Source organism: Chiloscyllium plagiosum, unplaced genomic scaffold (genome assembly GCF_037043375.1).
Source record: "Chiloscyllium plagiosum isolate Xiang-an unplaced genomic scaffold, Cpla_swu_hap1 HiC_scaffold_4, whole genome shotgun sequence".
Taxonomy (NCBI): domain Eukaryota; kingdom Metazoa; phylum Chordata; class Chondrichthyes; order Orectolobiformes; family Hemiscylliidae; genus Chiloscyllium; species Chiloscyllium plagiosum.
In genome coordinates, this window is record NW_028270142.1 from 109,532,595 (window position 1) to 109,604,683 (window position 72,089).

A 72,089-nucleotide genomic window follows, 5' to 3' on the forward strand; every position below is an offset into this window, starting at 1 on the left:
AATAATTGTTAGTTTAACTTTGTATGCATTATTTAGGAAGCTTACACATTGGGTTTGAATGTGCATTTTCAGGTAGGTTTCATTGTTCTGTTATCAAAAAGAAGACAAATATGGTTGGAGATCAAAGATCCTTGGTGAATTGTGATGTGCTGTTTAGCTTAATGGCATTGCTTAAGAAAAATTTGATCATATGCAATAAAAAGGGACTATTTAAGTACAGCTTTCTTTCCTGTTCCTCCATTGTATGTTGTGCTGCTTCCTCCTCAACCACCAGTCCATCAGGAATTGGTCAGCATGTAGTGTCCTTGAGACCCTGAGGGAAAAGGAGAGGAATGGATTCTGTTGGGTGGTTTCCTGAGCAAACTGTCAAAGTCATTTGGCAGACTGCCTCATCAGCAGAACTTTCCAACAAGCACTAAGACTTTGCTTGGCTGGTGGTGAGAAGGGCACTACCTGCGAGATCCTTCTTGTGCACCTAATCAGTCTGCACCACTGCACACTACACTTGAAGCAGCTGCAAGGTGGTTGAGACTGTCACACATCTCCTGCTGGAATGTGCCTTTGCAAAAGAAGTCTAGAGAAAGATGCAATGGTTTTGTCGAGGTTCATTCTGAGTAGCTCCATGACACAGGATGCTGTGCTCTATGGCTTTTTCTGCAGGATGCACACCGAGACAAACATCAAATGGACCTGGAGGACGATCAATTCAGAGAAGGACGTTCTTTGGTCTGTCCAAAACTGGTTGGTCTTCCAGTACAAGAAGTTGACCCCAACTGAATGTTGGAGACTGACATGTTCCAAGGTCCAGAACTACATGCTGAGGGATGCACTAAAGCTTAGGGCAGCTTCTGCCAAGGTGCAGTGGGGAAAGACCATTGTCTGAGGCCTTTCTGCTGAAGGTTGTAAGATATGTTTCTCATTATGGAAAGATTCTGCATTTGCAGTGTATTACCACAAGCCTTGATACCCACTTAGCTAAGTATTGAAGGGTATTCCAGATCACAGAAAGATTGCTTCATGATTCCAGAACTGTGCTATATAATATTCCTTGTGGCATGACTGTCCCTTTATGACTACTATCTACATCTGCATGAATGGTTTCCTGACCAGAGAAGGGAACCATGTCATGAGGGGAACAATCCTTGTCACTCACTAGGTACCTTTGGCTTGCTGTCATGGTTCAAATGCAAGTCTAACAGAAAACTGCTGCAGAACGAAAGAACTGTGGCTGCTACCATATGAACTGCTGCACCCTAAGAGATGCCTTGAATTAACATCTCATCTAATATATTTGACAATGCTGAAGTGTCAACTTAGATTTTGTACTCCAGTCTCTGGGTTTGGTTGACATCTCCAGGTTTGGTACAGCATTGCTAAGATATAGAGTAAAAACTCCTGCCCACTATTCTACCAAAAAGCCATGGTAATGTTCAGTGTGTGTTAGCTTAGAAATTAACAACACTGTCTCTGTACTTCCTCATCAAACATTGCCAATTCAGGTCAATGTGAATTAGATGTAGTGTAAAACTCCCACCTCTCTACCCCAACAGTTTCAACCTTAGAAGAGTACCTTATTTTACACCAAAGCAGTTTATATCGATTTCCTACACCTTTGTATTGTTTAAGACCATAAGACCACAATAAATAGGAACAGGAGTAGGCCATTTGGCCTCCGGTGCCTGCTCCACTATTCTAAAGGATCATGGCTGATCCAACACTACTCATATCCACCTTTCTCCACTTTCCCCATGACCCTTAATTCCCTTAATGATCAGGAATCTATCTATCTCAGGCTTACATATACACAAGGACTCTGCCTCCATAGCACCCTTTGGCAAGACGTTCCAAAGACTCACAACCCTCTGAGAGAAGGAACTCCTTAAATTGGCACTCCACAATTCTGAGATTACGCTGACTGGTGCTAGACTCTTCCGTGAGGGGAAACATCCTCTCAGCACTTAACCTTCAAGCCCTTAAGAATCCTGTATGTTTCAGTGAAACCTCTCTCATTCTCCTAAATTTCAATGGGTAGAGTCCCAACCTGTTAGCCTTCACTCATAAGTTAATCCCTCTAAACAAAGGATCTTCCTCGTGAACCTTGTTTGAATGGCCTCCAGTGAAATAATATATTTTCTTAAATAATGAAACCAAATATGTTCATAGTATTTCAGATGTGATCTCACAGTATCTTGAACAGTTGCAGTAAGACTTTCTTACTCGTACACTCCAATCCTCTTGAAATAAAGGCCAACATTCCATTGGTCTTCCTGATTATTTGATGCACTGTGTTCTAGCTTCCTATGTTTTACCACAAGTATTCCCAAATCCCTTTGTGTTGCAGCTTTCTGCAGTTTTTTTCTATTTAAGTACTATTATGTTCTTTTGTTCTCCCTTCCAAAGTGACCATATAACGCCACTTACCAACTTCCACCCACTTTTTTAACCAATCAATATCTCTCTGTAAACTGTTTGTATCCCTCTTACAACCTACCTTTTCAACTATATTTGTGAAATCTGTAAATTTGGCCACACTTGCTTCCTTCCCTCGAGTCATTAATACATATTGTAAACGGTTGCATTCCCAACACTGATCCCTGTAGGATCCCACTGGTTACAAGTTGCCGAGGTGAAAAATTAACATTTGTTTGAGAAGATTTGTACCTCAGGTTGATGATAAGTATGTAATTTAGTTCGCTGAGCAGGAAGGTTTGTTTTCAGGCGTTTCATCACCATACTGGGTAACATAAGACCATAAGACCATAAGACATAGGAGTAGAAGTAAGGCCATTCGGCCCATCGAGTCCACTCCGTCATTCAATCATGGCTGATGCGCATTTCAGCTCCACTTACCAGCGTTCTCCCCGTAGCCCTTAATTCCTCTAGACAACAAGAATCTATCAACCTCGGCTTTGAAGACATTTAGCGTCCCGGCTTCCACTGCACTCCGTGGCAATGAATTCCACAGGCCCACCACTCTCTGGCTGAAGAAATGTCTCCGCATTTCTGTTCTGAAATGACCCCCTCTAATTCTAAGGCTGTGTCCATGGGTCCTAGTCTCCTCGTCTAACGGAAACAATTTCCTAGCATCCACCTTTTCCAAGCCATGTATTATTTTGTACATCTCTATTAAGTCTCCCCTTAATCTTCTAAACTCCAACGAATACAATCCCAGTATCCTCAGCCGTTCCTCATATGTTAGACCTGTCATTCCAGGGATCATCCGTGTGAATCTCCGCTTGACACGTTCCAGTGCCAGTATGTCCTTCCTGAGGTGTGGGGACCAAAACTGGACACAGTACTCCAAATGGGGCCTAACCAGAGCTTTATAAAGTCTTAGTAGTACATCTCTGCTTTTATATTCCAACCCTCTTGAGATAAGAGACAACATTGCATTCGCTTTCTTAATCACGGACTCAACCTGCATGTTTACCTTTAGAGAATCCTCGACTAGCACTCCCAGATCCCTTTGTGCTTTGGCTTTATTAATTTTCTCACCATTTAGAAAGTAGTCTATGCTTTTATTCTTTTTGCCAAAGTGCAAGACCTCGCACTTGCTCACGTTAAATTCCATCAGCCACTTCCTGGACCACTCTCCCAACCTGTCTAGATCCTTCTGTAGCCTCCCCACTTCCTCAGTACTACCTGCCTGTCCACCTAACTTCGTATCATCGGCAAACTTCGCTAGAATGCCCCCGGTTCCCTCATCCAAATCATTAATATATAATGCGAACAACTGTGGCCCCAGCACCGAACCCTGCGGGACACCGCTCGTCACCGGCTGCCATTCTGAAAAAGAACCTTTTATCCCAACTCTCTGCCTTCTGTTAGACAGCCAATCCTCAATCCATCCCAGCAGCTCACCTCGAACACCATGGGCCCTCACCTTGCTCAGCAGCCTCCCGTGTGGCACCTTATCAAAGGCCTTTTGAAAGTCTAGATAGACCACATCCACTGGGTTTCCCTGGTCTAACCTACTTGTTACCTCTTCAAAAAATTCCAACAGGTTTGTCAGGCATGACCTCCCTTTATTAAATCCATGTTGACTTGTTCTAATCAGACTCTGCTCTTCCAAGAATTTAGAAACCTCATCCTTAATGATGGATTCTAGAATTTTACCAACAACCGAGGTTAAGCTGATTGACCTATAATTTTCCATCTTTTGCCTTGATCCTTTCTTGAACAAGAGGGTTACAACAGCCATCTTCCAATCATCCGGGACCTTTCCTGACTCCAGTGACTCTTGAAAGATCTCAACCAATGCCTCTGCTATTTCCTCAGCCACCTCTCTCAGAACTCTAGGGTGTATTCCATCGGGGCCAGGAGATTTATCAATTTTAAGACTTTTTAACTTTTCTAGCACTATCTCTTTCGTAATGGCAACCATACTCAACTCAGCCCCGTGACACCCTTTAATGTTTGGGATATTACTCATGTCTTCCACTGTGAAAACTGATGCAAAGTACTTGTTAAGTTCTCCTGCTATTTCCTTATCTCCCATCACTAGGCTTCCTGCATCAGTTTGAAGTGGCCCAATGTCTACTTTTGCCTGTCGTTTGTTTCTTATGTACTGAAAGAAACTTTTACTATTATTTCTAATATTACTGGCTAGCCTACCTTCATATTTGATCCTCTCATTTCTTATAACACTCTTTGTTATCCTCTGTTTGCTTTTGTATCCTTCCCAATCTTCTGATTTCCCACTGTTCTTAGCCACTTTATAGGATCTCTCTTTTTCTTTAATACATTTCCTGACTTCCTTTGTCAGCCAAGGTTGTCTAATCCCTCCCCGGTTAATCTTTCTTTTCTTGGGAATGAAACTCTGTACAGTGTCCTCAATTATACCTACAAACTCCTGCCATTTTTGCTCTACTGTCTTCCCGGTTAGCCTCTGCTTCCAGTCTATTTTAGTCAGTTCCTCTCTCATGCCCTCATAATTACCTTTATTCAACTGTAACACCATTACATCCGATTTTGCCTTCTCCCTTTCAAACTCCAGACTGAACTCTACCATATTATGGTCGCTACTTCCTAAGGGTTCCCTTACTTTAAGATCTTTTATAGAGTCTGGTTCATTGCAAAGCACTAGGTCCAGAATAGCCTGCTCTCTTGTGGGCTCCATGACAAGCTGTTCCAAAAAGCCATCTTGTAAGCATTCCATGAATTCCCTTTCTTTAGATCCACTAGCAACATTATTTACCCAGTCCACCTGCATATTGAAGTCTCCCATGATCAACCTCATCAGTGAGAGTCTCCAGTGAAGCGCTGGTGGTATGTCCCACCTCTCTATTTATAGGTTTTGGTTTCTTAAGGTGAATAATGTCATTTCCAGTTCTTGTTTTCAAGAGAAGGTAGATAGGATCTAAATCAATATGTTTATTGATGGAGTTCTGGTTAGAATGCCATGTCTCTATGAATTCTTATACGTGTCTTTGTTTCGCCTGTTCTAGGATGTGTGTGTTGTCCCAGTCAAAGTGGTGTGCTTCTTTGTCTATATGTATATAAACGAGTGATAGTGGGTCATGTCTTTTGGTGGTCAGTTGGTGTTTATGTATCCTGGTGGCAAGTTTCCTGCTAGTTTGTCCGATGTAGTGTTTTTTATAGTTCTTGCATGGTATCTTGTAAATTATGTTAGTTTTGCTGGTAGTATCTAATGGATCCTTGAAGTTGATTAGTTGCTGTTTAAGTGTGTTGGTAGGTTTGTGGGCTACCATGATGCCAAGGAGTCTGAGTAGTCTGGAAGTCATTTCTAATATGTCTTTGATGTATGGTAATGTGGCTATAGTTTTTGGTTGCGTTGTGTCTGCTTGTTTGGGTTTGTTTCTGAAGAATCAGTGGATTGTGTTTATTGGATATCCATTTTTCTTGAAAACATTCTATAGATAGTTTTCTTCTGCTTTTTGTAATTCTTGGGTGCTGCAGTGTGATGTAGCTCATTGAAATAATGTCTTGATGCAGCTCGGTTAATGGGTGTTGGGATGATTGCTTCTGAAGTTAAGTATTTGGTCTGTGTTTGTTGATTTTCTGCAGATGCTGGTTTGAAGCTCTCCATTAACTGTACGTTGAACAGTCACCTCTAGGAGTGGGAGTCTATTGTTGTTCTCCTCCTCTGTTGTGAATTTTATGCCTGTCAGGATATTGTTGATGGTATTGTATGTTTCCTCTAATTTGTTCTGTTTTATGATGACAAAGGTGTCATCTATGTAGCGGACCCAAAGTTTGGGTTGGCTAGATGGGAGGGCAGCTTGTTCAAGTCTCTGCATTACTGCTTCCGCTATGAGTCCTGAAACTGGTGATGCCATAGATGTTCTTGTTTGTAGGTTTTGTTCTTGAATGTGAAGTGGGTGGTGAGGCACAGGTCCACTAGCTTGAGGATGTTGTCTTTGCTGATGAAGTTGGTGCTGTCTGGTGTTTGTGGTCCTGGATTTCCTCGTGGTGATGCCAGTGTTTCTTTGGCCAGGTCAATGTTAATTGATGTGAATAGGGCTGTAACACCAAAGGAGACCATTATTTCATCCTCTTCTATCTTGATATCTTTGATGGTGTTCAGGAATTCTTGGAAGGATACTTTTCAGAATGGAAGTTTGTGACTAGTGGTGTTCCATAGGGATCAATCCTGGGACCTCTGCTGTTTGTGGTCTATAGAAATGATTTGAAGAAAATTGTAGCTGGTCTAATTAGTAAGTTTGCGGACGATACAAAGATTGATGGAGTTGGGGGTAGTGAGGAGGATTGTCAGAGGATACAGCAGGATATAGATCAGTTGGAGGCATGGGCAGAAAAATAGCAGATAGTTTAATCTGGACAAATATGAAGTGATGCATTTTAGAAGGTCAAGTACAGGGGAAATTATACAGCGAATGGCAGAATCCTTAGGAGTATTGATAAGGGATCTAGGTGTGCAGGTCCACAGATCCCTGAGGTGGCAGTGCAGTAGATAAATTGGAGAAAAGGCTGCCTTCATTGGAAGGATCCATGAGTATAAGGTTGGGCAAATTATGCTGCAACTTTATAGAACATTAGTTAGGTTCACTTGGAATATTGTGTACAGTTCTGGTCACCACAGTAGAAGAAGAATGTGAATGAATTGGAGAAGGTACAGAAAAGGTTTACCAGGACATTGCCTGATATGGGGGATTTTAGCTATGAAGAAAGCTTGGATAGACTGAGTTTGTTTTCACTGCAGTATACAAGGTTGATGAGTGACCTGATAGAAGTTTATAAGATTGTGAATAGCATGGATAAAGTGGAACGTATGAGGCTTTATTTCCCAGAGTGGAGGGGTCAATTACTAGGAATATGGATTAAAGGTGTAGGGGGAGAAATTTAAAAGAGATGCGAGAAGCAGATTTTTCATACAAAGGGCGTCAGTGGCTGAGGGTTGACTCAATAGAGGTTTATAAAATCATGAAAGGCATGGATACAGTAAATAGATAATGTCTTTTCCCTGGAATGCACTACCAGAGGAATAGTAGCATTCAGAAAACATCTGGACAAATAGGAAGGGAATAGAGGGATATAGATCCTATAAGTGAAGACAGTTTCAGTATAAAAGGGTAAAATGTGTCAGTATAGGCTTACAAGGCCGAAAGGCATGTTCCTGTGCTGTATTGTTCTTTGTTCTTTGTTGCTGTTCGTCTCCGTGGGTTTTCTCCCACAGTCAAAGGATGTGCAGGCTAAGTGGTTTGGCCATGTTAAATTGCCCATAGTGTCCAGGGATGTGTAAACTTGTTGGATTAGCCATGGTAAATGTGGGGTTACAGGGATTGGGTGGAGGGCTGGGTCTGTGTGGGATGTTCTTTGGAGGATCAGTGTGGACCTGATGGGCTGAATTGTTCCTTTCTGCACTGTAGGGATTCTATGATTCTAGGATTTAGGAAAGGGAATCTGCTACCTTTACCTGGTCTTGCATACATGTGACTTTGCAGCAATGTCGTTTACTTTTAAGTGCCCTCTGACCAATAAATTCTATCCTAGCCAGCAATGCCTATATCTGATAAACAACCTTAAAAAGCCTGAAAGGACAATATTCTAACCAATTGACACTACCAAACAATCTTTGCAGTTCTCTTGACAAAAGGAAAATTGATAATTGAATTTATTATAGATTCATAGAGTGATAGAGATGTACAGCACAGAAACAGACACTTTAGTCCAACTTGTCCATGCTGACCAGCTATCCAAAATTAATCTAGTCTCATTTGGCAGCACTTGGCCCATATCCCTCTAAGGAGAAAGTGAGGTCTGCAGATGCTGGAGATCAGAGCTGAAAATGTGTTGCTGGAAAAGCGCAGCAGGTCAGGCAGCATCCAGGGAACAGGAGAATCAACGTTTCGGACATAAGCCCTTCCTGAAGAAGGGCTTATGCCCGATACATCGATTCTCCTGTTCTCTGGATGCTGCCTGACCTGCTGCGCTTTTCCAGCAACACATTTTCAGCCCATATCCCTCTAAACTCTTCCTATTCATATACCCATCCAGATGCCTTTTAATGTTGTAATTGTACCAGCCTCCACTACTTCCTCTGGCAGCTCATTCCATACACGCACCACCCTTTGCGTGAAAAAGTTGCCCCTTAGGTCCCTTTTATATCTTTCCCCTCTCAACCTAAACTTATGCCCTCTCGTTCTGGATTCTTCCAACCCAGGGAAAAGACCTTATCTATTTACTGTATCCATGCCTTTCATGATATAATAAACCTTTCTAAGGTCACCCCTCAGCCTCTGACACTCCAGAGAAAAAAAGCCCCAGCCTCTCTCTTAGATTTAGATTACTTACAGTGTGGAAACAGGCCCTTCGGCCCAACAAGTCCACACCAACCCGCCGAAGCGCAACCCACCCATACCCCTACATTTACCCCTTACCTAACACTACGGGCAATTTAGCATGGCCAATTCACCTGACCTGCACATCTTTGGACTGTGGGAGGAAACTGGAGCACCCGGAGGAAACCCACGCAGACACGGGGAGAACGTGCAAACTCCACACAGTCAGTTGCCTGAGGCGGGAATTGAACCCGGGTCTCTGGCGCTGTGAGGCAGCAGTGCTAACCACTGTGCCACCGTGCCGCCCACTGTGCTCTCCCTGTGGCTCAAACCCGACAACCCTGGCAGCATCCTTGTAAATCTTTTCTGAACCCTTTCAAGTTTCACAATACCCTTCCTATAGGAGGGAGACCAGAATTGCACACAATATGCCAAAAGTGGTCTAACCAATTGAACTGATCATGCAGAACACTCTCACATGACTCACAAATTAAGACAATGGTCAAACAGCGGATTATTATTATTAGATACTGGGTTCAGAGCTGGTTCTGTTGGTAGCTTACAAAGGATGACAAGATTATTTAAACGATTGTTTATTGTTCTCTGTCCATCTCTGACGTGAGGCACACCATCTATTTTTAAATATATGTCAGCGGTTTGATTGAACTCTCTCCATCTTAATTGTATTCAAACCCATTCAGGCTAAGAAAGAACTTTGGCCACTGTCCAGCTCCACTATTTAATGTTATGGTGTAATTAATGTGTTCCTGATAAGCCTGAATGGCTCTACTACTGTTATTATAACCAGAGGCTGCTAAATGTGTCTGGATAAAATATTTAGAAACAGTTCACTGAATCGTGAAGCAGTAAACAGATGGTCATTCAATGGCAACAAATCAACAACAACTTGCATTCTTATAATACCTTTGACATTCTGTAATATTCTAAGACACTTGGACTTTGTGTGAGTTAGGGGACGTGCGCCCTAATTTCTAGCCGACATGCATCTGGTATTGCTATAAATGCAAGACCTTATAAAAGCTTAGTTTTGGAAAGTGTAATTTAATTTACGGGAAACAGGATGCATTTGGAAAAGGGGATGGGGTGAGTTATATTATACTCTACCAGACAACAAGCAAGATATCAATCACCATGGGGATAGGAAGCCCAGGTCAAGACTCACTGAACACAAAGTGGAAGCTCTTCTTGCTTTGTGCAGATCAAGAGACTCCCAGGTAATCTGATTTTTAAAAATTACCTGGGAAAAAAGACAGAGAGAAATGAGCAACGGGGAATTAAACTGTTCTCTGCTAGTTGCCAGGCTGGTGGAAGCTGGTTCTCCAGTTAAAGGGAAGGGACCTGTAGAAAATTACAGATAATGGAAGATTTATCTTATCAAGACCAGGAGAAGGTATCACTGGGGTTAGTCTTGCTGATGGAAGTTGGGTTGGGAAGACAAAGGGAAAGAATCTTTGACAGTCGTTGGATCTTATAACTTGGTGAAACAAGGAGAGTTGAGTCCATTGGTGACTTATTTGGACTGTTTCCTTTAAAGATTGCAATTCTGTGGAGCACGAACTGTAGAGCAGAAATGTCACCCATGTTTTTTGAGTACATTAAAGTGCAGACAAGACATGTATTTCCTGTAATTTGGGGTATTTGTTGCCTACTGCCATGTGCAGTAAAATCCTTAAGACTTTAAATCTTGTTCTGTGATTCTCTTCAGTTAGTCATTGGAAATTGAGTTTATTTTTCATCATGTATCAGTATATTTGGGGCTAATTTATTTAAATGAAGGTGCAAATTTAAACGATGACCCCTATACCTCCATGGAGTTTAATCTCCAGCCATACCTTCAGCAGAAGATGGGCACAACTATCAGATAAAAAGTGTAATGGCCAATTCTTATGGCTTTTCCTGGCTCTCTGCCTACCTGCCAGTGACTTTCCAGATCATGAACTGTCACAGAAAACTAACATAAACAGTCCCTTCTATTTTTTCCATCTAATACCTGCCAATAGCCATACTGTTTGTAGTTTCTCATGAAAATAAAATCTTAACTTAGGTCTGGGAGCAGTGGCTGTGAATTAATCTATGCTCTAGAATAGTATTTTGCATTGGAGACATTACAATAGTGAATAGATCTTCTGTATAAATGATCCTATTCAGTACATGTCATCGACTCAATTGAATAATGGGTCACAAATGCCACCTGGTGGGGAAAAAGATACAAAACAATTTAATTTTTAAATGAACTAAATGGATTTTGATAGAACTTAAAGCCTCCAAGTCAGTTCAGTGGAGTATACTAAGACAAGCCAAAGGATCGGTGACTAAAGAGGGCCAAAGGAGTAGATTTTAAGGAGAATCTTAAAAAGAGGATATTCAGTGAAAACATATCCACACATCAGGCCTAGATGACCTTATAGAGGTTTACAAAATCTTGAGGGGCATGGATAGGAAAAGTAGACAAAGTCTTTTCCCTGGGGTGGGGGAGTCCAGAACTAGAGGGCACAGGTTTAGGGTGAGAGGGGAAAGATATAAAAGAGACATAGGGAAAACGTTCTCACACAAAGGGTGGCATGTGTATGGAATGAGCTGCCAGAGGAAATGGTGGAGGCTGGTACAATTGCAACATTTAAAAGGCATCTGGATGGGTATATGAATAGGAAGGGCTTGGAGGGATATGGGCCGGGTCCTGGCAGGTGGGACTAGATTGGTTTGGGATATCTGGTCGGCATGGACGGGTTGGTCTGAAGGGTCTGTTTCCATGCTGTACATCTCTATGACTCTATGACCGAAAGAACAGCTGTCAGTGGAGGGAAGGAGGTGTTAGCAGATGAACAAAAGACCAGAGTTGTAAGAACCAGGAGTTCCGGGTTTTTAAAAAATTCATTCATGGAATGTGGACTTATTTCCTTGAGAAGGTGGTGGTGATCTGCCATCTTGAACCATTACAGTTTGACCCAGTAACAGTAAAGTGACAACGATATATTTTCAAGTTGGGAAGCTGAGTTGCTTCGAGGAAAACTTGCAGGTGGTGGTATTCCCATGTATCTGCAAGCCTTGTTCTTCTAGATGGGAGTGGTCTTGAGTTTGGAAGGCACTGTCAAAGGAATCTTGGTGATTTTTTTCAGTACATCTTTAAATAGTGCATGCTGCTGCTACAGTGTCAGTGGGAGAAGGAATTAATATTTGTGGATGTGGTGTCAATCAAGTGGGCTGTATTGTCCCAGATATTGTTAAGCAACTCGAATGTTGTTGAAACTGCACTCATTAGGCAAGTGGGGAGTATTCCATCACACTCCTAACTTCTATTTCAGTGGTAATGTACTTGTCGGAAAATATCTGATCGAAGGAAGAAGCATACAGATTGGTCAAGAAAAACAATAGGTCTGAGGATTGGGAGCAGTTCAGAATTCATCAAAGAAGGAATAAGAAATTGATTAAGATGGAGAAAATACAGTACAAAAGTAAGCTTTCAGGGAATATAAAGGCTAACACTATGAGTTTCTATAGGTACATGAAGAGAAAGAGATTAGTGAAGACAAATGTGGGTCCCTTTCAGACAGAAATGGGGGATTGTATAATAGGGGACAAAGAAATGGCTGAGCAACTGAATACATACTTTGATTCTCTCTTCACAAAACAAGACACAAATAAGATACCAAAAATGTTGGAGAATGAAAGATTTAATGATAGGAAAGAACAGAGGGAAATCAATATTAGTACAGAAATGGTGCTAGGAAAATTGAGGGGATTGAAGGTGGATAAATTCCCTGGGCCTGATAATCTACATCCCAGGATACTTAAGGAAGTGGCTCTAGAAATAGTGGATACATTGGTGGTCATCTTCCATGATTCCATAGACTCAAAGTTTGTGAGAAGATTTGTAGCTCGGGTGCTCGTTGCTGTGGTTCTGTTCGCCGAGCTGGAAGTTTTTGTTGCAAACGTTTCGTCCCCTGTCTAGGTGACATCCTCAGTGCTTGGGAGTCTCCTGTGAAGCGCTTCTGTGGTGTTTCCTCCGGCATTTATAGTGGCCTGTCCCTGCCGCTTCCGGTTGTCAGTTTCAGCTGTCCGCTGTAGTGGCCGGTATATTGGGTCCAGGTCCAGCGGACAGCTGAAACTGACAACCGGAAGCGGCAGGGACAGGCCACTATAAATGCCAGAGGAAACACCACCGAAGCGCTTCACAGGAGGCTCCCAAGCACTGAGGATGTCACTTAGACAGGGGACGAAACGTTTGCAACAAAAACTTCCAGCTCGGCGAACAGAACCACAGCATTCCATAGACTCTGGAAGAGTCATTGCAGATTGGAAGATAGCTAATGTTACTCCAGAGAGAACCCAGGGAATTATAGACCAGTAAGCTTAAATTCGGAAGTGGGGAACATTCTTGAACCCATTATCAAGGACTTCATAGTGGAGCTTTTAGAAAGCAGTGGCAGAATCAGACAGAGTTAGCATGTATTTATGGAGAGGAAATTATGCTTGACAAACCTGTTCGAATTCTATGAAGGTGTTGACAAGGGGGAGCCAGTTGATGTGGTAAATTTGGACTTTCAGGAAGTGTTTGACAGAGTCCCATATAAGACATTATATGCAAGATTAAAGTACATGGGATTGGGGAAGTGTATTGGGATGGATAGAAACTATTTGGCACAGAAGAAACAAAAAGGAAGGATGTTCTTGCTCTCGAGAGAGTCCAGCGAAGGTTTACCAGGCTGATTCCAGGGATGGTGGGACTGACGTATTGACTAGGTTAGGATTGTATTCACTAGAGTTCAGACAAGTGAGGGGGAATCTCAGAGACTTATAAAATTCTAACGACTAGACAGGATAGATGCAGGAAGGATGTTCCCGATGGTGGGTGCATCCAGAACCAGGGGTCATAGTCTGGGGATTTGGGGTGGAACATTTAGGATAGAGCTGAGGAGACATTTCTTCACCCAAAGAGTGGTGAGCCTGTAGAATTCATTACCACAGGGAGTAGTTGATGCCAAAACACTGAATGTATTCAAGAGGTGGCTAGATATAACACTTGGAATGAATGGGATCAAAGGTTATGGGGAGGAAACAGGATTAGGCTATTGAGTTGGACAATCAGCGACCTCATGGAATACAAGAACTAGCCATTTGGATACAGAACTGGCTCAAAGGTAGAAGACAGAGGGTGGTGGTGGAGGGTTGCTTTTCAGACTGGAGGTCTGTGACCAGTGGAGTGCCACAAGGATTGGTGCTGGGTTCACTGTTTTTCATCATTTATATAAATGATTTGGATGTGAACATAGGAGGTACATTTAGTAAGTTTGCAGATGATACCAAAATTGGAGCTGTAGTGGACAGTGAAGAAGGTTACCTCAGAGTACACCGGGATCTTGATCAGTTGGGTCAATGGGCTGAGGAGTGGCAGATGGAGTTTAATTTAGATAAATGTGAGGTGCTGTATTTTGGAAAAGCAAATGAGAGCAGGACTCATACACTTAATGCTAGGGATTCTGGATTAGTGGTGCTGGAAAAGCACAGCAGTTCAGGCAGTATCCGAGGAGCAGTAAAATCGACGTTTCGGGCAAAAGCCCTTCATCAGGAATACAGGCAGAGTGCCTGAAGGGTGGAGAGATAAATGAGAGGAGTGTGGGGATGGGGAGAAAGTAGGATAGAGTACAATAGGTGAGTCGGGATGGGGATGAAGGTGATAGGTCAGGGAGGAGGGTGGGGGAAGGTAGCAAAGAGTACAATGGGTGGTTGGGGGTGGGATGAAGGTGATAGGTCAGAGAGGAGGGTGGAGTGGATCAGCGGAAAGGAAGATAGGCAGGTAGGACAAGTCATGGGGACAGTGCTGAGCTAGAAGTTTGGAACTGGGGTGAGGTGGGGGAATGGGGAAATGAGGAAACTGTTGAAGTCCACATTGATGCCCTGGAGTTGAAGTGTTCCGAGGCGGAGGATGAGGCGTTCTTCCTCCAGGCGTCGGGTGGTGAGGGAGCAGCAGTGAAGGAGGCCCAGGACCTCCATGTCCCCGGCAGAGTGGGAGGGGGAGTTGAAATGTTGGGCCACAGGGCTGTGTGGCTGATTGGTGAGAGTGTTCCAAAGATGTTCCCTAAAGCGCTCTGCTAGGAGACGTCCAGTCTCCCCAACGTAGAGGAGACCGCATCGGGAGCAACGGATACAATAAATGATATTGGTGGATGTGCAGGTAAAACTTTGATGGATGTGGAAGGCTCCTTTGGGGCCTTAGATGGAGGTGAGGGAGGAGGTGTGGGCGCAGGTTTTGCAATTCCTGCGGTGGCAGGGGAAGGTGCCAGGACGGGAGGGTGGGTTGTAGGGGGGTGTGGACCTGACCAGGTAGTCCCGGAGGGAACGGTCTTTGCGGAAGGCGGAAAGGGGCGGGAAGGGCAATATATCCCTGGTGGTGGGGTCCGTTTGGAGGTGGCGAAAATGTCGGCAGATGATTTGGTTTATGCGAAGGTTGGTAGGGTGGAAGGTGAGCACCAGGGGCATTCTGTCCTTGTTACGGTTGGAGGGGTGTGGTCTGAGGGAGGAGGTGCGGGATGTGGACGAGATGCGTTGGAGGGCATCTTTAACCACATGGGAAGGGAAATTGAGGTCTCTAAAGAAGGAGGCCATCTGGTGTATTCTGTGGTGGACCTGGTTCTCCTGGGAGCAGATACGGCGGAGGCGGAGGAATTTGGAATACGGGATGGCATTTTTACAGGAGTAGGGTGGGAAGAGGTGTAATCCAGGTAGCTGTGGGAGTCGGTAGGTTTGTAAAAAATTGTCGGTGTCAAGTCAGTCATCATTAATGAAGATGGAGAGGTCCAGGAAGGGGAGGGAGGTGTCAGAGATGGTCCAGATAAATTTAAGGTCTGGGTGGAATGTGTTGGTGAAGTTGATGAATTGCTCAACCTCCTCGCAGGAGCATGAGATGGCGCCAATGCAGTCATCAATGTAGTGGAAGAAGAGGTGGGGAGTGGTGCTGGTGTAATTATGGAAGATGGACTGTTCTACATAGCCAACAAAGAGACACGCATAGCTGGGGCCCATACGCGTGCGTATGGCTACCCCTTTGGTCTGGAGGAAGTGGGAGGATTCGAAGGAGAAATTGTTAAGGGTGAGGACTAGTTCAGCCAAATGAATGAGAGTGTCGGTGGAATGGTACTGTTGGGGACGTCGGGAGAGGAAGAAACGGAGGGCTTGGGGGCCCTGATCATGGCGGATGGAGGTGTAGAGGGACTGGATATCCATGGTGAAGATGAGGCGTTGGGGGCCGGGCAGCAGAGAGCGGCGGGAGCTGGGCGGAAGTTCAGGCGGAGCGCAAAGCCGGTCGGGAAGGTAAGTGATTGCTATATAAAGAACTTCCCTCGACACCAACGGTCTTTTCACAGCAGAGAGCGGCGGGAGCTGGGCGGAAGTTCAGGCGGAGCGCAAAGCCGGTCGGGAAGGTAAGTGATTGCTATTAGAGGGGGTGTGTTCTAAACCCCAGGTCCTACAAAAGTAGGGTCTCCCTCCCTCCCTCCTCCTCTAACCTAAATTAAGAGTCTACAGACTTGCCACAAAAAGAGGGTCTAAGGAAGTTTGGATCGAAGAGTGAGGCTTCAGCTCAGGAGTCTTTGTCAAGGAGGTTGAGTGAAGTGATTACGCCACAGTTGAAGAGGGTGAAGACATGACTGCCAAGCTGGTTCAGTGCGCTACGTGCTTGATGTGGGAGGTCACCGACTCTGGTGTGTCAGGCTCGTGTATGTGTGGAAAGTGTGTGCACATTCAGCTATTGACCAAGCATATTGCAGCGCTGATGAAAGAACTCGAGGACCTGAGGCTCATCCGAGAGAACGAGATCTTTCTGGACAAGACCTTCAGCGAGGTTATTACACCAATCATGCCAGAATAGAGCAGAAGAGAGCAGACGATGAGGAAGGCAGAGAGGAGACAGGTGCAAGAGACCCCGGGAGAAGTACCTGTCAAGAACAAGTTGAAGCTTTTGGAAACAGTAGAGACTGATGACACTGCCAGTTCACAAGGCAATCTGGCAGTGACAAGTCTGTCAATCAAAAGTTGGCGCAGAGGCAGAGTGGAAGAGCCGGACATCGCACAGAACCGTGGTAATAGGGGATTCCATCGTGAGAGGAACTGACCGGGGTTTTTGTGGCAGCAGACGGGATTTAAGGATGGTGTGTTGCCTTCCAGGTGCCAGGGTGAAAGACATCGTGGACAGAGTGCAGGAAATCCTCAAGGACGAGGGTGAAGAGCCAGAGGTGGTGGTACATGTCGGCACAAATGATGTCGGGAAGAAGAGAGGGAACATACTACAGTGGGACTTTGGAGAACTAGGAAGAAGGCTGAAAAGCAGGACGTCCAAGGTGGTTATCTTCCGTTTGCTTCCAGTTCCTCAGGCTGGTGTGGCCAGAAACAGGGAGATAATGGACTTGAACATGTGGTTGGGAACTGGTGCAGGAAGCAAGGATTTAAGTTCTTGGATCACTGTGGTATATTTTGTGGTAAGCATAAATTCTACAAGAGAGACGGTTTACACCTTAATAGGTTAGGGACCAGCATTCTGGCAGGCAGGTTTTCTACTGCAACACCGCTACATTTAAACTAAGTAGCGGGGGGAGGGGACAAACTGGATGTTTAAAAAGGAAATTGAAGGGAAAGTTAGAACAAGAGAAGTCAAGAAAGACAACTGTATCAATGAGGCAGAAAACTCGGAAAGGGATCATGCTGTAAGGTTGAGTGAAATAGGGATTGATGGGAAGGGTGAGTGCAGTAACAAATTAAAAATACTATACATGAATGCACGAAGCATTAGACATAAGACGGATGAGCTTGAGGCTCTTTTGGAAATTGGCAGTTACGATATTGTGGGGATAACTGAGACGTGGCTTCAACTGGACAGGGCCTGGGAAATGAATATTCAAGGCTACACGCGCTATTGTAAGGACAGACTGACAGGCAGAGGGGGTGGGGTGGCCTTGTTGGTAAGGGAGGATATTCAGTCCCTTGTGTGGGGGGACCTAGAGTCAGGGGATGTAGAGTCAGTGTGGATAGAGCTGCGAAATACTAAAGGTAAAAAGACCCTCTTGGGAGTCATCTACAGGCCCCCAAACAGTAGTCTGGATGTCAGATGTAAGTTGAATCAGGAGCTGAAATTGGCCTGTCGCAAAGATGTTACTACAGTTGTTTTGGGGGATTTTAACATGCAGGTAGACTGGGAGAATCAGGATGGTATTGCACCTCAAGAAAGAGACTTTGTGGAGTCCCTCAGAGATGGATTCTTAGAGCAGCTGGTGCTGGAACCGACCAGGGAGAAGGCAAATCTGGATCTGGTATTGTGTAACAAACCAGAATTGGTCAGAGACCTCGAAGTGAAGGAGCCATTGGGAAGTAGTGACCATAATAGATTAAGCTTCAATCGGCAATTTGAGAGGGAGAGGGTACAGTCGGAAGTGACAGTACTTCTCTTGAATAAAGGGAACTATGGAGCTATGAGGGAGGAGCTGGCCAAAGTTCAATGGTGCAATACCTTAGCAGGGATGACCGTGGAGGAACAATGGCAGATATTTCTGTGTATAATGCAGAAGTTGCAGGATCAGTTCATTACGAAAAGGAAGAAAGATCCCAGGAGGAGGCATGGGCGGCTGTGGCTGACGAGGGAAGTTAAGAAACATATAAAGTTAAAAGAGAAAAGGTATAACATAGCAAAGATAAGTGGGAAAACTGAGGACTGGGAAGCTTTTAAGGAGCAACAGAGGATTACTAAGAAGGAAATACGCAGAGGAAAAATGAGATACGAAGATAAACTGGCCAATAATATAAAGGAGGATAGTAAAAGCTTTTTTAGGTATGTGCAGGGAAAAAAAATGGTTAGGACTAAAATTGGGCCTTTGAAGACAGAAACAGGGGAATATATTACGGGGAACAAAGAAATGGCAGAAGAATTAAATGGGTACTTCAGATCTGTGTTCACTGGGGAAGACACAAGCAATCTCCCTGAGGTAACAGTGGCTGAAGGACCTGAACTTAAGGGAATTTATATTTGCCAGGATTTGGTGTTGGAGAGACTGTTAGGTCTGAAGGTTGATAAGTCTCCGGGGCCTGATGGTCTGCATCCCAGGGTACTGAAGACGGTGGCTCGGGAAATCGTGGATGCGTTGGTGATTATTTTCCAGAGTTCGATAGATTCGGGGTCGGTTCCTGAGGATTGGAGGGTGGCTAATGTTATACCACTTTTTAAGAAAGGTGGGCGAGAGAAAGCAGGAAATTGTAGACCAGTTAGTCTGACCTCAGTGGTGGGAAAGATGCTGGAGTCTATTATAAAGGATGAAATTACGGCACATCTGGATAGTAGTAACAGGATAGGACAGAGTCAGCATGGATTTATGAAGGGGAAATCATGCTTGACTAATCTTCTTGAATTTTTTGAGGATGTAACTCTGAAGATGGACGAGGGAGATCCAGTAGATGTAATGTACCTGGACTTTCAGAAAGCTTTTGATAAAGTCCCACACAGGAGGTTAGTGAGTAAAATTAGGGCACATGGTATTGGGGGCAAAGTACTAGATTGGATTGAAAATTGGTTGGCTGATAGGAAACAAAGGGTAGTGATAAACGGCTCCATTTCGGAATGGCAGGCAGTGACCAGTGGGGTACCGCAGGGATCTGCTCTGGGACTGCAGCTTTTTACAATATATGTTAATGATATAGAAGATGGTATCAGCAATAACATTAGCAAATTTGCTGATGATACAAAGCTGGGTGGCAGGGTGAAAATGTGAGGAGAATGTTAGGAGATTGCAAGGTGACCTGGACAAGTTAGGTGAGTGGGAAGATGCATGGCAGATGCAGTTTAATGTGGATAAATGTATGGTTATCCACTTTGGTGGCAAGAACAGGAAGGCAGATTACTACCTCAATGGAATCAATTTAGGTAAAGGGGCAGTACAGAGAGATCTGGGTGTTCTTGTACACCAGTCAATGAAGGCAAGCTTGCAGGTACAGCAGGTAGTGAAGAAGGCTAATAGCATGCTGGCCTTCATAACAAGAGGAATTGAGTATAGAAGCAAAGAGGTGCTTCTGCAGCTGTACAGGGCCCTGGTGAGACCACACCTGGTGTACTGTGTGCAGTTCTGGTCTCTAAATTTGAGGAAAGACATTCTGGCTATTTAGGGAGTGCAGCGTAGGTTCACGAGGTCAATTCGTGGAATGGCGGGATTACCTTACACTGAAAGACTGAAGCGACTGGGCTTGTATACCCTTGAGTTTAGAAGACTGAGAGGGGATCTGATTGAGACATATAAGATTATGAAAGGATTGGACACTCTGGCAGCAGGAAACATGTTTCCGCTGATGGGTGAGTGCCGAACCAGAGGACACAGCTTAAAAATACAGGGTAGACCATTTAGGACAGAGATGAGGAGAAACTTCTTCACCCAGAGAGTGGTGGCTGTGTGGAATGCTCTGCCCCAGAGGGCAGTGGAGGCCCAGTCTCTGGATTCATTCAAGAAAGAGTTGGATAGAGCTCTCAAAGATAGTGGAATCAAGGGTTATGGAGATAAGGCAGGAAGAGGATACTGATTAGAAATGATCAGCCATGATCATATTGAATGGCGGTGCAGGCTCGAAGGGCTGAATGGCCTACTCCTGCACCTATTGTCTATTGTCTATTGAAATGGAAGTCTTGGAGGAGGTGGAGGGCATGGGTGGTGTCTCGAACATATGTGAGGAGTTCCTGGACTAGGGGAGATGGGACAGTGTTGAGGTAGGTAGAAATGAGTTCAGTGGGGCAGGAGCATGCTGAGACAATGGGTCGGCCAGGGTGGTCAGGTTTGTGGATCTTGGGAAGCAGGTAGAACTGGGCAGTGCGGGGTTCCCAGACAAAGAGGTTGGAAGCTGTGGGTGGGAGATCTCCTGAGTTAATGAGGTTCTGTATGGACTAGGAGATGATGGTTTGGTGATGGGGAGTGGGGTCATGGTCGAGGGGGCAGTAGGAGGAGGTGTCCTCGAGTTGGCGTATAGCTTCAGCGGTGTAGAGGTCAGTGCGCCAGACCAACACTGCACCCCCTTTATCTGCTGGCTTGATGGTGAGGTTGGGATTGGAGCAGAGGGAGTGGAGGGCAGCGCGTTGTGAGGATGAGAGGTTGGAGTGGGTAGACAGGTTGAGGTGGTTAATGTCCCAGCAGCAGTTGGAAATGAAGAGGTCGAGGGCAGGTAATAGGCCAGCACGGGGTGTCCAGGTGGATGGAGTGTGTTGGAGGTGGGCGAAGGGGTCCTCGGAAGGTGGGTGGGAATCCTGATTGTGAAAGTAAGCTCGGAGGCGGAAGCTGCGCAAGAAATGTTTCACGTCACGGTGTGTATTAAATTCATTGATGCGTGGACGGAGGGGGATGAAGGTGAGCCCTTTGCTGAGGACTGATCGTTCGTCCTCAGTGAGGAGGTGGTCTGGAGGGATGGTGAAAACTTGGCAGGGCTGGGAGCTGGGATCTGGTGTGGGCGTGGTGCTTGGAGTGGGGGCGGAGCCTGTAACTGGTGTGGGTGTGGTGGTGGGGGGAATGGGGGTAGAGTTAAGGGGTGGTGTTCCCCTCAGGGTTCTGGGGGTTGGGGATGGTGACAGTGGGATCTGTGGGGAGCATGTCAGCAGAATGCAGGTGAGTGGCGTTGGTGGGGGCGGAAGTGGCGACAAACACAGCAGTGTGGGGGGCAGAAGTCACTGAGCATGTGACATCAGTGATGATGTGAGGGATGGAAGTAATGTCATGTGTGGTGCATGAGGAATTGTGAGGGGCGGAAGTGACGCCATCAATCAGCGTGGGGATGGTGGTAGCACCAGCCACATGGCTAATGGCGTCCGAGCAGTTGATGGTGGCTGCACCAGCCACATGGCTAATGGCGTCCAGTCCTCCAATGCATCTCATCCACATCCCACACCTCCACCCTTAGACCCCACCCCTCAAACCGTAACAAGGACAAAACAACCCTGTGCTCACCTTCCACCCTACCAACCTTCGCATAAACCAAATCATCCCCCGACATTTCCGCCACCTCCAAACGGATCCCACCACCAGGGATATATTGCCCTCCCCACCCCTTTCCGCCTTCCGCAAAGACCGTTCCCTCCGTGACTACCTGGTCAGGTCCACGCCCCCCTACAACCCACCCTCCTGTCCTGGCACCTTCCTCTGCCACCGCAGGAATTGCAAAACCTGTGCCCACACCTCCTCCCTCACCTCCATCTAAGGCCCCAAAGGAGCCTTCCACATCCATCAAAGTTTTACCTGCACATCCACCAATATCATTTATTGTATCCATTGCTCCCGATGCGGTCTCCTCTGCGTTGGGGAGACTGGACGCCTCCTAGCAGAGTACTTTAGGGAAAATCTCTGGAACACCCGCACCAATCAACCACACCGCCCTGTGGTCCAACATTTCAACTACCCCCCCCCCCCCCCACTCAGCTGAGGACATGGAGGTCCTGGGCCTCCTTCACTGCTTTTCCCTCACCAACCGACGCCTGGAGGAAGAACACATCATCCTCCGCCTCGGAACACTTCAACCCCAGGGCATCAATGTGGACTTCAACAGTTTCCTCATTTCCCCATTCCCCCACCTCACCCCAGTTCCAAACTTCCAGCTCAGCACTGTCCCCATGACTTGTCCTACCTGCCTATCTGTTTTTCTACCGATCCACTCCATCCTCTTCTCTGACGTATTATGTCATGTGTGGTGCATGAGGAATTGTGAGGGACCCCCATTCACCCATTGTACTCTTTGCTACCTTCCCCCACCCTCCTCCCTGACCTATCACCTTCATCCCCATCCCCATTCACCTATTGTACTCTATGCTACTTTCTCCCCACCCCCACCCTCCTCTCATTTATCTCTCCACCCTTCAGGCACTCTGCCTGTATTCCTGATTAAGGGCTTTTGTCCGAAACATCGATTTTACTGCTCCTTGGATGCTGCCTGAACTGCTGTGCTTTTCCAGCACCACTAATCCAGAATCTGGTTTCCAGCATCTGCAGTCATTGTTTTTACCTACTTAATGCTAGGGTCCTAGGGAGTGTTGTTAAACAAAGAGACCTTGGAGTGCAGGTTCACAGCTTCTTGAACGTGGAGTCACAGGTAGATAGGATAGTGAAGAAGGCATTTGGTATGCTTTCCTTTATTGGTCAGAGCATTGACTATAGGTGTTGGGAGGTCATATTGCGACTGCACAGGACATTGGTTAGGCCATTTTGGAATATTGTGTACAATTCTGGTCTCTTTCCTATCAGAAGAATATTGTGAAACTTGAAAGGGTTCAGAAAAGATTTATATGAATGTTGCCAGGGTTGGAGGATTTGAGCTATAGGGAGAGGTTGAATAGGCTGGGGCTGTTTTCCCTGGAGTGTTGGAAGCTGAGAGGTGATCTTATAGCAGTTTATAAAATCATGAGGGGCATGGATAGGGTAAATAGACAAGGTCTTTTCCGGGGGGGTGGGGGAGTCCAGAACTAGAGGGCATAGGTTTAGGATGAGAGAGGAAAGATATAAACGGGACCCAAAGGACAACTTTTTCATGCAGAGGGTGGTGCGTGTATGGAATGAGCTGCCAGAGGAAGTGAACATAGAACATAGAACAGTACAGCACAGAACAGGCCCTTCAGCCCACGGTGTTGTGCCGACTATTGATCCTCATGTATGCACCCTCAAGTTTCTGTGACCATATGCATGTCCAGCAATCTCTTAAATGACCCCAATGACCTTGCTTCCACAACTGCTGCTGGCAACGCATTCCATGCTCTCTGTGTAAAGAACCCGCCTCTGACATCCCCTCTAAACTTTCCTCCAACCAGCTTAAAACTATGACCCCTCATGTTAGCCATTTCTGCCCTGGGAAATAGTCTCTGGCTATCGACTCTATCTATGCCTCTGGAGACTGGTACAATTGCATCATCTGGGTATATGAATAGGAAGGGTTTGGAGGGATATGCTGGCAAATGGGACGAGATTAGGTTAGGATATCTGTTGGGCATGGATGAGTTGGACCGAAGGATCTGTTTCCGTGCTGTACTTCTCTATGACTCTATGACTGTATCGGCCATGATCATGATGAATGGCAGAGCAGGCTTAAAGGGCCGAATGGCCTCGCTTGCTCCTGTCTTTTATGTTTCTATGTCTTTTGTTCTATTGCACAGATTTGAATACATAAACACATCTAACAATTCAGTTCCAAACTGAATGAATGCTGTGTTGTTGGAGGTGCAATCTTTCAGATTAGATACCAGCTGCATGCACAGTTAGATTTACAAGATCGCACAGCTCCACTTTCAAGAACAAAAGCAGTAATTTTCTGACAAATTTATCTCTTAACCAACATCGCTAACCACCATCACTAAAACAGATTATCTAGTCACTATTAATATTTGTGGATGCTTGCTGTGTGAAAATTGGCAGCTACATTCAGAAGTATTTTATTGACTCGAAAATCAAAGTGCCTCCACTCCTATGCCAAATTTCAACCAAAATAACAAGATAATAATGGCGCGGTTATGTGGGAATAGACATCTGGAAGGAAATCTGCAGAGATAAAAGAAAGAGTTCCTTTTGATACGACCTTTGTCAACACCAGTTCCAATAAAACCAGTTTTCAAGAAGAAATTAAATATATTTCTTCGGGCTAAAGGGAATAAAGGATATGGGGAGAAAATGGGAACATAGTACTGAGTTGGATGATCAGCCATGATTATATTAAATATGGAGCAGGCTCAAAGGGCTGAATGGCCTATTTCTGCAAAATATTCAATGTTTCTACTGTACAGCTAATGAAGTACTTTGGAAGTGTAGCCACTGTTATAATTCAGGACATTTAGGGATGAAAATGGAAAGGGAGATGAAAATTATAACGAATAAAGAGGGTGTGAGATGCATGTCAGATGATTTCTAAGAACCAGGTCAGATACAATAGATTGAGAGGGAAGATGATGAGGAAAATAAAACCAGCAAGGAGAGAATACTAGAACGGCAGTTAACATAAAAGGTAACCCAAGAATCTTCTACTGGCTCATGAATAGTAAGTGGCTAGTAAGAAATGGTGGAATGAACCAAATTAGAGGTAAATGTAGTATTCATAACTCATTAATTATGGATAATCATTAAGGTAAAAGTATAATACCAAAAAGGAATTGGTATTAAGCAATCTGATGGAGCTGTGGGTTGATAAATCTCCAGACCCTAATGCACTTCATCGCAGAGTCTTAAAAGTAGTGGATAATAAGGTAGTAGAAGCAGTAATATTAATTTTTTAATGTGATGAATTCTGGAAAGGTTCCATTATACTGGGATATAGCAAATATAATCCCTCTATTCAAAAGAGGAAGATGGCAGAAAAACAGAAACTATGTGCCAGTTAGCTTGACATCTATTGCAGCGAAATTATTAGGGTTGTTATAACGAGGCTCTTGAAAAACTGAGGCATTTGGGAAGAGTCCACATAGCTTTCAGAAAGGGATATCTTGTTTAACCAATTCACTGAAATTCTTTGAAGGAGCAACATGAGCTGTGAATAAAGGGAAGTCCCCATTAATGTACTGTACTTGGTTTCCAGAAGGCATTTGACAAGATTCCACTTAAAAGGTTATTGTGCAAAGTAGGAATTCATCATGTCGGCAGTAATATGTTAAGAAGATTGGCTGGCAATCAGAGGACAGAATACGCTTAAATGGGATTTTAAGTTGGCAGCATGTGCCAAGTGGGGTCTATGCTAGGCATTCAAATTTTTGCAATGTATGTCAATGACTTAGATAGAGGATTGAAGATTATATAGCTACATTTGAAGTATATTGTGAAGATGACATAAAGAAGATTCAGACCAACATAGTAACATTAAGCAAGTGAGGAAAAATTTGGTAGGTGGAGTACAAGGCAGGAAAATGTGAAGTTGTTTATTTTGACAGAATGAGTGAAGAAGAATGGTAGTAAAATGAGAAATGGCTGCAGAATTTAAAAATGGCTGCAGGATCTGGGTGTTCTAGTGCATGAGTTATAAAAGATTAACATGCAGATATGACCAACAATGAAGAAGCTAATTGGATGTTACCCTTTATTACAAGAGGAATTGAACATAAACGTAGAGATATTATGCTGCAATTATTTGAGGTACTAGTGAGACCACATCTTGAATACTGTGTGCAGTTATTATCGCTTTATGTAAGGATGGGTGTAAATGCATTGGAAACATTTCAGAGGTGGTTAACTATATTGACACCTGGAATGAGCAGATTGACTTTTGAAGAAAGATTGGACAGGCTGGGTTTGTTTTCACTCAGGTTCTAAAGAGGGAGGGATGATTTGATTGAAGTTTAAAGTGAATATGAAAAGAACGTTTACACTTGAAGGCTAATGCAGAACTATAGGCCATGGTTTTAAAATTAAGGGTTACCTTTTTGGGACAGTTGGAACTCTGCTTCAGTGAGCAGTGGAGGTGAGATTATTGGATATTTTTAACATGGAGGTAGATTGATTCTTGTTAGGTTGGGGAATCACAGGTTATTGGGAGTGATTGGGAATGTGGAATTCAGAACACAAACAGATCTTATTATCTGGTGGACCCAGATTGATGGGCCAAATTGCCTACTTCTGCCCCCAATTTGTACATTCATGCATAAGGTCCTGAGCACCCCATTATAGGAAGATGTGGACACATCGGAGAGAGGGCCGAAGTTATTTACAAGAATGGTTTCATGGATTAGAAACTTCAGCTATGAGGATTGAGTGGAGAATTAGGAAAGGAAAAGGCTAAGTGAGTATTTGACAGAAATTTTCAATATTTATGGAGATCTGGATTGAGTATGTATGGTGAAGCTGTTTCATGAAAGATTGAGAATGAGAGGCTATAGATTTAGAGTGATATTCAAAAGAAGCCATTTGCATGTGACAAGTGGTATCGATCTGGAATGCACGTCCTGCAATTGTGGTGGAGACAAGTTCAATTGAATCAAGATGCTAATGGATGTTTTATTTGAATAGAAACAATGTGCAAGAATTTGGGGGAAATGCAGCAGAAAATGGCATTAAATCATTATGCTCATTTGGAAGGTCAGGCAAACATGATAGCCCAATTGGCCTCCTGTGCTGGAACACTAGATATGACTTTCTGTTCACCATGTAGCTGCATGTTGTACTATTGGGCAAACATTTGGGAAGGGTATATAATCTGATCATGTGTTCAAAGGAAAAGAGATGGGAGGTCATGAGGAATAGATGCAAAAATGACCATTGAGGCAATTCACAAAACCCATTTGATTTTCACTGTCAATGCCAAGTACAATGTCTGGGAGTTAACATGGGATGCCAGCTCCCATTAAAACTATCCCTCTACTCCATCATACTGGATCAATAACTGGATTTGTTCAGAGTAACAATTGTACCATGCAGTCATATTTGCATGATCTATCATTCTGACCACTGTCCATGCAAACTGATGTTATCATGGTGATAGGCAGTCTTACATTTGCAAAGAGCTGATATTTATGCTTATATGATGGACAAGACTAGAATAGTTAATAAGTAATTAGTATCCATGTTTATTAAGAAAAAAGTTGACAAAAATATTAACAGAAGCAGAATAATTAGATGCAATGGATATGGTGAAAATTGAGAGGGGTGTAATAGAGAAAGTTGATAAAGAGAATGTGGTGGAAATTCCTCAAAATAAACAAAACTGAGGCTCCTGGAACAGGAAGGTCCATGTCCAATTATTATAAGTTTTAAAAATTTGTTTAAAGGCAGATCCAATGCAGTGTGGTAAATGGTTATTTTTCAGATTGAAAATAGCGGTACTCCCCAAGGATCAGTACTAACATCTTACCTTTTCTTGTGCTACATATAAATGACTTGGATCTTGGATCAATGATTAGAATTTCAAAACTTATTGGTGATGTGAAACATGAAGGAGGGGCAAATGGTGAGGATGATACAATTGCTTACAATTTGACACAGGTGGGCAGAACGAGAGGCCAAACGAACTTAATGTGAGAAATGTAATGTGATATATTTTGGCAGAAAGGTTAGACAATATAGATTAAATGGTGCAGTTATAACAAGTGTGTAGAAACAGAAGGATTGAGGATATATGTGTCTTTGAAGGTGACAGGACATATATTGAAAGAGTGGCTATCAAAACATATGGAATCTTTGGCTTCATAAATAGAGACAATGAGGCAAGCTATGCCAAAAATTTAAAATGCTTTCCATCTGGTCACCACACTTTAGGGAAGATATGATTTGGAGATGCCAGTGTTGGACTGGGGTTTACAAAGTTAAAAATCACACAACACCAGGTTATAGTCCAACAGGTTTAATTGGAAGCACACTAGCTTTCGGAGCGACGCTCCTTCATCAGGTGATTGTGGAGGGCTCGATCGTAACATGGACTTTATAGCAAAAATTTGCAGTGTGATGTAACTGAAATTATACATTGAAGAATTGATTGTTAAGCTTTTCATCTGTTAGAATACAGTGATAGTTTCATTTCTTTATGTGTAAATCACAAACCCTTTTTTTTAAAGTTGCATTCTCGGGTTAGCTGTTAACAATGGTGATAGCTAGACAATATGTTGAAGGTGTAAGCCCCCTGTGTTCTCTGTCTATGACCTGATGTTTAGATTGATTCTAATCTAAAAAGTGAGATAATAGAGTTTTACATAAATTCATGCAGTTTTTGAGCTCAGAGTTCTACATGAATGTATGCAGTTTTTGAGCAAAGTGCAATGTAACTCTGCAAGTACTTGCTATCACCATTGTTAACAGCTAACCCGAGAATGCAACTTTAAAAAAAAGGGTTTTGTGATTTACACATAAAGAAGTGAAACTATCACTGTATTCTAACAGATGAAAAGCTTAACAGACATTCAATTTTTCAATGTATAATTTCAGTTACATCACACTGCAAATTTTTGCTATAAATTCTGTGTTACGATCGAGCCCTCCCACTACCACCTGATGAAGGAGCGTCGCTCCGAAAGCTAGTGTGCTTCCAATTAAATCTGTTGGACTATAACCTGGTGTTGTGTGATTTTTAACTTAGGGAAGGTATGAAGCCCCTTGAAAAGACTGACCAGAATAGTTCCAGGGATGAGATAATTTAGTTAGGTTGGAAAAGCTGAGATAGTTTTCCTTGGAGCAAAGGATATTGAAACGATAGATTTGTATAAGATAATGGCAGGTTTGGATAAGGTAGACAAGAAAAAAAATTCCCATTATTTGAAAAGGGCAAAGATTTAAGATTTTAGACAAGAGTTGAAGGTGGTATGTTAGGACAGACAGCTTACACCACCAATAGTAATGCAATGTAATGATTAGAACTAGGGGCAGGTGTATCTCATTGACTGCAAGATCTTTGATTTGAGTTGTTAACCTGGGTCATTCAGGGAGCCCTGGCTGACAGATATAAGCCAGATTTCAGAGTGTCCTCATTCTTTGAGCAAGCTAGTCAGAACCAATGTACTGTGCACATGTAAATAAAGGGTGACTTGGTAATGGGATATTGGCCTCTTTTGAGTTACTTCAGCTACCTGAAAGTTGCCACCCAAAGGACATGTATTAAAGGTGAATACCACGTGGATAAAAGGAAACTGAAGGACAAACACATTTTTCACACAGTAAATGGTTAGCATCCAGAATGTATTGCCTGAAAGGGTGATGGAGACTGATTCAGTGATGACTTTTGGATTACTGGAACTATTGGAAAGAAGAAAATATACAGGCTACAATGAAAAGGTGAGAGTATAGATCTGGCTGAGTTGTCCGTACAGACAGCTAGCATAGACACAAAGAGCTGAGGGACCTCTTTCCATGCTGTCACTGTGCACCTGTCTATTCAGCTTCCCAGAAAAAGCTTCTAGCCTCAAGTATGGTGTGCAGATTTTATTTTTAACACATCATTCTGGACTGAAAGCATCTTAAATACATTTGTTTAAATAATGACTGATCTCATTAAACCATTTCAGAGGTTGATTTTATTACTCAGAAAATAATTACGTTTGGGCCGTTACAAGGAAATCCTTGATGTTAGTTACTGAACAGGATTACAGAGACAGACAGATAGAGAGAGAGCAAAACATTTTAAATATATAAATGTTGCATGGGATTTGAGAGCTGTTTGGAATCACCAAACGCTGTAAGAGAGAACAGTTTCATTGGGTGACAGTCCTGTCAGTCAAAAGGAGGGAATTCAGTGATAGTCTGGAGCAGTTCTGAAAAATTAAATAAAGAGAGATATTGCTGTTATAAAGAAAGACAAAGGCAACAAAACAAATCCGCGAAATGTCAATAGACTACAAGGAAAATGCAAAGAAATACGGCTTTTTCAGAAACATGCTCACATGCAATAAATTACTTTGAATCTTAGTGATTTTTGTAGTTGCGGAAGTTTGTTCACTATTTGGGAAATCCTTTCTTTAGATTAATCCTTGGGATATAGGGACCCTGGTAACATTGTTATTTAGTGCCTATCCTTAGCTAACTTTGGGACAGCATGGTGGCTCAGTGGTTAGCACTGCTGCCTCACAATGACAGTGACACAGGTTCAATTCCCACCTCATGCAACTGCCTGCTTGGAGTTTACACATTCTCATCGTGCCTGTGTGGGTTTCCTCTGGGTTCTCTAGTTTCCTCCTACAATTCAAAGATGTGCAGGTCAAGTGACTTCGCCATACTAAGTTGCCAATGAGGTTGGGTGCATTGGTCAGGGTAAATATACCGTAGGGGAATGGGTCTGGGTGGGTTACTCTTTGGAGCATTGGTGTGGACTTGTAGGGCCAAGTGGCCTGTTTCCATACTGTAGGAAATCTAAACTCTGAGGAACAGTGAAAGCTTCTTGAACAATTGCAGTTCATGCAATAAGGTGCTTTTCTGAAGTCATTATGTTGGCAGTTCCAGAATATTATATGGATGTCAAAGGATTGGCTCTCTCTGATCATCTTTTAATGATTAGCAATTTGTGTGGAACTTGGGAGTGATGGCACTCCCATGCACCTATAGCTGTGGTCCATATGGTTAACAGAAGTCATGGGATTGGGAAAAGCAGTTGAAGAATTCTTGACAAGTTGTTGTAATGCATTCTTAAGACTTAGGAGCAGAAGTAGACCATTTAGCCCACTGAATATTCTGCACCATTCAATGTCGGTTCTGGTAATCCTCAACTCCACATTTTGGCCTTTTCCTCATAACCCTTGATTCTTTTAATGATTAAAGATTTTTCTATCTCAGCCTTGAAAATACTTAATAAACAGATTGCAACAGCTTTTCATGGTAAAAAAATCCTACAAATTCACTACCCTCTGAGAGAAGATATTTCTCCTCATCTATGTCAAGTGTCCCCTTATTCTGAGACTATGCCCTTTGCATCATATAGTTAATGCACACTGCAGTCACACTAATACCTAATGATAGGGGAGGGAGTGGATATTTAAAATTAGTGGACAGGATGCCAATTTGCTTTGGCTTCCCCAAATGCTTTTATGTCCATTGATGCCTCTTATTCTGTACGTTTCCTATTTGTGACTTTATTATTGTTATTATTATTTTTATTCAAAGGTCATGATTCATACTGATAGCATCATATTTAATTCTTGTCTCCTTTTGCCTCTATAAGTGTCTACGGATCTTCTTTTTGTTACTGCTTTTCAAATAGGGAGCTTCATAAGCCATGTGAAATGTCCCTAAGAGTTAACTAAATTATGTGAAACTGGAGTGAAGGATAGATCAGACCAGACATTGACAGCTGGTTTCCTTTCCTGAAGGACGATTGTGATCAAGTTATATTTTAATATCAATTTCCTAAAACCGTTTCTAGCTCACAGCTGGGGGCTACAATAGTGTAATGGTTATGCAACTCGATTTATAGTCTCATGAATGAGCTTAAATCTCACTGTGGAGAGATTTACTTCTCATTAGTGAAAGATAAAAAGAAAGCTTCAGCTCTGCTTGCTCCAGGAAGTTAAAAATCCATGGGGACAATTGCAAGTAGGTTGAATTTAAATACTTCGAGGAGAAAGTGAGGACTGCAGATGCTGGAGATCAGAGCTGAAAATGTGTTGCTGGAAAAGCGCAGCAGGTCAGGCAGCATCCAAGGAGCAGGAGAATCGATGTTTCGGGCATGAGCCCTTCTTCAGGAATGAGGAAAGTGTGTCCAGCAGGCTAAGATAAAAGGTAGGGAGGAGGGACTTGGGGGAGGGGCATTGGAAGTCCCCCTCCCACTCCACCAAGGATATGCAGGTCCTTGGACTCCTCCATCGCCAGACCATAGCAACACGACGGCTGGAGGAAGAGCACCTCATCTTCCGCCTAGGAACGCTCCAACCACAAGGGATGAACTCCGATTTCTCCAGTTTCCTCATTTCCCCTCCCCCCACCTTGTCTCAGTCCCAACCCTCAAACTCAGCACCACCTTCCTAACCTGCAATCTTCTTCCTGACCTCTCCGCCCCCACCCCACTCCGGCCTATCACCCTCACCTTGACCTCCTTCCACCTATCGCATTTCCAATGCCCCTCCCCAAGTCCCTCCTCCCTACCTTTTATCTTAGCCTGCTGGACACACTTTCCTCATTCCTGAAGAAGGGCTAATGCCCAAAACATCGATTCTCCTGCTCCTTGGATGCTGCCTGACCTGCTGCGCTTTTCCAGCAACACATTTTCAGCTCTGAATTTAAATACTTCACTGGCACTGGTAATTGTGAGCAGCCTTGTTGACAATGAGAAGTTTCTAGACCATTTCAAAGAGCGATTTAGAGTCAAACAATTGATGTCAATCTGGTATCTTACTTAGACTAATTGGTTATGGTCAGAAATTCCTTTATTTCTTCAGGCAGGTAAGGAAAACTAGGCAACAATCTCAGGAGATTTGTCCATTTTCACTATTTAGCTATACCAACTGTACTGTTGTCCAAGAAATGGTGGTCCCAGTGAGAGTTGGAAAATTCCGGTATCGAGAGTAACCACCCAGTTTCTTCTGAGAATGGCTTTGTTTATAGGAGGTTGAAACTTTAGCTGTTACATGCCCTTTGGGGGACTTCAACAACAAGCCAGATCACTCTGTAACATTTCATCCCAAATCCTATGGATCAAGTTATCAACCTCAGCAGCAAAGCCAATATTAATTAGATATTTGAAGGAAAGGAAACATGCTTACCTATCGCTTCTAGTCTTCAGCCAGCCATGATGTGCTTTACAAAAGCTGCAAAGTAATAAAAAAATTGATTAATAATGTCGAAAATTTAGCTTGAAATGAGATTACAGTCTTGGTTTTCAGTTTATCAATATCAGTACCCAATCTGTCAGGAGTTTCAATATTGTAAACACTGTCTACTTCAATTATTTCACTGGTAAGGCCATAAGCTTCTGGAGGGACATTGATAGCCATAAAGCTAGCAGTGAGCTTTACAGGAAACCAAGCCTCATGGATAGTACTGAGCTCCCAAGTGTCCAGTGAAAACTACTTTACTCTCCAAAGGGGTCCACCGACTTTGTTGTGGTAGCTGATTGAAGATTACAAAAGAGGAATTCTTTCTTCCACTGATGTTTTTTATAGAAAAAGCAAAAGTGTGGCTTAATGGATGAACAATTTACAATGAATATTCATTATTCTGAGATTGCAGGTATTTTTGTAGTGAACAAAAATGGGACATGTCAGCAGCTTCACAGCCAAACCTGATTCACACAAGTACATTTTCCAGCAGGAGTTGCCAATAGCACTCAGAACTGAGAATCTGGGCGATGTTTGTCCCTATATCATCCAAAGGTGTTGAAATCAAATGTAGTCTCCCAACTAAATACAAACTCCTGGCGTGTAAATCAGTGATTTTCCTGTACAGAATCACTCTGATCAAAAGGGCCACTGCTTTTATCCATTGCATCAGCTTTTGACACTGATTTTAACAAACCCACCTTCGTAACTGATGCATCCATTAGCATCTTCCTGTCCAGCCATCAGCTGTTCCACTTCATCCTCTGTCATTTTCTCACCTTTGAAAAACCATGAATGGTGATGTTAGCATCAAGAACAAAAGTAAACCCTCATCTTGATTAACAGCTGGAGGATCCAACTCAATCCTTTACCTTTTATTCTTCCTTTACACCCTGTTTCATTATTCCTGAACTATGATCCAGTTGAAAGGGAAGTTGTTGATTAGAGTTTGTGGGAAGTGTCCCTGACATCCTTTGGTTCCCAGTAAGTAAAGGGGAAAAACCTATGGTTAAGAGGAGAAAAGTGAATGTGTGTCTCAAGTGTTTTTATTGGTGGGCCTCTTGTCCTGATTGTGATATCACACCATAATATTTTAAGAAGTTGAATAGAGTTTAAGATTTAAGATATAAAAGCTGCTATCAATAAAAGTCACAATGAAATAAAAGATTATCATAAAACATTCACTGGTACAGATGTAGGCCAAAATGTGACATAGTGGTGGCTCCTTTTAAAATGCTGTAGCAAGCAACTAGGTATGAGCAATAAATGAAAACACTGCAATGAAACCCATAATCTCAATCAGCCAATAAGCCTACATTTCAACCACTTATTATTGTGTAAAAACTGTCCTTTAACTTCTGACCTCAAAAATGACTCTCTAGGTTTTGACTTCTTACATATGTGAATATATATAGGTTCAGCATGTTTATTTTGCGGAGGGTTTTCCCTTTGCACTGTGATCACTGTGGTGGTCAGAGAGAACGTGGGCCTGTTGGTTAATGGGGAAATTGGCATTGTGGTTACTGTTATCACACTCAGGTGAGTCAGTCAAGGAAGAGCTTAGATAGAAAGGAGCTATCCAGGTTGCACCTTCTCTTCTCTGTCTACTGCTCAACCATTCAGCGTATCACTGGAGGCAGGCCCTGTCCTTTCATAGTGATGAGAGTTTGCAGTATGCAGCAGGTCACTAAGAATCTTGATGTCTGCTCTGCTGAGTAGGCATATGGTTCCAGCAGTGATAGGATGGCTTCAGCCTGACACATTGACCCATGGCCAAACAAGAACTTCCAGAGTTGGCAGGAACTCAGGATATGCAGTTCAGGGGTGTTCTCTTAGAGTTATAGCAAGACTCTGGATTTTTTTTTAGACTGCATTTCCCTCCATTCAACCCTCTACATCAAATTTAGGCTTATGATTTGTAAATAAATGACCAAATAGGGTGCATTTTCTTCAGGAGTTCAGAGTTCAAAAGTAATTTTGAAACATCAGACTTTAGAGACAGAACCAAAACTAAAAGTTTTGTAGAAGAACAGTATGGACTGAGTACACATTCTGGCCTGAAATATTAATTCATCATGGAGTTTAGTTCACCGTTAAAGGTAAACTCTTTTTGATGTCTTTTCAGATTGACTTATCTCCTGGCACTGTTTGAAGGAAAGGAATTCTCCCATGTCATGGCCGAGATTTCTCCATAAATCTTACCAAAGTAACAAAGAAACTGCTGATTATCAGGTCATTCATCCATTTGCTATTTGTGGAACATCAGAATACATTTCATTGCTGTTTTTGACAAGGGAACAATGCTGACTGTACTTCATTGAGGCAATTCACTGGCTGTGATTCAAGTCAGAGATATGTGGTATATACACTTCTGGGCACCCTTACACATTTTAGGCCAACAATATATGGTGATTTTACGGGATTTATTGTCTATTATTTCCACTGACTGAGGTCTGATGGACACGGAGCAGAATAAGATGAAGGATGAACCATTGTCAGAGTAATACTGGTAACAGTGAGAGCGGAGCGTAGCAGGATAAATCTTTTAGACATTACACGAGGTTTTGACTCCAAACACTTGATGTGTTCATAATGTGAACTGGGAAATGGTTTATGTGTGCTGAGCCAGCTATTCTCAGATGGTGAACAATAACTATGGTGCTACAACTGGTCTAAGCACCTTTGAGCTAAGGTTTCTGCTCCTAACCACACTCTCATGAGACTTATTAGAAAATGGGGTCATATGCAGGTGTGGATTCAGGAAGGAATTAGGTTCTTCTCTGTGATCAAATTAGCTGCTGACACTGAAGGGGCATTGGGCAATTGAAATTGACTAAACGATATCCAAGTGGGTCTCTGTGCCTTAGGTTGTAACCTACCCACCTGAAGCTGGTAATAATAATATCTCTAGTAGCCGATTGGAGTTTGAAGATATCATCGGGCTCCTACTGTAAATTTACATCAGGTTACATGTGCTTTAAAGCACAGAAACAGACCATTCAGCCAAGCCTGTCCATGCTGGTGTTCAAGCTTCACTTGAACTTCTTCCCATTTTTGCTCATTGAAATATTTCATAACCAGCTGCTCCCTTCTGCCTCATGTGCTTGGCTAGTTGCTCCTTAAATGCATCTATACTATTTATTTCAACCATTTCCTGGAGCTATGAGTTCCATGTTCTCACCATTCTTTGGGTGAAGAACTTTACTTTGCTTTTACCTGAGGAGGAAGACCTGCTCCCATCCCAGTCTGAGGAAAATAGAATTGTTATTTACACAGTGGTTTCTTACATCCCATTTCAGATCCAGTGGAGTCTGTTAAAAAGGCTGTCATTCAAAAAACTCATTGGATGCTTTATACATTACAAGCCTTGCTGTATTTACTACAGAATCTCAGAGTTATTAAATCACAGAAGGAGATTCATTCCATCATGTCAGCACTGGCTCTCTCAATGAGCATCGCACTTAATGCCATCCTCCTGCCTCCTCCTTGTAACTGTGCACATTGTTACTTTTCAAATAACAGTCTTCCTATACAAAGGGGGTCAGATTGTGAAAGTTGTTGCTGCACCAAATGTGCCAGAGGCAGTAGGTAATTAAGTGTGTTTCTGAAGACAATTCGTTGAGGAATATAATGAGAAGGGATTTGGTAGCAATGATCTATCAGAAAAGTTCAGGTTTGTTGAACTCAATGGCATTTTCTTCTCCTTAAAAAGAAGTATTCTTATACTGGAATCTATTACATTGCTAGAACTTAGTAGGGTAGAGGGAAAGAAAAATGACATATGCAGCAAACTGTTTTTAATAAGCATAACCCTCCTGCTGTTCACCAAACATTTGAGAAGGTCAGATCAGTCATTAAATATCTTAGCCCCCTCCCCATTCCCCCCGTTCTCACCGTGTCCATGATGTTGGAGGTCACTTTGTCTTAGCGTCTGTTTCTATTTTAGTTCTTCTGATCTAATTCCCAAAACATCTTTTGTCCTTCACCCCTCCCTCTCCACCAGTAAGTTGGCAAATGTCCCAGGCAGTTGCAGAGAATGAGACAGTACCCCCTCAGCCCATTCAAGGGCGTATTAAAGTATGTATGTTGCTCGGCGGTAGTGGGGATTTTTTTGAATGAGCTAAACTCTCAGAAAAACCCTTGGATGCCTGGAACAGAGTCCAGTCTCTCACTGTGATACAGACTAAATTTGCCTCTTAACTACTTCTGATTAGTTTTGTTTCCCTCAGTTCTTTTCCAAGAAAAGGTAATCAAGTCCATGACCAGTCCATCAAAACCAAACATCCTTTGCGGATATTAATATCTTCCTCAATTTCCTTCGGTGGCAGGGGTTTCCAGTCATTTATCGGTGTTTGCATGAAGAAACTATTTCTGAATCTATTCTAAATTTACTTTTTAATACTATTTTTTTTAAAGTAGCATTCAGACTGTAGCAGAGAGATACATTGGCACAATAGGATTGATTTTGACTTGTATGGGTAAGCAGTTAAAATGGAAGCAACAACTTACCCTGCTAGTCCCATGGGTTGCCATTTTGTCCTGTCCCTTTAAGCAGGTGGACCAGGCACCTGATTAAAATAGCAGCTTTTTAAAAAAAATGTGCGGATCAGTCTCTGAGGATGATAGCGTAGCACTCCAGTAATTTTAGTCTGAGGATGCTCAGGTGAAACTGTTGTGCTTTCTCCATGAAAGCTCCTTTCCAAACAGCACCCAAATGACATTGACCTGCTAGCGAGTAGATCCAGATCCTTAAAGGTGCTTAGGCCTAAGCTGGATCCACAGATCGATGGCATCCCTGCAGAGTAATCCCAGGAACTAAACTCCCCTGGGCTCTGTGCAGTAGAGTGATAGTACTTAGTTCACTATCCATACAAACAACCTTACTAGGAGTTAAAATTTAGGCTGATGCATCCAATGGCCATTTGTTGAGTTGCAAACAATGAATAAGGTCTTTCAGCCCATCTTAGTTCATCCATCTGCATTCTACATTTCATCTCCTTAAATGGTAATGGAGTTTAACCATAAATGATCACTGAGGCAAAACAAGTGAGTGACAGTTCCCCCACACAGATGGGGGCAGGTTTTTGACCCAGACACAGTCCTGAACTCTCTTATCTGCACCTTGAGAAAAATATCTACAGTGCTATTTAGAGGTGAGTTCAACAAGTATTTGAAAAGGAACATCGTGAAAAGGTGGAAGGGTGGGAAAACGGGGGAAAACTGGTACAACACAACCCCTGGTGAACTGTGAAATAACTCCGTAAAAACAATGACTGCAGATGCTGGAAACCAGCTTCTAGATTAGAGTGGTGCTGGAAAAGCACAGCAGTTCAGGCAGCATCCAAGAGGCAGTGAAATCGACGTTTCGGGCAAAAGGAAGGGCTTTTGCCCGAAACGTTGATTTTGCTGCTCCTCAGAAGCTGCCTGAATTGCTGTGCTTTTCCAGCACCACTCTAATCTAGAATGTGAAATAACTCCACAGAGGCTGGAGATCTCCAGGCTTGACTGGATCGACTGGGCTTATATTGCTGGAATTTAGAAGAATGGGAGAGGGGGATCTCATAGAAACATATAAAATCCTATGCCCATGAGCAAGATGCACTTCCATCATTCGCTGGGACACGCCTACCTGGTCCTGGCAAGATCTCGGACATAATTATCTGAGTTTTGGGACATTCATTGTTCCTCTACCTTTCACCTTCTCCCTATTGCCTGTGGCTGGTATAGAGGTGCAGCCGTCCAATTGACTAGCCTGCTCCTGCTCCTGTCCTGAAGAAGGGTTACACCTGAAACGTTGACTTCTCCACCTCTTGATGCTGCCTGGCTTGCTGTGTCCCTCCAGCCTCCTACCTGCTCCTGGAGAAGGGCACTCATCCTCACTTCATATTAATTTGTGGGTCATCGCCTGAAAAGTTAAAGTGGAGCAACCCAACTAAGCAGAGAAGACCTTGCTCCTGAAATTTATGCTGGAGTGAGGGCAATTCCATCTTTAGCATATGATCTAGCTACAGTCAATTCTTATTTAAAGTTGTCACTGTGTCCCTGAAACTCAAATAAGTGAATCATTCAGATGTAAATGTATTTTCCACATCTTTTTGTCTTTAGAAAAAAAATGTACAAGTTGAAAGATCAAACAATACATTACAGCTGTGCGTTCCTAGCTGAAATAACTTACAAAAGAGAACACCTCATTACTTTTAAAATAAGTACTGTACAACATACCATTATCCTCTCTACAATCCAGGAGATAAAAATCCACCCGCCGTATTTTTGGGTTGACCACGCTCCATCTAGTGGCAGCAGGTAGTCAGTACAAGGAGCTGTACAGTTCCTGTTCCTACTTTTGCCGCTAGGTGAAGGCCTGGTTCGAGTTCAGAGCCACTGTCAGAAGAAGGACCTTCACAGGCTGTACCATCAAAGGGAGAAGTGGGGAGATTAAGGGGCAGGGGGAGGCAAGACTTATGATGTTGGTGGTGACATTTAGACCGTAAGGGATAAATTATATCTTCATACTAAAAGCAACTTCAGGCTAGTGTCAGTAGGCACCTTGTAAACAGGAGACAATATTAATGAAAACATTCTCAGAGAGGCTTGGGAGGAGATATAGGACAGAAGCTGATAAAGGCAGCGACATCTAGGGTGAGATTGATTATTTTCTCCTGACTGAATGAAAGAACTTAATAAATTAACCTAAGACACTGGAGGGGATATTTCTTTTATCGGCTGTGTCTGAATAATGATTGGAGTGTGGAAAACGCTAAAAAAGATAATCAACTTTTCTGTGCGTTTCAGATATTTGCTTTGGTCTAATAACTGAGAGAGATCTTGTTTTACCTTGCTCAAATAGAACGATTGTTAAGATAATGAAGTTACAGAAAGATTTGACAAGGGAATTATAGCCAATGTCTGATAGACTTTCAAAAGACAAGTACCACTTGGCATCAATGAACAAAAATGTGCTATAGTGCAAAACAAGGATTTTTGACTCATTGTGTTCGCACCAGCTCTCAAAACGTCTTTGTGCCACCTCGTCCACCTTTTCCCTATACTTTGGCACATTGTTCAGTATCATAATCATCCAGTATCCTCTTAAATGCTTCAATTGAACTTGACTCCACCACACTTCCAGGCAGAGCATTCCAGACTTGAACCATTCAATGTGATCACACTTGTTTTGCAAATCACTTGAGCTTGAGCCCTCTCATTCTTGATTATTTTACAAGAGGGAACAGTTTCTACCTATCTACTCAATCCCACCCCTCATGGCCAAGATCTCCTCTTGGCCTTCTTTTTCTCCAAGAGAAATAGCCCTAGCCTCTCCTAACTTGTCCTTAGAACTGATCTGTCTCATCCCTGGAACCATTCTTGCAAATTACTTCTGAATTCTCTCCCGTTTGTATATATCCCTACTGCAGTGTATCACCAGAACTGTAAACAATACTCCAGTTGAGGTCTCATGAATGTCTTAACAAGTTCAACTTTACCTCCTTGCTCTTGTACTCTATCATAATCCATGTACACACCCATCATAATCAAATCCAAAACTGTTTGCTTTATTAACTGCTCTCTTCACCCATCCTGCCAAAAGAAAAATATAATAAATAGTGGCAAACAAATAATGGGCAACAGGTTTAAGATCTGGAGGACTCCAGTTCAGGGACAATCAATATTGTGTTGTTGCCTCTGAATTTCATGAGGCAAGTGACTTTGAACTTACACTTTTTGACACTTAACCAGAACTCAGTTGGTACTGAGATACACACCCAATGTAGCTAAGACGTGGCGAAGTTCTGCCCCCATTACTTTGCCATTTCCTTCCTTGTCGAACACTCTCAGACCTTCAACGAAGTCTTCAAATGTGCCCTGGTCCTTAACCTTGCAAATATGTTGATGCATTGGCAGAAAGGTGTCAAAGTCCAACATCTTGGAGTTCATCTCTGGAAAATAAAGTAAGTCAAAAGTACTTTTTATTTTAAAAGTAATTATAAGAACAATGCATAACTGGGTGCAACTTGCATGTCAAATCATGTGAATTGGTAAGCTGAGCAATCAATGTCTGATACTGTATGTTTATCCAAAATGTTGCAAAGGAGAAATGTCATGGATCTGAGCTGGAACAAATCAGTTGTCATTAATTATATAATCAGACCAATGCTGTTTAATTAGATTTGACTCAAAAGTTCTAACCAGGAGGGTTGACCTATGCTTTCAATACAGAGAGAATACAGGTACCATGTGGTAGCCATATGGGTGTTTTTTAAAAAAATCAATGTTACACAGAGTCTTAGAGTCACATAGCATGGAATCAAACCCTTTTGTCTAACTAGTCCATGCCCAACATAATCACAAACTAAACCAGCCCTACCTTCCTGCTCCTGGCCCATATCCCTCCAAACCTTTCCTATTCATGTATCCATTCAAATGTTTTTTAATGTTGTAATTGTACCCACATTCACCACTGCCTCAGGATGTTCATTCACACTCAAATCACCCACTGTGTAAGAGCTTTGCCACATATGTCTTGTTTAAATCTCTCTCCTCTCACCTTAAAATTATTCCCCCTTGTCTTGAAATTCCCCATCTTAGGGAAAAGGCAACTACCATTAATTCTATCTATACCTCTCATTATTTTATAAACTTCTATCAGGTCACCTCTCAACCTCCTACACTCCAGTGCAAAAATTCCCAGCCTATCCAGCCTTTTTTTATAAGTCAAATTTTCCACACCCGGTTACTTGAAACCCTGAAAATGTCTTGGGAAGGCATTGCACATCTCTGAGAACTAGATACTCTGTGGTTAAGTTTTGGACTCAGCCTCCTCCCCTTGCCTCCTCCCGATAACAGGTGGGAAAAGGCCAGGGTAAAGTTAAATTTGACAAAATGAGAAGTTCAAACACCTTGTGCCATGACCATGTCTATTTTGAGTTTAACCACACGGAGTTTATTGTTGGGTGAGTAACTCTCTGTGCAAAGATAAGTTGGTAGCAATGATGTGGAGGTGCCAGTGTTGGATTGGGATGGACAATGTCAGAAGTCACATGACACAAGGTTACAGTCCAACAGGTTAATTTTAAATCACAAGCTTTGAGTGCTGCTCCTTTGTCAGCTGAAGTGACTTCACCTAACAAAGGAGCAACACTTGTGATTTTAAATAAACTTGTTGGACTAGTTAGTGAGGGCCGCAGATGCTGGAGGTCAGAGTCGAGAGTGTGGCATTGGAAAAGCACAGCAGGTCAGGCAGCATCTGAGGAGCAGGAGAATCAACGTTTCAGGCATAAGCCCTTCATCAGGAATGAGCTGATGAAGGGCTTATGCCTACTTCTTGGATGCAGCCTGACCTGCTGTGCTTTTCCAGCGCCACATTCTCAAGTGTAACCTGGTGTTGTATGACTTCTGACAAAAATAAGATGGTCATCATCAATTTAAATGGCTACTGTGCCTCAGACTTAAACATCAGCCAAATTAGGGTCAGAAGCTCCCAGAGTTCCTTTTTCCTTATTCACTCAGAGCATGTGGGTATTGCTAGCTGGGCCAGCATTTGGTGCCCATCCCTACTTGTCTTTGTGCCTTTGAGAAGGGGGCAATGAGCTACCTTCTTGAATCATTGCAATCTATTTGGTATAGGTACACCCACAATACAGTCAGGGAGAAAGTTCCAAGATTTTGACTTGACTTGCTTATAGACTAAGGGAAAAGAAATTTCATGCATAGGCCCTTAAACAAATCTGCTACATTTTTTCCCTTCATGAATCCAATCACTCCATCCATGTCATCTCTCCTTTTTGATCTCTCCTTCTTCAATCTCGATATTACTGTGATCTCTCTGATCCTGTAATTTCTGCTACATGAGCCTGCTGAAATGCCCTGGTTAACTATCTAACTCTGCCAGATCACCATCCCTAATGTTGCCCATCTCCTCCTTAATCGTTTCCTGTGGGCACTCACCTGCATTATTTTCTTGTCTGCGATCTTTGCCCACACCCCCATCTCTCCCACTTAGCAATCTCTTTGTACAATGTGTACTTGCTATCTACTGTGATCCACCTCTCCCATTGATTTCTGACTCCTTGTGCTCCCTCTTTCCTGTGATCTTAACAAATCTGTGATGTTTCCTCATTTGATCAACTCTCCAGATGATCTCACCTTCCCTGTGATGTCATCAAATCTGTGATCTCTCTTTTTGCAATCTCTCCACCTCCAATCATTTCCTGTGATATCTAATTCAGTTATTCTCAATCTGTGATCTCTCCTCCCTGTATTCTCTTGCTCTCATCTTCTCCTGAAAACTTTTGGACTGATTTCTTCTCCATGCAATTTTGTCCTTCTCTGCAATCTCCCCCCAGATCTCTCCCTCTATGATTTCTTTCTCCTTGATCTTCCCTTCTTTGCAATATCTTCCAATACTGCAAAAACATCCTTCCTTAGACTCCCCTCCATCTTGCGATTTCATTGTCCTTGCAAATCACATACAGTATGCAGCTACAACAAGTGGTCAGGAAGGCAAACAATATGTTGACTTTTTACAGCAAGGGGAATGGAGCTGAAAGTTGGGAAGTTTTAATGCAACACTTTAGGGCTGTGATAAGACCATGTTTTGAGTACTGTATACAATTTTGGCCTCATTATTTGAAAAGTATGTCATTACATTAGAAGCAGTCTAGAGAAGGTTCACTGAATGTATTCCTGGGATGAAAGGCTTATCTCATGAAAAACAGATTGGGAGGTTTAGACCTATACCCAGTGGAGTTTAGAAGAATGACAAGTGATTTCATCAAAACATAATAGATCCTAAGGAGACTTGGACACTGTTATGTGTGAGACTAGAACTAAAGGACTATTTAAGAATAAGATGTCTCGGGGGATCCAAGATGACGGTGACCCAGCAAGTCTGAGTCTACAGTGCTCCTCCCAAGACTTAGGCAAAGTGGGTCACCCACCCCCACCACACTCACCAAATCATTTAAAATAGTTTTTACTTATTGTAATTAGTTGTTTAGTATAGAATTTAAACAATTTAATCTCCAGTAAAAATGACTAAAGGGAAGGGAGCCCGCAGCTCTCAGCAAGCAGGAACCCCTCCCCCACCCTCTCCAGCTGCAGCAGAGGCATCCGCAGCAGCCCCGGGGGATTTTCCTACAGTGGTGAGTCTCGTGAAAATCATCTCCAAACTCGATGCGAAGATCGACGCTTTTATTGAAGAATCCCAAAGCCGATGGGACTCACTCTCAGCCGCGCTGCAAAAGCACAACCGAGACATTAAGGGAATCGAGCGCCGAGTCGGAGGGACAAAGCTAAAGGCCGCGACCTCCGAGACTATAGCAGAATCGGCCGTGGATTAGGTCCAGACTCTCGAACAGCGAGTCTGGACCTTAGAGAATCACACTGATGACCTCGAGAATTGAGGTCGTTGAAAAAATATTCGTTTGCTGGGCCTTCCTGAACAGGAAGAGAAAGGCCAGCTTATAACGTTCCTTGAACAGTGGCTTCCACAGCTTTTAAATCTGGAGGCTGGATCAGGCCAGGTAAGGGTAGAATGGGCCTACCGGGTTGCAATACTCGGGCCCGGCTCGAACCAGCGCCCACGCCCGGTCTTGTTCCGGCTGCAAAGCTACAAGGAGAGGCAGGTACTCTTAGAAGCCTCCAGAAATCTTGGAAAAGATCCCCAAGCCATGATCGATAAAGGATCCAAGATCATGTTATTCCAGAACTTTTCCCCAGCTCTGGTCCGAAAGAGGAAGGCGTTCGATGAGGCGAAGAAGTGTTTAAGGGACTGAAATATTCAGTACTCCTTGCACTACCCAGCAACGCTATGCTTTAACCATGAAGGGTCCGTGTATAACTTCGGATCGCCAGAAAAAGCCAAGGAATTTTTGGACTCTCTTAGATAAATTGTAAGAGATAATTGATGTTGGTTTGCTTTCCCCCCACCCCGGTTTACATTCCCCTTTTTTTAATATATTGATCCCTTTTTTTTAACCTTACTGTTTAATATTATCTTGGGGGGTGGGGAGAGGGATTTATTTATTTGTTCTCTACTTAATGATTTTCTCCCCCCTCCTTGTTTTTTTTATTATATATATATATATAAAAGCCGAGGGGTCTAGTTAATGTTGGTGGGGGGAGGTGGTTACCTTAACCTATTTTATCTCTGTCTCTAGGAGCGGGGGTTGTTTTCCCTTGTTATTTTGTATTATTATATTTAATTATTACTTGTTGAGGTTGTAATTTTATAGTTATATATGTTTATACATGGTATTAACATTACCAAATATATCCAGGTGTTGGTGTGGGTGGGGGGGGGGGGGTGGTAGGGTGCTCACTGTTAACTATAGCTCTGTAGTGTATTTGAATTTTCTTAATTCTATTGAAGAGCGCCTGGGTCAAGGGTGGGGCACTGGTTGGGAGAGGATATGCTGGACTTTGGAAAGGAAATGATACCCCCTAGCAACAAGTGGGAACATCTCCATTTAATTACGTTTTATATTGTTTTTATTTAGAAATAGTTTTTTTATTATACTGTTGTGAGTGTATTAGAGAGCCTTTATTTTGTGAATTTTATATGCTCTATGCTCAGGATGTTCTGGATTGGGTTTCCCCTCCCGAGGGGTCTCGGATTTGCCCGGACAAATTATGGTTGATCAGTCGGTTAAGTGGTGCACCTGGAATGTCAAGGGGAGTAATTCACCAGTCAAAAGGAAGAAAATATTATCAAATCTCAAGAAAGAAAGGGTTGATATAGCTCTCCTACAAGGAGACACACTTGTTGGATAAAGAACACTTGAAATTACGACAGGGTGGATTTGGTCAGGCCTTTTTTTCTTCTTTTAGCTCAAAAAGCAGGGGAGTTATTATTCTTATTCGGAAGAATTTCCCTTTCAAAATCCTAAATCAGATAAAGGATGAATCTGGATGATATATTCTGATTAAAGCCCTTATAAATGGAGAGGAATATGGGATTTTAAATTTGTATTGCCCCCCTGGCACATCCTTTTAAATTTATAACAGTAGCCTTCTCAAAATTGATGGCTCTCGGTGCTCGTCATACAATTATAGGGGGAGACTTTAATTGTATTATGGATCCGGAAATAGATAGGATTCCCAAGAGTACTGCAGGAGTATCTCCCAGAACTAGACAATTGGTGGATCTGAACAAAGAATTAGGACTAGTAGATGTATGGAGATGTCTTCATCCACAGGGCAGAGATTTTTCTTTTTACTCCTATCCACTTAAATTTCATACCATAATTGATATGTTTTTTGCCCCCTTAATTTTTTTTAAATTCCATATCATCTGTAAAATAGGCAGTATCGCAATTTCCGATCACGCTGCTGTATATATGGAAATCAAGGCGAGGAACAATGAGACATCCCCCCGGCATTGGCATATGGGCCCCTTCCTGATGAAAGATAGTAAATTTGTAAAGTACTTCTCTCAAGAATTTAAAACTTTTTTAGAAATTAATTTAGGTACGGCTAGCAACCCATCAATGATGTGGGAGACCATCAAAGCTTACGCGCGAGGTTTGATCATCTCATACTCAGCGACCCAGAAAAAATTAAAGGGAGAATAACAGCGTCTGCTTGAAGCTCACTTAAAAGCGGCTGAAACTGCATACGCTGACAGACCTTCTATTATCAAATTACAAAGGATTATGGCCCTTAGGACAGCTCTAAACACCACGCTTACCCAAACGGCTAAGAGGGAAATATTATTTGCAAAACAAAGGTTATATGAATTTGGCGACAAACCTGGTAGATACTTAGCATTTCTTGCAAAGAATAAAAAGGCCCCTCAAACTATCACATCTATCAAGGAAAGTACGGGTATTTTGACTCATGATCATAAAAGGATTAACGCAATCTTTAGAAAATTTTATTCTGATTTATATAAATCGCAGGATTGTGAAGACAGGACTAGGAGGATGCAATCATTTTTTAAAAACTTGACCTTTCCGGACCTAACTCCGGAACAGGTATTGGTCTTGAATGTTCCCCTAACAATCCAAGAAATACTTGACGCAATCAGGCAACTTCAGAGCGGTAAGGCACCTGGTCCACATGGCTTTCAAGCTGAATTCTATAAAGAATTTACAGGAATATTGGCTGGTCCACTTATGGACATGTATAACTATTCATACAGTCAGGGCTGTCTCCCGCCTTCGCTGAAAGAGGCAAATATCTCTCTTATCCTTAAAAAAGGAAAGGACCCAGAAGATTGCGCGTCATACAGACCAATATCCTTGCTAAATGTAGATTTTAAAATCCTCTCTAAAACGTGAGCTTTGAGACGAGAAAGGGTATTGCCACATATTATAAAAGAGGATCAGATGGGGTTTATTAAGGGCCGCAGATCATCCAATAATATTAGAAGGGTTTTGAATGTGATTCAAGCCTGCCATCAGGGAAAGATACCAGGAGTAGTAGTCTCATTAGACACGGAAAAGGCATTCGATAGGGTTGATGGTCATATTTGTTTTACACATTGGAAAGGTTTGGCGTTGAAAAGATGTTTACCAAATGGGTCTCAACATTGTATAGTGATCCCAAAGCAGTTGTGATTGCCAATGGGTTAGGCTCAGATAGTTTCAGTGTGGATATGGGCTGCCGTCAGGGATGTCCCCTCTCGCCATTGTTATTTACGCTAATAATTGAACCACTAGCAGAAGCTATATGGGCTGACCCTAATATAATGGCCCCGAGGATTGATACAGGTAAACATAAAATTACCCTTTATGCAGATTATGTTCTTCTATTTCTCAGTAATCCCCTGATGTCTGTGCCTCGCTTAATCCAAGTTATTAATACATTTAGTGCATTTTCAGGCTATAAAATTAATTTTTCAAAATTGGAGGCTATGCCAATGGGTGGCCTTGCCATTACATCCCACTTATTGGACGAATCCCACTTTCCCTTTCGATGGTCCCTGGAGGGTTTCTTATATTTAGGCATTTTTATTACCCCAGTATTTAGTCAGTTATACAAGGCTAACTTTGTGCATTTACTGGAGAGGATAAGGCAGGACCTCCAACGATGGGGAGATCTTCCAACTTCCTAGCTGGGTAGAATAGCAGTAATTAAAATGAATGTCCTGCCCCATCTCCTATACCCTATGAGAATGCTTCTGGTGATGTTGCCGAGGCTGGCACTACGTAAATTATATGGCAAGTTGGGTTCCTTTATCTGGATTCATAGACGGCCTCTCATTAAACTGAAGAAGCTCCATCTTCCACAGGCAAGGGGATGACTGGATTTTCCAGATTTTAGGAAGTATCAGTTAAGTTCCCTATTAAGTTACATAGCTGATTGGGTCTTGTCTGACCTGCAATCAATCTGGCTGGACATCGAGGCTTCTCAAGTAAAATGCCCACTTATTAACCTTTTATTTTCAGACAAGAGGAAAATCATTACACATCACTGTAAAAACCCTATAATACTAAACACAATTAAAGCTTGGAATATAATGTGGCAAAATGAGGGCAACTCACATAAAACATCCCCTTATGCTCCGATAGTGGGAGCATGGGGATTTCAACCGGGGTTTACAGATGCCACTTTCAAATTCTGGAGATCCAGGGGTATCTCATGTTTAGGGGATCTGTTTAAAGAAGGGGTCCTGCTGTCTTTTGAACAGCTGCGTCAGAAATTCGGATTACCTAATGGAGACCTCTTTCGATACTTCCAAATTCGAGATTATATACAGAAGAAGACTACGCTATTAGATAGTCTTTATAAATCAGATAGAGAATGTAGAGTGCTACAGCCAATGGGGGTATCTTCCGTCAGTACTATTTATCATTTACTACATGATGAAGTATCGGGAGATATGGACAATCTGCTTAAAACATGGGATCAGAATTTGGGACTAGAAATCTCTATAGAAACATGGAATGACATTTGGGAAAATGCCAGAAGAATCACCATCTGTAACAGAACTCAGGCTATTCAGCTGAAGATACTTCATAGGGCCCATATAGCACCGGAGTGATTGGCAAAATTTAAGGCAGGAGCATCTCCAATGTGTCCCAAATATAAAATAGAGGTGGGCACTCTTGTACATTGCCTATGGACCTGTCATAAGATCCGTAGATACTGGACTAAAGTAGCAAGTACCCTGACAGAAATCTTAGGAACGGGAATTAGAGTGGACCCTGTATTTCTCCTTTTGGGCTTTTAGAACTTACCCTCCCTGGATATGCACGGGAAGAGATTATTTTCTATTCTCTCTTTCTGTGCGAGGAAAGTATTTTGGTAAACTGGGTGGCTGAGGGCCCCCCCTGGACTTTCAAATTGGCACAGATTAATTATGGAATGTATTCCCCGTAACTTCTTGAATTATATAAATACAGATATTTCGGCCATCCTAACAAGGGCTTTTATTTAATTGAGATGGCGAACCTGGCTGGTCGAGGGCCCCTTGGGAGAGGGATCCCGCACAAATACGGGTTTTGTTACGATCTGATGTTAATACATTCTGAGCATATATCTCACTATCCAATTTCTGTGTTATCCGTCATTTTTTTTCTCTTATTTGAATAATGTAAGAGACTTAATTACACACTCTGGTTAGTTGTAGGTTAGATTAGTAGTTAGTTGAGTTTTGTTTTTTTCTCTCGGTATTTTTCTTTTGTTAAATTTTGGTTATTATTTATTTAAGATTTAATTGTATATCAATGTTTATACTTGGGTTTTTTTGTAAACTTATAAAAATGTTAAATTTTCAATAAAAATATCTATAAAAAAAGAATAAGATGTCTCATTTTAAAGATGGAATTGAGATTTGTTTTTTTCTGAGGATTGTTAATATGTACAATTCACTTCCCCAATGAGCAGTGGAAGCTGGGTCATTCAACTTACTTAAGATTTAATTAAATACATTTCTGACTCGCCAGGGAATCAAGGGGTTATAAGGGAAAACAGGAAAGTGCAACCGGAACCATAACTATCACCTTATGAATGATGGCACAGGCTTGAAAGGCTGAATGGCCTACTTCTACTTGTAAGCCCTATATTCCTATGATTTTTCCAACCACAATCACCTCCTGGAAGCACCCCTCCAGAGATTTATCTATCGATGCAATCAATCCATTCCTGATCTCTCCTCCCTGTATTTAAAAGCAGTCTCCTTCCAAAACACTTCCTATTAACTTGCCCCTTTGGCCTCTTCCCTTTTCCTGATCTGCCTGTTTGGTTCAATTCCGTCTGGCTACATTTTCCTCTATGCTATATCCTCATGATTGCTTTCCCAATCAATCCTAAAACCCTCTATGATCTTTTCTTTATTGTGATTTCTTACAAAAACACTATGATCGCTCCTTCCTGCCTCTCTGTCACGTTTTGAGGACTCACCCCTTCAGTCTCCACAATCCTCAATCTTCTTGGTTGTCACAAACCATTCCAAATGGCCCTCGGCTAGTTCCTTTTACTTCAAGATCAATAACTCAATCTAAAATATTCTAATCAGATCCTCCCAATGAAGCTGACTGGACATCTAATATTTCTCCATATTTCTGGGTTTCCCACGGACAGATACCTCTGCTTTCTTTCTATCTTCCCTTAAATTCAGGGCCATTCCAAATCTTGATTTTCAGCCCACATTGAGACATTCCTAATGATGCTGAATAACTTTTTGCCTCCTAACTGGATTCTATATCGCTGCTTATTCAGCAAATCTAAGCTCTTATTGAACAGCATCAGACACAACCGATGTTTTCCTTCACAGGTACACAGTTAGCTAACAACCTCCTGGCTAGTTTTGAGGTTGAATTAGTTTTTGAGTAGATGAAACACTCAACATTAAATGGTAATCCTTACTTCATTAAGATTCAGACCACTTCACATACAGCCCTCTAATGCTGCTTTAACTGTAACTCCATATTGTAGATTGTCATTGTCCATTCTAGTTAAAAATCAGACAACATCAGGTCATATTCTAACAGGTTTATTTGGAAGTACAAGCTCTTGAAGTGCTGCTCCTTCATCAGGTAGCTAGTGGGGCAGGATCATACGACACAGAATTTATTGTAAAAAATTGAACTGTTGTACAACTGATGTGATGCAACAACGCAGAGTCACCAAGCAGAGGCTGATAGCCAAGTTCAGTACCCATGAGGATGGCCTCAACCGGGATCTTGGGTTCATGTCACGCTACAGGTGGCCCCACTACACTATAAACTTCACACACACAAGCACGCATTCACACACTCCTACACATGATCACACTCACACAGACCCTCTCTCATACACGCACTCTCAGACACAGCTACACTCACACTCACGCGCCTGCCCCTCTCACAGGCATATACTCTGTCACACTCGCATACACACTCTGTCAAGCACATGCACACACACACATTCTCACAGGCACATATACACATTCTCTCCCTCTCTCCCACACACAGACACACTCTCACTCTCTCTCCCTCACATGCGCACACACATGTAAGTCTATGGGGTGAATCTGTATTTGCAAATACGTTCTATTTTGTTCAGAAAGCACACAATCTGTGGGCAGTCAGTCCGTGTGACATTTTATCAATTCCTACTTTGGAAATAAAACCAGTCTGATTCAAGGTTGGGGTACAGATAGCCTCTTGCCTCACATCTTTAATACATTTTCTGAGCGAGACGTCTGTTTTTTATAAAATCTTAAGTTATCTAAGACTGTGCCTTGAAAGAAGTTCTGGGAATTACATGTTAATGAATTAAAACCTGCAACCTCATTCTAAGTGATTAAAGACTTAACAGCAATCTGGGTTTGTTCAATACATCGCATCAGTTGCATGACACTTTGATGTTTTACAATAGATTCTGTGTCCTCTGATCCTGCCCCACTAGCTACCTGATGAAGGAGCAGCGCTGCGAAAGCTTGTACTTCCAAATAAACCTGTTGGACTATAACGTGGTGTTGTGTGATTTTTAACTTTGTCCACCCCAATGCAACACCAGCCACTCCACATCTAGTCCATTTTAAACCTAGCCAGTTGTCTAAATGATATATTGTCCATTGTTGATTGTTAAGTGACAGCTCAAGCTAAAACATTGGCATTTAACTGAGGTTGGAGGATGTATAAATGCTCATATCATTTCAGAATCCACTCCAGCAGAGAATGTTCCAACTTTATGTGTGATTAATACATTTTTGATGAACAAGACTATGATCAATACTGTGGGAACCTCTTGTCATATGGACTGCATCAGTTACATATTACAAATTACAGCCATGTTGTAACTAGTGATGAAAGGAATAACTGTTCCTCACCTCCCCATAATTCCTATTGAATTAAATTTTAAATGAACACTTTAGTGCCATATTTAGTCAAATTTGAGCTTAATGTAATCACTCTCACCCTCCTCAAAAAGAACAATGATTGTTCTTTTACCAAACAGGGTTATTTTGCTTTTATATGTCTATCTATGCTCTTCCTTTCACTCACTTACCGTCTTGTTTGGGTCTTCCTAAGACCTTCATAACTTCTGAATTGGTTGGGTTCTGACCTAGAGCGCGCATAACATCACCGCACTGGCCATAAGTGATCTTCATCTCTGAATTGGGTGTCCTGTCAAACAGGGTGAATGCCTCCTTGAAATCTGAAAGAAAAAGAATGGGAAGAAATGCCACGTGAAAACATTTTGTGAAACCTTCTGATTTCCTGTACACCTCCGAGATACTAATTTTAGCCATGTTGATGCAAAATGCCAATGGTTCAAAGTCAATTCCTTGTCAAAGTTGGGGGAAGGGAAAATTAGTCATAGAGTTATTGTGATAGAATATCACAGAATGGTAAGGGGCCCTTCAGCCCATCGTGACTGTACCAGTCATCAAGCACTTATCTACAAATGGAATAGAGTCTGAAAACAGGGTCAACTTGCTAAACCTAGGCAAGGTACTAATTAAACTCACTAAAATAGAATACTTTGGTCTCCTTGTCTAAGGAAAGGTATACTGGCATTGAAGGTAGTCTATAGAATAGTCATTAGTTGATCCCAAGTACAGAGAGATTTTTCTGAAGAGGTGAGGTTGAGTAGATTTGCCTGTATTCATTGAAGTTTCGAAGAGTAAGAGGAGACCCTATTGAAGTATATTAGATTCTCAGGGGGCTGAGAAACTGAGAGGTTATATCCCCTAATAGGAGAGTCGAGGATAGAGGGCATAATCTCAGAGTAAAGGGTCACTATTTCGGACAGAGACATGGAGGAATTTCCTCTTTTAGATGATAGTGAATCTCTGGGATTCTTTACTGTAGAGGGCTGTTAAGTGATTACATATATTCAAGGCTGAGATTGACAGATTTTTAAACAGTGTGGTAATCAAGGATTATAGGACAAGCCAGGAAAGTGGAATTGAAGGTTATCGGATCAGGTGGACCTGACTCAATGGGTCAAACGAGACACCAATGTGTGCTGACAGGAAGGGTGTTCCAGGATTTTTTACCCAGCAGCAGTGAAGGAATGACAATATTCTTCAAGCCAGGATGGTGTGTGGCATGGAGGGGAATTTCCAGTTGGTCACAACATTTCAAAAAGTAATTAATTATTTAAAATGAGGTTGAGAAACACATCAGCCATGATTGAATGGGATAGCAGACTCGATGGGCTGAATGGCCTAATTTCTGCTTCTATGTCTTATGGTCTTATGGGCTTGGTATTGTTTACATCCTTACCTTCAATCTGATCAGCAGTGAATTCAAGCTGGAATGGAAAGAAAATATGCGTGTCAGGTAGAAATTTCTCCAAAAGCCAACCTTTTATAAAAATGAGAAACATAAGAAAAAGCACAATGGTATTCTTTGTCTTGGACTCATAACAACAACTATGTTAATTTAATGCCTGTAATGTAATAAACCATCCAAATAACATTTGATACTGAACCACGTAAGGCATGCCAATGCCTTGGTTTAGCAGCTGATTGCAGCACCTCTTTGACAGTTCAGCATTCCCTTGGAATTGCACTCAAGTGTTAATTAAGCTCACATGTTCCAAGCTTAAATAAGGCTTGAATTCATGGCTGCTTGATTTGGATTGACTGATTGATTGATCTATTGTTGTCACATGTACCAAGATACAGCAAAAAGTGTTGTTTTACATGCTGTACAGTTAGATTGTATCATACAAAGTGCATCAGGGTAACAGAACAGAGTGCAAAATACAGAGTTACAGACACAGAGAAAATGCAGAGAGAGAGAGAGAGAGATCAGAATTAACATTTGAGAGGTCCATGCAAAAGTCTGATAGTAACAGGGAAGGAGCTGTTGTTGAATCTGTTCCTAAGTGAATTCAAACTTTTATATCTGTAAGCAGTGAGGCAGGGAGATGAGAAGACTGTACGTTAAGGCATGGCTTCAGCATCTCCCAATTGTCAACTGAAAAGACCTTCTTAGCTTTTGAATTGTTTTCTGGGTTTCAATACATACACCTGTGTGCCATCCTCCCCTCTACCTAATTTATCTTGTAATCTTTTTCCCCATAATGTCTTCCTTCCTGAGGCCCTCAACACTAACTTCATGGATAGTGGGTCAACAAGAAACAAAGAAGCTATAGATTGATTTTTGAATGCAAAGAGGATCAAGAAAGATGGGAATAGGGTAGGAAAGTAGAGTTCTCGAAAAAGATCAGCTATAATCTTATTGACTGGGAGAGCAAGTTCAAAGACAGGATTGCCTATACCTGCTTCTATTTCTCAAGTTCTTCAAGAGATGAATTCGTAAGGTTGACTGCTATCTTTGTTCTTTCACAATCTTCCCTGCTCCAGCAGCAAACCCACTTCTCCCCATGCCCCATTCTCTGTCAGGTTTCTGAGTTATGAGGAAAGGATGGAGAGATTTTTGTTTTGTCCTGCAAGGATTTGTCTCAAGTATTCACTTGCTGTCAAAATGCTCGCTCACTCTGAGCCCACCTGGATGCTCACAGCATCTCTGCCTTGCCTTGTCTTTTTTTCTTCTCTGCCACCTCCATCAGAAGTGCCACACTCAAAGTATTGCTGTCTTGCCTTGCCATTTAGTGTAGGTACAAATCCAAGAAGCTTGACATTGTTGTTTGTGGTCCTCAGTCAAGTCAAGTCTTCACTCGGGGGTAAGCCAAGGGCAGCTTCCGAAACCAGTCCAGGGGCTTGGTCATGGTCAGTCAGCCACTTGGGGCAATCAGAGCCAAGATCCATTTCAGGTAGAGGGCATGAGGACCCAAAGCAACCCACCAGCATCTTAACTCTTTCTGCGGTATGGCAGTCTGCTTCCCTCATGGAATGAGAGAGGAAGGTATTAAGGAAGATGAAAGTGGGTGGCACAGCAATGTAGAGATGTCCTGAGTGAGTGAGTAGGCTGCTCGGAGGTCACTGCTATCGGTGTGTTGAGGTGGGTCATAGAGAGTGAGGGAAGATGTTGCAGGCAATGGTGAGAGTGATAGAGCATAAGCCTTTGACGGGAGGTGGGTATAGGAGCAGACAGAAAGAAAGAGTGAATGAGTGAGTGTGAGGTGTTGGAGAGAAGATGGTGGCACTTGCTGTGGCAGAGTTTTGGGGGGGGGCAGGGGAAGGTTTTTCATTGATTTTTCTTCCTACAGTGCTGAGCATTTATCCAGATGGTTGAGATTGCACTGAACCTGAGTAGTAACCTTAGCCCGGGTTGGCACACTCAGGTGCCATGGCCTCCACTACTGGTCCTGTGGGAAGAGGACCTGCTGCTTGTGCATGAGCCAGGCCAGCAGGACCTCCAGATCCTGGCCGGCAAAGCAGGGCACCAAATCTTCATTATTTGCCACATTCAGGGCAAATGTCAGGAACTGTGCAGGGCACCTCCAAACTGGCAGTGTTTGTCCAGGTACACAATGACCTTTTAAAGGTGTCACTGAAGCCAGGAATGCTAGTCAATTCCAGGAATGGTGAATGGTGAAGCTGTTGTCTCCTGCTTTCTATTTATACGTTTGTCCTGGATGGGGTTCCTGGGGTTCCATCCAGGACAAGCATATAAATAGAAAGCAGGAGACAACAGCTTTGCTTCACTTGGAGGTCGTCACTGATGATGTTACCTAGCCAGGTAATGAAACGTCTGAATATCAAACCTGCAGCTCAGCAAGCAAACCTACACCCTAAACTTCAACCTGAGCTACAAACCTTCACAAACCTTGTTCCTGGAATGGTATTTGATAAGACAGGGCTATAATTGGACAAGAGGGTTGGGTAGTTAATGAGATGATGTTGGTGAGATATAGCAAGAAAACCTGCTAGACCTTCTGAAAACAAACCCTCCAAAAAACTTTCAAAACTGGCACTTCATGAAAAAAAAGCAGAAGAATCAGCCCTGAGGAGTAATACAGGTCACAATTTATCTCATTGAGTGGGCTAAATGGCCTAATCATGTTCCCATTCTCAATTCATAAAGGAGGTTATTATATAGAGGTAGACAAGATATTTCAGGGAATGGAAAAGGTGATTATTCACATAATCACTTTAAAGTAGATCGTGAAAGTAGGTCAGGAGGATGCAACTCAAAGTTGTGAAACATAATCTTACATTTAATTTCAGAAAATACTATCTCATACAAAGAGTGATCAATACAGGATATCAAATAAACTTTTGGGGATCTTGCTGTGCACAGATTGGCTGAGACATTTGAATATATATAACAAATCTTGAAAATCTGATGAAGTTGCTATAAAGTGCTTTTTAAAAACACAAGGTTCTCAATTCAATCTTAATAAAGACTTCAAAATCCTTTCGATCTCACCAGCTATGTATCTGAATTTGTTACTAATATGTGAGTTGTTTTATTTACCCCCACTACCAGCACAATAAGTTTTGGAAACTCCCACATGTCTCTTTCCCTTTGTCCTCCTTTGACATCATCCTTAATGTCTAGCTTTTGGCCTTTTATTTGGTCACCTCACCCAATGTCTACTTATGCAGTTTGATGCCAAATCTTACTTGATAATGGTCAAATAAAGTGCCTTAGCACATTTTACTGCATTAAGGGTTCTGTATAAGTGCAAGCTGTTGTTTATAATTGGAGAGAAGTTAAATTGGCGATGAATTAATTAGCTGTTTCAGTTAAAGAGTAAAATAAAACTAAATCTGTTGGTTAGTTCAAAGTAGGTTTTAAGTGGATTTCCTGCTTCTGCCAAGGCCATGGATTATGACGCTGGATTACTTAAGGATACAATGAACTTTAATTTCAAAGTGTGCTTTTTGAAAGAGAATTAATACAGCCAAAATGACTGCAGATGGAAATTCAGATGCTGTCTGGAAAGAGAGGAGCCCTGAAATGTCAGGAAAACTTCAAAGGGATGGAGTTCATATGGGAAAAAAAACCTACTGTAAACTGAACTGTAATGCCCTCTGCATATCTCGGACAGTAAATATCATGATTGAAAAGGACAGCAGGACACAAATTTCTCTTTCAAGAATACACAGTGAGTTTCGACTCTGGTCTCTGTGTGTTAGCGGCTTCATATCCTAGTACACTGTGAAGGTCACTGCTTTGAGAATAGCCAGTTAACACACCTACAATGCAGGTAAAGAAAGGGAAGTTTATCACTCACTTTGAGTACTAGAAGCCAGCTAGCTAGCAAGTCAGATAAAGGGAAAACAGAATGGAAAATGAAAATGAGAAAATAACAGTATGAAAAAGGACTCTCTCAGTCTGACTGCTGCCAATCAACCACTGATGAGAGAAACCAGGACAAAGGGATTTCAATCAACCTGCAAAGTTTAACCACAACATCAAGGCTAGCAGTAACATCCACTGTAACAGTCAGTGTTCACTAATTACTCTTCATGAATGACTCAGAAACTGATCCATTTCTTTTCAATTTCTGTCTTTTCTTTGTATTCAATTCTCATTTCAAATCTGGGCTATTATGTGTTGCATTATTATTTCTTCTCCCATTTAATAACTAATAACTTCACTGTGTTCTGACCAATGAAAGGGTTTGTTGAATAAAGAAAGGGAGCCAGTTCCTCCCTCCTCACCAGGCAGCTTTGCAGTACCCCATCTGAAACCATTGTCACTTGCGGAAGCTCACCAGAGTCTAGCTGTTACATTTCACAAACAGAAGTATATGAACATGTCTGATTCTTGGCAGCACTAAACTCTCCTAAAACATAACTGGAAGTGTTGGTAACAGAATAAGCTCTCTCCATACTGCTCTAGCAAATATTGTCAGGTCAGATATAGTACAAGTTAGATTCTGAATAAAGATCCCCTGGCATCAACCCATCAAATGCTATAGGCCTTGCCATACTTTTGATTAAACCTTGTAATAAAACACTCCAAAGTAACTAACAGGAAGAGCAAGAGGCACGAATAGTTATTTAGTACTGCTTTAGCATTCAAATTTCTCATGATTTGTTCAAGACAGACCTTACTTTTAAGACTTCATGTGTGGCTAATACTGCCACCACATGAGCATGTGTAATTTTGGAATGCTGCTTTAAAATTAGCACATAGCATCAAACAAATCAGTTCGTCCTAGGTTTGATGTACAAACTGCTACAACAACTTAGATATTATAGGGAGTCTAACCAATATGAATATCTATTCTTTGCTGATAAGTCCTTACGTAACTCACAGTTGTGCTGCCTGATAGAAGAAGTAATGGAGTGCCCTGAGAACTCACATTACACTATAATAATAGAAAACCACATAGTATTTCCAACACTGCAAAGTTCTGCCACTATTTCATCACTGCTGTTGTTAAAACCCGTAACTGGAGCTCTCTGTCACATGGTTCCCCTCCCTGCCAGGTCACAACATTCTGACAGACCTAATGATATGTTTTTCAGGTGTAAGTTCACAGCAAAGGAAATATTAAATGAGAAGATCAAAAGTCCATCTTACTATTACAAGTTATCCAATTTCTTATATTCAGTTCCAGTTAGTTCAATACCGTAGCTGCCCTACTATATTACCCACTGAACATTGCTGCTACGACTCCTCAGTAAGTTCTTCTACTACCACTCCACCACGCCAACCTTATCCTAATCTTGTAACCTGGCCCTTACAACCTTTGCAATAAAACATATCACCCAAAAGAAAAAGCCTCTCCCTGAAAGCTTCATTATCATTAATTTCAGATGTTAAACATGCTTGAATTTTTCATTCTTTGTTGTAACTTTCCCTTGTCAGTCCCAAGACAGGTCATGTCGAAGGTGGAGGTGTACTCACAGTTACTTTCTTGGGGTCAAACTCTGGCTCTTTGGGAACCTCTGGCTCAACAGGCTTCACCTCCTTCTTTGGTTCCTCTTTTTTAGGCTCAGGTTTCTTGGGTGCCATGTTTGAGCGTCAGTCAGAGATGGAAGACCACAAGGGGAAGGAACGGAGGTTGAGTAGAGAATGGGCACACGATGCCTGGAACAGAGATCTTTTATCTCTGGTCAGCTGTCTCAGGCATGCCACGGTATCATTTCTCCATACATTCCAGGCCTGACAATGAAGCCTTCACTATAAATGGAAAAAGCATCTGTTGCTATAAAAAGCAGCTAGACTTCGCATTGTTACTGATCAGTCTCAGGACAGAAAAGACTTTGAGTCGGCAAATCGCAGAGATGACAAAGTCACAATCCAGATTGTTACAACAGCCTCTTCCGATCCACTAGATTTAACAAACAGCAACCGTGACAAAATAACATTTGTTTTTTAAAAAATCTTTTTGTTCCCTCCTCTTCTGATAGACAGTAGGGTACAATTCCACAGTTCAAACAGTCCTTTTCTGGTATTTTCTGGTCATACATTTCAGGTAAGACTAAACAATGAGGATTAGCTTGGTTATAATATTCACCTCTCTGCATAAGAGGTTGTGGGGTTAAATCTGATTCCAGGAATTAATTACATAATCTAGGTTAGCAATTCTGATACTTAGGGAGTTTGAGCTCTCAAATTGCCATCCTTTGGGGACACTGACAATGGAACTTTTCTTTGAGATTGTGTTGAGGTGGGTGTAAAAATGGGAGGGAATTCCACACAGGGACAAGACGGGTTTTTCTGCACATTTTATGTTCTCAGCTCTTTATATTTGTACATGGTAAATGGCCAAGTGTTTTGGGCAGGGACTTTCTAGTCTCCAACATCCAGGTACTATATTTAGAAGGCACCTTGTAGCACCTCACTTTCTGCATTGCAGGAGCATCACTCAACCTCTGTTCATCACCACCACCCCAAACCGGAGATGTTAGAGACCAGTCAAAAAACAACAACATTTTAACAATGCCTCCTGAAGGCTATCCAGGAGAAGGGAAACTCTCTTCTATGTGGATGGCTACATGAAGCCTGAGAAGTGCAGCCTGGACAGCAGGGGTGGATGATTCAAGAGAACATTATTCCAGGTACAAGAGGATAAATGATCATGGTCTCTTCCAGGGTATCTGCCAGTGTCTACTCAATGCTTCATATTATTCTGAGTGTGAATCAGCGTAGTAAGGTTGCCACTGCACAAGACTGTCATGCAGGCAGTTCCAAACCAAGATTTTCCATCAAATGCTTTATGTGCTATCAATATCTGTCACTTCATAGAACGTAGAACATATAGAAGAATACAGCGCAGTACAGGCCCTTCGGCCCTCGATGTTGCACCGATCCAAGCCCACCTAACCTACACTAGCCCACTATCCTCCATATGCCTTTCCAATGCCCGCTTAAATGCCCATAATGAGGGAGAGTCCACCACTGCTACTGGCAGGGCATTCCATGAACTCATGACTCGCTGAGTAAAGAACCTACCCCTAACATCTGTCCTATACCTACCCCCCCTTAATTTAAAGCTATGCCCCCTTGTAATAGCTGACTCCATACGTGGAAAAAGATTCTCACTGTCGACCCTATCTAAACCCCTAATCATCTTGTACACCTCTATCAAGTCACCCCTAAACCTTCTTTTCTCCAATGAAAACAACCCCAAGTGCCTCAGCCTTTCCTCATACGATCTTTCTACCATACCAGGCAACATCCTGGTAAACCTCCTCTGCACCCGTTCCAGTGCCTCCACATCCTTCCTATAATATGGTGACCAAAACTGCACACAATACTCCAGATGCGGCCGCACCAGAGTCTTATACAACTGCAACATGACCTCAGTACTCCGGAACTCAATTCCTCTACCAATAAAAGCCAGTACGCCATATGCCTTCTTCACCGCACTATTTACCTGGGTGGCAACTTTCAAAGATCTGTGTACATGTACACCAAGATCCCTCTGCTCATCCACACTACCAAGTATCCGACCATTAGCCCAGTACCCCATCTTTTTATTACTCTTACCAAAGTGAATCACCTCACACTTAGCTACATTGAACTCCATTTGCCACCTTTCTGCCCAGTTCTGCAGCTTATCTATATCCCGCTGTAACCTGCCATATCCTTCCTCACTGTCTACAACTCCTCTGACTTTCGTATCATCCGCAAACTTGCTCACCCAACCTTCTAACCCCTCCTCCAGGTCATTTATAAAAATGACAAACAGCAATGGTCCCAAAACAGATCCTTGCGGAATACCGCTAGTGACGGCACTCCAAGATGAACCTTTGCCATCAACTACTACCCTCTGTCTTCTTCCAGCCAGCCAACTCCTAATCCAAACCTCCAACTCACCCTCAATGCCATACCTCCGTATTTTTTGCAGTAGTCTACCATGGGGAACCTTATCAAATGCCTTACTAAAATCCATATACACCACATCTACCGCTTTCCCCTCGTCCACCTCCTTAGTCACCTTCTCAAAGAATTCAATAAGGTTTGTGAGGCACGACCTGCCCTTCACAAAACCATGCTGACTATCCTTGATCACATTATTCCTATCCAGATGTTCATAAATCCTATCCCTTACAATTCTCTCTAAGATTTTGCCCACAACAGAAGTGAGACTCACCGGCCTATAGTTACTAGGGTTATCCCTACTCCCCTTCTTGAACAAGGGAACCACATTTGATAGCAGCTACCAATGCACCATTACTGATATCACAGTGGTACTACCTCTCGCATACTTACCTGGGTTCACTTCATAGACAAAAGAGCTGATCTCCAGAGGGGAATTTATCATGGCATCAAGGCCACTCTTGACTGACTGCAGCATCAAGGAGCCCAAGCAAAATTTGAATCAATCTGAATCAGGGGACAAACTCTATGCTGGTTGGGGTCAGATCTGGCACAGAGAAAGATGGTTATGGTTGTTCAAGGTCATTCATCGCAGCTCCAGGACATCTCTGTAGGAGTTGCCAATTGCCCCAACCAATTATCACCCTATCAATATACTCTCGATCATCAGTAAAGTGATGGAATATGTCATCAATACTGCTATCGAGTAAGACTTATTGAGCAATAACTTACTAATCGATGCTCAGTTTGAGTTCTACCAGTGCCACTCAGCTCCTGACCTCATTAGAACCTTGGTTCAAACATTGACAAAAATGCTAAATTCCAGAGGTGAGGTGAGAGGGACTGGTCTTGACATTAAGGCCACATTTGACCGAATGTGGCATCAAGGTCCTCCAGCAAAACTGGAATCAAAGGGAATGAGGGGGAAAGCTCTTAATTGTTTTCAGTCATACTTGGTACATAGGAAGATGGTTGTGGTGGTTGGAAGTGAGTCATCATAACTCCAGGACATCGCTGCAGGAATTCCTCAAAGTAGTGTCCTAGGCCCAACCATCTTCAGCTGCTTCAGCAATGACCTTCTCTCCACCATAAGGTCAGAAATGGAATGTCTACTAATGATTGCATGTATCAAGTACTGAAGCAATCCATATCCAAATGGATGATTTCCAGGCTTAGAATCATTTGAGTCATACAAGTGCCAGGCAATGATTATCTGCAACATGACAGAAACTAACTTTTGACATTCAATTACATTACCATCATTGACTCCTCCATTATCAATATCCTGGGGTTACCATTGACTATAAAATGAACTGGACTAGCCGTATAAAGAGTAGCTACAAAAGCAGATCAGAGGGTAGGAATCCTGCAGCAACATACTCACTCCAAAGCTTGCCCACCATCTGCAAGGCACAAGTCAGGAGTGCTTTGGAATACTCGTTACTTGCCTGGATGGTGCAGCCTCCAGCAACACGAAGAAGCTGCACATCATCCAGGACAAAGCAGCCCACTCGATTAGCAACACATCCACAAACATTTAGTTCACCACCTGGAAGGACATGCAGCAGAGTCATGGGAACATTACCACCTGCAAGTTCCTCTCCAAGTAGACCACTATCCAGACTTGAAAATGTATCACCTTTCCTTCGGTATCGCTGGGTCAAAACCATGCAACTCCCTCTATAAGAGCACTGTGGTCATTCTTACACCTATTGGTCTGCAATACTTCAAGAAAGAAGCTCACTATCACCTCCTCAAAGGCAAGTAGAGATGAACAATAAAATACCACCCAGCCAGCATCACCCAAATCCCTTGAATTAATTTAAAAAAAAATCAATTTAGTGCAATTTATGGGATCTTGTTGTCCATAAATTACCACTGCCTTTAGTTATGTTACAGAATTCACTGCATGTTGTGTAAGATGATTCTGAATTTACTTCTGCTGTTGATACCCTTCTAGGGTTCATTAGTATCAGCTGCTCCCTTAGACTGTGCCCATCTTTTACTTTTATAGCAGTTGACTCACATTGCCCTAAATCTACTTGTTCCACAGCATGAATCAGATTGCCTCACAATTTTGTCTATATGCTCCTTCCCTTTCACCAAGGGCAGACTGATACCAGCTGCATCAAGGTTTGCTTAGAAAGCAGCTGTTATATCACAGCAAAGTTACATGTGCAAAGAAACTGCAGGTGTTCTCTTCAGAACAGACAAAGTTGAGAGGAGACTGGATGGATGACTGGATGACCAGATGATCTTTTATTATGATGTCGATTGAGGGAAAAGTTTTGGCAAGGGCACCAAGGGTCAGTCCCCATCTCTTTTTCAAAATTATGACATAGAATTGTTCACATCCACCACAAAAGACAAACTGTGTTTTGGCTTAACATCTCATCTGAAAGGTAACACCTCCAACAATGCAGCACACACTCAATATCATTTTTGAGTGCCAGCCTTGAACTCAGTGCTCAAACCTTGTGAATCATGGCCTTGAACAGGGGAAATAATTGAAAATGTTTTCACTGGCTGAAGGACAAGAGAGTGCAAACCTAAGGGATTTACAAAACAACCAGAAGCAACATGAAGAAAAAATTGTTTACACAATGAGTGGCTAGGATTTCAAACACCATTGATTATAGATATAGATTCAGGAGTTTCCTTCGAAGAGAAAAAAATTACAGCAAATGGAGAAAGAATGAGAATGGGATTGGCAGGATCGCTGTTCACAATAACCAGCACAGACTGACTAAGCTGGAGAGCCTCCTCCTGCATTGTCCTACTTAACGATACTCCAATAGGAAGAAAGGAATTCCAAGGTGAAAATTGATCAAGGTCTATCTAGTTCATCTGTCAGCTCTCTTGCCCATGATTCACAAGGTTTGAGCACTAAGTTCAAGGCTGGCACTCAAAAACGATATTGAGTGTGTGCTGCATTGTTGGAGGTGTTACCTTTCAGATGAGATGTTAAGCCAAAGCACAGTTTGTCTTTTGTGGTGGATGTGAACAATTCTATGTCATAATTTTGAAAAAGAGATGGGGACTGACCCTTGGTGCCCTTGCCAAAACTTTTCCCTCAATCGACATTATAATAAAAGATCATCTGGTCATCCAGTCATCAAATTCAATTCAACCAATTTCTGCCCCATTAGCTAATCATTGACCACCAACAAAGGGATTGTTGATAGTAATATCAAGAAGCATTTCCAAAGGAAAACTAGCCACTCAGCTTCTGACCTCATTGCAGTCTTGGTCCAAACATAGGGAAAATAGCCGGACTCAAGAGGTAAGGTTAGAATGATGCTCTTGACATCATGTCAACTTTTGACTGAGTGTGACATGAAGAAGCTCTAACAAAACTAGAGTCAATGGGAATCAGGGGAAATGCTCCACTGGTTGGAGTCATACCTGGAACGTGGAAAGATGGTTATGTTGTTGGAAGTCAGTCATCTCAGGTCCAAGACATTTCTGCAGGAGTTCATCAGGGTACTGTTCTACCATTTTCCAACCATTTTCAGCTGCTTCATCAAACCATGTAGATGCTATATAATTTTATACATGCTGTATAATTTTAGACATTGCATTTGTGTTCCTGGTTTTGGAAACAGGTGTGCATGCCATTCAACAGATGAGAACTAATATTGAATGAGAGATAGGCACACACCAAAATTGACATAAATGATGTAAATGTACTGAAAAAACAGATGGTACCAAACTGTGACAAGGATTTAAAGTAAGTAGGTAAGAACATTATAGACAGTGTATCTAAAATCTTCCAAAGTTCTCTTGATTTGAGAACCATTGGTATAGATTGGATAGTTGTGAGTATCACTCTACTCTTTAAGGAACACAAGGGTTAGGAAACTAAGGAGTTACAGTCCAGTTAATCTCTCAGCATGTCACAGCCCTAATCGGGAAGATTGAAAAGCAAGTCTATCACAAATGTTTAAATTTGCTGTTTCTTGATACCAGGTGGAGTGAATTGAACTGGGATAAGACTGGCTTGTGTGATGTTGGGGACCTCAGGATGAGGCTGAGATGGACCATCCGGTCATCATTTCTGGCAGAAGATGGATGCAAAATGCTTTAACTTTGTCTTTTGCACTGACGTGCTGAGCTCCCCCATCATGGAGGACGGGGACATTTATAGAGGCCACCTCTGGTTAGTTGTTAATTCTCTATCACCATCTAGGAGTGGATGTGGTAGGACTGCAGATGATAGATCTGATCCATTGACTGTGAGATTATTTAATCTGTAGATTGCATGTTGTTTACACTGTTTGGCACGCTTGTCATCCTGTATTGTGGCTTCACCAGATTGGCATCTCATTTTTTAGTATAGTTGGTGCTTCTTTTGGCATGCCCTCCTGCACACTTCATTGAATGAAGATTGATGGTTCTCTGGCATGATGGTAATTGTAGAGTAGGGGATATGGTGGGCCATGAGATTATAGATTGTGCTTGAATACAGTGCTGCTATTGCTGATAGCACACAGCACCTAATAAATGCCCAGCTTAAGATCTATTTGAAATTATAATATTGAGTGCAGTGGTAAAGCTCCATTTTGCAATAGAGCAATATGAGGAGAGAGCTTCCACAAGGACTGTGCAGTGGTTACATCTACTAATACTGTCATGGACAGCCTTATCTGCAGTAGGTAGATGATGAGGATGAGGTCAAGTAGATTTTATTTCTTTTTGGTTCCCTCAGCATCTACTGCCCAGTCTCATAGCTGCATCTTTTAGAACAACTCAGTTAGTAGGGGTGCTTTTAAGCCACTCTTGGTGATGCACATTAAAGTCCTCCACCTTGAGTATATTCTATGCTCTTCCCACCCCCTCAGTGCTTCCTACAAGAATGTTCAATTCGGAGGAGCACTGATTCATCAGCAGTGTGAGGGCTGATCAGTGGCAAATGGAATTTGATCCAGATAAATGTGAGGTGATGTTTTGGGCAGGCAAAGGAATATATGGTGAACAATAGGACCCTAGAAAACACTGAGGATCGGATGGACCTTGGTGTGCATGTACACTCATCTCTTAAAGTTTCATGACAGGTGGACAAAGTGGTTAAGAAGGCATATGGAATATTTGCCTTTATTGACTGAGGCATAAAGTTTATGAGCAGGGAGGTTCTTCTAGGAGTGTATAAAATGTGTAGGCCTGAGATAGAATGTTGTGTGCAGTTCTGTAATTCATATTTTAGGAAGGATGTAACTGCACTGAAGGGGGTAAAGGACATTTACTGGGATGTTGCCTGGGATAGACAGTTTCTGTAATGAAGACAGATTGGGGTTATTTTCCTTAGAAGAGAGGAGACTGAGAAGAGTAATTACCATAGAATTATTGTAGAATCCCTACAGTGTGGAAACAGATCATTTGGACCATTGAGTCCCATACCTACCCTCCGAAGAACATCCTAATCCCCACCCTACCCCTGTTACCCTGCATTTTCCATGGCTAATCCTCCTAACCTGCACATCTTTGGACTATGGGAGGAAGTCAGAGCACCCTGAGGAACCTATGAAGACACAGGGAGAACGTGCAAACTTCACACAGTCATCTGAGGCTGGAATCAAACCTGGGTGCCTGGTGGTCTGGGGCAGCAGTGCTAACCACTGAGCCACCCCTAAGTAAAATCACCACAGAAGCAAGCTATCTAATAGACTGGTGGTGGCTTAACCCAAGTGACACCAGGTTTCAGGCAAGGGGAGAGGTTGTGAAGGAGAGTCCTTCATGGTAATCCCAGCCAGTGTGGGAATTGTAAACCAGCCATCCAACCAACTGAGCTAACCATCTCCCAATTGAGAGAGGACATGACTGAGATGTGTATCTATGACAGGCATAGATAGGGTGTACAGGAAGAATCCTTTCATCTTGATGGAGGGATCAGTGACTGATGGTATCAATTTAAAGTAAGACGCAGAGGGTCTAGAGGAGATGTGAGGAAAAACAGGGTGGGGGGAATCTAGAACTTGCTGCCTTGAAGGTGATAGAAGCAAAATCCCTCGTAACATTTAAGAAAAGTTTAGAACCCAAACTGATAGGGTTATTAGGAAGCCGTATGGTGTTTTGGCTTTCATTAACAGAGGGATTGAGTTTAAGAGCCATGAGGTTTTGCTATAGTTCTGTAAAACCCTAGTTAGACCACCCTTAGAATATTGTGTCCAGTTCTGGTTGGCTCATTATAGGAAGGATGTAGATGCTTTAGAGAGGGTGCAGAGGAGATTTACCAGGATGCTGCCTGGATTGGAGGGCTTGTCTTATTAAGAGAGATTGACTGAGCTCGGCCTTTTCACAGTGGAGAGAAGAAGGAAGAGAGGTGACTTGATAGAGGTGTACAAGGTAATGAGAGGCATAGATAGAGTAGATAGCCAGCGACTTTTCCCCAGGGCAGAAATGACTGTCTGAAAATGTGTTGCTAGAAAAGCGCAGCAGGTCAGGCAGCATCCAAGGAACAGGAGAATCAACGTTTCAGGCATAAGCCCTTCTTCAGGAAGGGCTTATGCCCAAAACATCGATTCTCATGTTCCATAGATGCTAGCTGACCTGCTGCACTTTTCCAGCAACACATTTTCAGCTCTGATCTCCAGCATCTGCAGTCCTCACTTTCTCCTCAGAAATGACTGTCACAAGGGTCATAATTTTAAGGTGATTGGAGGAAGATATAGGGGAGATGTCAGAGGTAAGTTCTTTACGCAGAGAGTGGTGGGTGCATGGAATGCACCGCTAGCAGTGGTAGTAGAGTCAGAGACATTAGGGACATTTAAGTGACTGCTGGACAAGCACATGGATGGCAATAGGTTGAGGGGTGTCTAGGTTAGGTTGATCTTAGATTAAGGTAAATGCTCAGCACAACATCATGGGCTGAAGGGCCTGTACTGTGCTGTACTGTTCTATGTGCAATGTCAAGGCTATGGGCCATGTTCTGGAAATTGCAATTAAAACAGCTAGATGCTTTGGTTTGACGATCACCGACATGATGGGCTGAAGGACATTTTTCCTGTGCTGTAAATCTCTATGACATCACACGTAGGTCAGACCAAGCCAAATGTCCTAGATTAAACTGATGGATTTTTACAACAATTAACAGTAGCTGCATGGTGACAATTAGATTAGCTTTTCTGATTCCAAATTTAGTAACAATTCAAATTTCACCATTTGTTGTGGTGGGATTTGAACCAGCATCCCTAAAGTATTAGCCAATAGCTCTGGATTTCTAGTCCAGATACATAGCTATCCTGAGCAGAGGAGCCATATAAGGCAGGTACTTTCATTGACAGAGTTGAGGCTTCAGCTGTTCACCACATTTAAAAATGACTTAGATGATGGAAAAGAAAGACAGATTTCCTAATTTGCTGACAAACAGAGGCAGTATTTTAAGCAACATAGAATGAAGCTTAAATTACAGAAATATTGATAAATTAATTATTCCACAGGTTACCTGCAATGTTCTGGATGCTATGGCAACCTATTGTTGCTCATTAGGAAAGATTCTGCAAAACTCCAGAGAATCATTTTAAAATTTATTCTTGAAAGGTGAAAGTTGCTTGCCAAACCAGCATTTTCCTAATTCTTCTGAGAAGGTGCAGTGTGTTGTCTTATGAACCACTACACGTGCACAACCACAGAGCTGTTCGGAAAGCTATTCAGGATTTTGTCCCAGTGACAGTGAAGAGTGGCAATATAATTCAAGTCAAGCATAACTTCAGGATGCCAATCTAACTTTGCAGCCTGTATGATTTACCTTGGATCGACTCTTGCTTTTGACTCAACATTTTTATCTTCCAAGCAGTAACAAGAAGAGCAACAAAAATTTGCAATTAAGAAGTACCTCTAGCATATTGAAACTTCTCAAGGTTTTGCATAGGAAACTGCTCAAAGAACATTTGCCACCAAAGTACATGTTCTGCACGATATTTAGGCATCTTTGTTTGTATTCTTCTTATGCCATCAATTACTAATTAGATGCAAATCTAGATCTTTCACTGAAATTGTTAACTGACATGGTAATGACTAGTTTATCTGAGAGTCTGTTCCATTTGTTGGTCTGTGGAGACAGAAAAGGCCTTCTAATCTTCATGCTATATTTAGTGCTTGTTAATTTTAGAATCTGTCCTCTTGCTTTGTGCTCAGAGACCCAGTTAAATCATTTACTTGCATTTACATTCTTCTCATATACCAAAATAACTGGGATCATGTCTCCATCATCCACCTATTCTCTAGAATCAGTTCAATTCTGTGGGTCTCTCCTTACAACTTGAGAGCATTGAATCCAAGTCCCTGCACTCTCTGAACTCTGATATATGGAAGGTTTTCTCAAAGGCTAACATGTTCAAAACTGCACAGAACATCGGGTTCAAATATACATGTCCCAGGAAATCTTGCAGCATGAAAACACATTTCAAAAGGTTGAACCAGCCAGCCCTCGCAGCAGGATTAAGCTGAAGACGTAAACATTTTTAAGTCTCTTTCAGCTCAACGTGATGTCACATCAAAGTCATTTACAGACAGCTGGAATCATCAAAATGTTGGCACAAGATGCTTCTTCTCTCTCCTTCCCTCCTTCAGTATCTGTGACATGCCTGATGAAAGCTGTTTAAATAGCTTGTTTCATAAACTCAGACCAATTCTGGACTTCCCCCAGGAGGCACCTGGCATTTGTCCTCTGAAAGGCATTGAGATTGATGACAACAGTGGTTACTCCCCCACCCTCACTGCAAATGACCTTTGATTTTAAATAGAATATTCTAGACCTTATTCTGCCAACAGGTCTGTCTTGTCCAAAGAACTGAATAGATTGGAAGAAAAGAATTTAACACCGATAGATTCCTCCAGACTTTTTAAAATTATTTCTTACTTTTGTTGGTGCTATAGTTATAATTCCTCTGAGCTTTTTAATCCTGTTAAGTTTCAAATAGCTCAAGTCATAACTTCTGCTGTCTTTTTTAAGATAGCAGCTTATGTTAATGATTCTATTATTTTGCATTTATAACCCCTGTATACCTATATTTTCTTCTAGCAGCATCTGTGGCTAGACAATTATGACTGGCTAACTAATTAACTAACTGCAGCAACCCTTAGAGAATGAAACTTGTTTATCCTAGATTTCAACTGAGAGGAAATTAATTTTAACAGTAAATAGTATATTAATGCTAAGAACACAGTTGTTGCGATGTTAGAGAGAGATTAATTTTTCCTAACAATACAAAACCCGTTAAAATTCCATTACTCCCTGAATTCCAAAGTTGACACTGTCCATTTGTACTTAGTGACCCTCATACTACAGCCTTCTGATTTCTAGATTCTCCCATGAATGGGATAATCCTATCTACCCTCTCAAGCCCATTCAAGATTTTATACGTTTCAATACAATCACCTCTCATTCTTCCAAATTCCACTAAGTTTAAGCCTATTGGTGCTCAAGCTTTCCTTATGAGACAAACCCCATACCCCAGGAATCAGCCTTGTGAACCTGTTTCCAGTTCAAGTGCAATATGTAATATGTTAAATCATTCACAGGACTTGGAAATTGCTGGATAGTACAGCATTTATTAACCATCTCCAGTTGCCCTTGAGAGGTGCTGCTGAGCTGCAGGATGGAGAAATGACAGATGGAGTTTAATCCAGGTAAGTGTGAGGTGCTTTTCAATCCACAATGCTTTTCAGTCCTGAACACTCCTTAAGGTAGCCAAAACTGCACTATAGGTGTGGTCTCACCAATGTCATGTGCAGTTGTTTTCCCTAACTTTATACCCCATCCTCTTATGAAAAGGCTAACTTACCATTTTCACTTCTTAATTATTTGTTGCATATGCATTTGTGATTCAAGTACAAGAACATGCAGGTTCCCCTATACTGCAGGACCCTGCAGTCCCTCTCCTTTTAAGAAATATTCTGCTTTTTTGTTTTTCGTGCATATTTTCCCACATTATACTCCATCTATCACTACTAATCAATCCCTTTGGTGACATTTTGTATCTTCTCACAATCTGTCAAGCAACCATCTCCTTTATATCCAAATTGACCCTGCTTCATCCTAGAAGAACTGCTAATGGGGAAAAAAGACCATTACATTCAAAAGTTAATCACATCATGAGGTCAATATTAGATAAGGAGGTGCTGTTATCACTGACTATTAGAAATGAAAGTGGAATGGGTATACAGATGGCCAAACTACCTGCATCTGCTGTGAGTGAAGAATCTTCTCTTATTCCATGATACTGAGTGACTTGATCAACAGCCAAGTCAGAAAGTGACACCATACACATTGCCTAATAAGGAAAGAAACTGTAAAGCTGTTAACTATGAAAGTTTGTTCAATTTGGTTTTGTGACTGAAAATACACTTGAAATAGTATCTAGTGCAGAAACAGAGCAGGAAAGGACATTGACAATTTATATTTATAGAGTGCATCTGGTGTCATAAAATGTCCCAAGGTGTTTTACAAGAATGTTATAAAACAAAATATGACACTGAGGTAGATAGGGAGATATTAGAAGTAAACAAGTTAGGTCTTTAGAGCTGAGGAAAGGAATGTCA

At 42.2% G+C, this 72,089-nt stretch overlaps 1 protein-coding gene across 1 annotated transcript; it reads right to left on the reverse strand.

Annotated features, from left to right (window-relative positions):
• Positions 1-29,729: 29,729 nt before the first annotated feature.
• LOC122548960 (myosin light polypeptide 6-like) lies at positions 29,730-59,287 on the reverse strand. Its single transcript, XM_043687982.2, has 7 exons — positions 59,130-59,287; positions 53,637-53,664; positions 52,414-52,563; positions 40,740-40,913; positions 33,678-33,755; positions 32,923-32,967; positions 29,730-29,985 (listed from the first exon to the last, which is right to left on the reverse strand). The coding sequence occupies exons 1-6, from the start codon at positions 59,235-59,237 to the stop codon at positions 32,939-32,941; spliced, it is 567 nt and encodes a 188-aa protein (XP_043543917.1). The 5' UTR covers positions 59,238-59,287; the 3' UTR covers positions 29,730-29,985; positions 32,923-32,938.
• Between the last annotated feature and the right edge of the window lie 12,802 nt (positions 59,288-72,089).

What these genes read in the sequence shown, in the direction of transcription:
- LOC122548960 (XM_043687982.2), bottom strand. Translation starts at nt 59,237, where the DNA reads ATGGCACCCAAGAAACCTGAGCCTAAAAAAGAGGAACCAAAGAAGGAG. An exon ending in CACTGCTGATCAGATTGAAG is followed by an intron (nt 52,564 to 53,636) that starts GTAAGGATGTAA and finishes TTTTTCTTTCAG; the next exon opens with ATTTCAAGGAGGCATTCACC. An exon ending in TGGATGCATCAGTTACGAAG is followed by an intron (nt 32,968 to 33,677) that starts GTGGGTTTGTTA and finishes ATTACTTTGCAG; the next exon opens with CTTTTGTAAAGCACATCATG.